Below are 71545 nucleotides of genomic sequence, written 5' to 3' on the forward strand. Positions count from 1 at the left end.
ACTGTTATCTCTAGCAAGTCACATTGCTGAATGTGTAGCACTCAACTTCACCAACTTTGACTTGAAAAATAAATCTTGAGGTAGCTACTCTTCCCCAGTGCGAGAATGAAAAATTCTCACTGATGTTCCTAAGACTCCTGGACAGTCTAGTTCACAGGAGAAATGTATTTCATCAAACACAACAGTAGTTCCTAATATTTATGATTTAGGAATAATCACAGGATCTGTAAAACAATAGACTTGGACGTTAGATAGATATGCCTGTAAATCAGTTGAAAAAAAATCTGAAGTGATCAGCTGCAAAGGTATCCTTTAATCCTAATGCAATTGCACTTCCATGTCACATCTGCAGTTAAATGGGCAAAGACCATTGGCTGAAACAACTAAAGATGGATGTAAGGACCCTGCTGGGACTTACATATGCTGAAGGTCTCACTCACATTTGAAATAAGCCAAAGAATTCCAACACAGCCTGCTCTGCCACAGGTTTATTTACAAAATATTATTTACAGACTATAACTGTCTTAAGATCTGATAAATAATAACATTTCCTCCACAGAGAAGGAATAAGACAGACCACCTACACATTTTTCTGTTACAAATACCCTATTCCAGCCAAACAGGACTATTGTCTCTTTTAAAAAGGGGCAGAGAAAAATGGATACATATAGGATTTTCTGTCCACAGCATAAGAAAAGGTATTAAGCAGTTTGGAGAGATGTAAATCTCCCCACTGAAGTGTGCATGTGCAAAACAGCAACACACTAAGGTGATGTGATTGCACAAGTTACAGCGGGGTGTGCTTCTACTCCCAGTTTCTCCTCCAAAGAGGTACACCACAGGGTGGTGTTTGTGGCAAGAATAGCTGAGTTAAAAAATATATGCATTACCAGCAGCCTTGTGAAGACTGAATAGTTTGTTCCTGATGCAAAATAAGAAAGATAGAAGGGTGCTGAAGTGAGAAGGAATGTATGCCAGTCTATCTTGAACCCTCATCTCCAATCTTAAAACATTATCCACCATTCTCCACCCACTTTGTATTCCATGTGATATACTGAGGGTCTGAAAGTCCAGTATGAAGACTACGGGGCCTACTTAGTGCTGCACAAAGTGGACTGCAGAAAACAGAATATTTTCTAAGACCAGTGCTCTGAAACGTTGATGGCTGCTGTAGAGCTAAAGCAAGGGGGAACAGAAATGAGAGCAGGTGGTGTTGCCTCATGAGCTTTTTCAGTTCTGCTTGTTTTGCATTGCTTGTCCAGTCACTCATTTGGAAGCAATTGCCATAGGAATGATTCCAAGTGATATCTGGTAAGGATGGGCATTTTTCAAGCTTAAGAATGCAATGACTGATCATTCCTTAAAGCCTTGGATGCTGCACAAGATCCTCTTCTGGTGGCCTGGAAGTGACACTCCCATCTGTTTCAAGTCCCTGAAGGAAATGGGAAAAGAAAGGAAAAATTAATTGCTATTCTTGTTCATTAGGGACAAGGATATGGGTAAGGGCAGAAACAGTTACCAAGCGTAAGTTGAGAAAGCTTTTTTCCTCAGTGCCTCCTAGTGCACCTACCTTTTCTCTGGAGGGAAGAAACTTCTGGATATTCCTGCCCTCCCCTGACTACTTCTGCCCACCCAATCAACTGACCTCTTCTACCTCGTGGCTAGGCCTGTGCTCCCAGTAAATCAGGACTTGTGATAAAATCAGCTTTGTGATAGGGGCCATGTCTCAACCCTTTGGCAGGTCTGTACCTGCTCATTTGTTTCATGTAACTTACCTGGTTGGAGTTGGCTGAACATCCCAGACAAAATAACACAGCTGTGTTCTGAATCCTGAGGAGCCCAGAAAGACTTACTCTATGAAACAACAGTGCCTGGCTGATTGAGTGGGGGAGATATCACTAGTCTATATGGAGTTCATGGCAAGAAAATTATCCTACAAGAGTGGGGAGATGGTCAGGTTAGAGATCTGTTTGCCATCTATTCTTTTCCCTTGCTGTTTGCGTCTCATGTAAGTTCAGAGCAGCTGTAGACCCCTGAAGAGCCTCAGGCATGGACACGAGTAATTAGGGAATTTGGCTCACAGTTTGAGCTGCTCTGAGTTCTGGGCTGATTCTTCCCTTTTAGGTCAAAAAGCAAGTCCACTTCCATTTAACTGCATGGGGAAGGAAGGAGAGAAGCCTTCCAAAATCTAAGTGCCTGTTGAGATCGCACAGGGATGAGCACAGCAACTTGTAGCACAGCCTGAGGTGCCCTGTGGGAGCCTGGCTGCACTTACTCAGCAGTGAGCTCCAGAATGGACTCCATGGTGTCCAGGCCAGCAGTGCGGAAGTTGGAGATGTAGCGCTTCATGCGAATGGATTCTAGCCACTCGGGGATGGATCGGTAGGGGATGCCATCAGATCCACTGCAGCTGGGGAGACGGAGAGTTACCCTGGAGACACAGAAACCCTTAATTAGGCAGGCAACCACCTGAAATGGACAGCAGTAGGAGACAGTAACCAAAGGGGAAGCAAGCACCCTCCACCAGGGCTGAACCAGCTAATCTGCTCTCTGCATAGTGAGGTCAGAGCAGGCCAATGGCTCTGCCCTCTGTCACCAGGAGACAGAGATGACAACTATCTTCTGCACACGGTGCACTCAAGGTGCATCTTTCCAGTCTGCATGGCTCTCACTGCCTCTCCTCCTGCCTGGGACAGGGAGGTGAAGTGCCCAGTTAACCCCTCCTCCTCTGGTGACTGCCTGCTTACCTGGGATCAAAGTCTGCAACAGGCCGGAGGAGCTGGGGACTTGAGATGAAATGCTGCAGCTGTGCCCGGATTTCCTGAAAATGAGGCCGCCTCATCCGATCGTGTGACCAGCAACTCTTCATGAGTTCATAGAGGATAGATGGGCAATCCACAGGCGGGGGGAGCCGGTACCCATCCTCTAAGCTTTTCATCACCTGCACAGAGGACACAGAGAAATTTGGCCAAGAGTAGAGAGTGCAGAAGAGGAGCCAGAGACCTCTGGGAGCAGCCATTCACCACTTCACAACGTGCAGCCAGGGAGGACCTGGTGTAGATTACACACATAAAACACAGGGTTTGGGCAGCACAGCACAGGATCAAAACACCTAAGGGATGCCAAAAACTTAAGTGGCATATGCATGTGTTTTCAGTCCCTTACTAGTTTAGCTCCCATTTGCCACTCAGGACATGTTCATTAGAAGTGAGGTCCAAATGGTCCTGGCACAGTGGGAGAAGGGGAACCAGACTCTCAGGAATAATTTTAACAGCATGTACTGACCCTAGAATAAGACCAGAGATAATGCACCAGAGCCAGAGGAATGAGGAAACAAAACCAATAGAAAGTATCCCCAGATCCAAATGCCATGGCTCCAAATGCCATGGATTTAAACACTCTTTAATTTGGCTTCTTGCTGTTGACACCTTAATACTTATTGCCCTTGACTTGGTTGCATTGATTTTAAGCAGGGAGGGAAACACAGTAGTTATGTGCTCAAAAGAAAGTCAAGACTGCAGGCTGAGGGAGATCTACAAAAGTTTTTCCCACATGCCTCATTTATCTTTTAAATCAGGTCTTGAACTCAATGTCTGTTACCTCTTGATTGGTCATGTGCCCATATGGTTTGTCACCAAATGACAGCACCTCCCACATGACGATTCCAAAGCTCCAGACATCACTGGCTGAGGTGAAAATGCGATGAGCAATGGCCTCTGGGGCTGTCCATCGGATAGGAATCTTACCACCCTGTAAAACAGCAGAAACATAGTGTATCCAGCATATATCACTGAGTTGTACTTCTCCAGTGTTTTCATGCAAGGACCTTACAAAGTGGTTCAGAGATTAAGCCCACTTCAAATGAAGTGACGTGTAACCATCCCAGGGAAATTTCTCAAAAGGAGAGAAATATTCTTGGAAAGTAAATGAGTTTAAGCCCTCTGTTCAGTTGAACGCTACACAAAACCTCTGCTGTGGGAGTAAGAGCCTGACACCAGCCACAGCCCTGCTTTGAAGGACACCACACATTAGAATTACTGGAACTTTCATTGAAAGAGACATGGAGATCACTCTAGTCCAAAACTCTGATCACAGCGAAGCTATCTTCAAAGCTAGATTTAGTAATTGAGTCCAAGTGATCAGACCTCTTATTTTGCTTCTCATTTTAACACCACAGTCCCTCTGAATTTCTTAGCAAACAAAATCAACGTAGACTCCAGAGACTAAAGCACCACCTTCTGACCCATCTACCCCAACACCATGACTTGCAATTTTACTACAGGTTTGCCTCAGAGCCTACAGTTAATTCACAAGGCTGAAAGACTGGGTTTGCATTACCTTGGTTTCATAGGTTCCCTCTGCATCATTCTCCAAAATTCGGGAGAGACCGAAGTCAGACACCTTGCATTGGAGACTGCGTGTGACCAGGATGTTGCGAGCAGCCAGATCCCGGTGCACGTAATTGTGTTCTGAAAGGTAGGTCATGCCAGAAGCTATTCCCTGCAGCATGCTCACAAGCTGCACAGGGCTAAATTTTTCCTCATTCTCCTGCATGGAAGAAGTGAGAGAAGTGACATCGATCTGCTTGGTTTCTAGTCACTGACCTTATCAACATACAAAAGTGGGCAGTGGTGAACAAGCAAAAAAGCAGTGCCCAAAGGCCCCAACAGGTTCTCACTAAGGGACTGGTGGTGGTCTCCAGTCATCATTAAGCAGTTGCATTTCAACTACCAAAGACTCCACTCTCGTCACTGAACAAACTGGATGGCATTAAGCTTCTGCTGCTGACACTGCAAATGTCAGTAAGCAGAAAGTAAGTGGATGTCTGTATCTTACTTCTGGTTTTATCTTAGGGCTCTAAATCTAGGTCAAGTGCAAGTTCTGCCAGTACACAAGCATATTACAGATTGAACTTTCTCACCCGGAGGAAGGTATCCAGTGCTCCATTTTCCATATATTCAGTGATGATCATCATTGGCCTCCCTTGAGGAAGACAAGAGGGTTTCAGCCTTTTTCAAATTTTACTCATGCCTTTCAAAGCTCTCCATATTCCCCAACACAGAGAACCATGTCCAGCCCCAGCTAACACCCCCACTCCACTGGCACAGCTGGCTGCCCCTTCTCCTTATACATCTCCCAGTGATCTTGTGCTCCTCCTTGTATTGCACATCCCTGCAGCATCCCTCCCTATACAGACTTCTCATCTACTCACCAGCCCTAGAAGATCCCTCCTAAGACTGCCTCAGGACTCTGTTGGAAATCCATACCTCTCTTCCTTCCCTCATTCTCTGACATGACAATGCCTGTCTTCTTCCAGAACAGCCTCTCTGACAGCAAACTCTCTAAGAAAGGCCTGAGATATGTGTCAGCTTCTGCTGTCATCCCAGGAATCTCTCTCACACACACTTACTTTTGGTGACAACTCCCTCCAGATGCACAATGTTTGGGTGATTGAACTGCCCCATAATTGTTGCTTCACGCAGAAAGTTCCACCACTGTGAGTCTGAATATGTTGACTTCAGAGTCTTGATGGCAACTACAATACGTTCTTTCCCCGGGAGTCGCAGGGACCCACGATAGACCTCCCCAAACTCCCCTGAAGACAACCAGAAGCAAAATGTCACAGATGAACTCAAAGATAGGCAACAAAACAACAGTGTGGGGAAACTGAAAGACAGGGAGAGCAGTAAGTAACTCACCCTCTCCAATCACATTCTCCATAGTGACACAAGAGACATCCAGTTCCTTCATGAATTCCAGCACACCTCTGCTGGGGTCATCATATGGTTGCAGGTCTACATAGGGTTTTAACCAGACCTTCTCTGTGGTAAAGGAAAACAAAAGAGCAAATTAACTTTTCAACTTTTTGGACAACATTTTTAAAGCATAACTACAAAAGCAGAAGTGAATCCATGGGCTTCTGACAATGGCAGCAAAAAAAAAAAATCTACCAAACCCACGCTGAAGAGTAGAACTGCTGTGGGAAGAGGCAAATTACATCAGAAAAGCCATGCCAGTATCTGGTTTCAAACTAATGTTTCTTTTCATTCCTTCCAACACATTCTAGGCTTCCCCCTGGTTTTATTACCCCTTTGAACCTCACCTCGCTCAAAGACTGAAGTATTGTAATCTGACCGTGCATGTCTCCGATGAGCCCTCCTGGAACATCAAAAAGAGTTGTGAAAATAAAATGGTCAGCAAATAGCAAAGGGAAAAAGCAAGACTTCCAAGGTGCCTGCCCTAGTTGGTTAGGAACAGAGTTCAGGGTAGCACAGAGCAAAGTGAGACCAGACACTGCCTCTACTTGGAACAGTACAGCCAGCAATAAAATGTGATGCTTCATTAACATTTAAAAATAGAGCTTTGTTTTCATAGAGGGAGTTTTGTGCTGAGTTACAGATGAATTTCTGTTTATTTCGTGTTTTCTGTACACTTTCAGTAGAATATCTGATCTTCTTAAAACCAAGCAACAGCAGCCTTATAGACATTGAGAAGGAAAGTAGAATTGGTAGAGGACCCCAACAGTAATGGTATATGGAAAATTGTTTGAAATTACTGGACGCATGTATTATCACTCAACTGGTCAGCAGCTATAGAAATGATTGTACCATAACAATGTTTTTATTCCTCTGTCATGATAACAATATTACACTGCTGGATTATAACAAAACTGAGAAATCACAACATATTCCTCTGTTCCCAACAGCAAACATTATCTTACAATATCAATCCTTCCAATCCTGCTAATTGAAATTATTTATTGAGACCCTTTCCATCTTGCTGCAGCATGCTGGTGTTTTTCTCCTCTAACTAACCTCTACCTATACAATATCCTGTGAGAAATCCGGGCCTCCCTTTCTCAAGCTCCCATGGCTCAGCTATTTGTTCATCTATACCTTTCTCAATACCAAAATTCAATACTTACTTTCGCTGAAACATGAAAAATCCCACAATTAGACCAATAAATAGGAGAACTCCAAAGATAATAGAGACTATGACTCCACCAGACAGAGCTCCGGTGTCTGCAGAAGCAAAGAGAGAGGCCGTATCACTTAAAAGACCAATATGTATTTGCCTGGAACATACCACCCAGCTTCCACCAGTTAATGGCATTAGGCAAGTTACAGCCCTTTGTCTTCCAGGCAGCAGAGCCACCAGATGGGAGTCCTATCACACGGTTATTCTTGTGCATGGAGCACCTTCTGGTGGTTCTCTGGTTGACTCTTATCTACAGTCTTGGTCTTCCAGCTGAGTAATTTATCCCTGTGTCTGATTTCCTACTTAAATTCCATGACACTTTCAAAAGTGAAGAACAGATGTTCCTTCCCCAACATTCCTCTCCAACAATCCTTTCAGATCAGGCCCTTCCTCCTGCTCAGTAGCTGATTTAAACTATGGCAAAGCAAAGACATGATTTTCTCAACACTCTAAAGTGATTCTCTTCTTGTTTATGAAATTAATTATACGCTCCCCCCCATCAGTATCTGGGGGCTGGTCCCTTGCCTAATTACCCTAACAAAAGCCCCTCACTGCTTAAAATAAGTACTGACTTACAAACTTGCAGTCTATCATATTCCTATTTTCTCAAAACTGGCCATCAGGTTGTTTCATTCTATGATTGGATATCTGTGAGAGAGTGTTCACGTAACACAGGCTGTCTCCTTCCATTTAGGTTCTCAAGCTAAAGTTAGGCATTTCTACAAAGTACATTTGAATTCATCAGAGAAAATGCTATATTACCTCTGCTGGTCATTTTAAAACTTATTTCTCATAATTAAAAAAAATAAAATAAAACAACAAAAAACAACAAAATTAAGAACTTAAAATGCATTAATTGAGAAGTAATGAGAATCTACATATTTTTAAATATTTTTCCAAAAGAAATTTAGAAAAACATCCGGAAGAAAAAAAATGCCCAAATAATTTTTTTAAAACAAATTAAAATATTTTAAAGCGAGGAACAAATGATACACAGATCTGTGTGGGGAAGTGTTTCCTAACATCTAGTTGAATGGCCAGCATCCATAAAGCCTAATTAACACTAGTTATTCTTCCTCTGACTCATCCCACTAAAATTATTAAAAATCATCAGCTTACTTAAGCAGAAATCAAGTGACAGACCTAATGTCCTTGTTTTGTTAAAATCAAAAAGCTAAGATTTGGAAAGTGAAATAGTATCTTTATTAACAAAATGGAGAAGCATTTAGGTATACAGGACTTCTGCAGGAATTTAAGGGATCTAAATTATCAAATTCAGATTTAAATACAAAATTGCCATTTCTTGCAAATCCTCCTACACTAATATTTCTAGACTATAACAGCTAAAAATGCTTCTAGTATTATCAAACAAGAACCTTCAAATGAAACCTTGCTGGCACTTCTTTTTAATCCCTTTCATATTCAAAATATCTTTGTCTTGGCATGATAATGTGATTAACTTTCATTTGAAATAAAGCATAATATTAATGAAAGTATTTTCTATTTTATTCTTTCTTAATCAAAACAATTTTCAATGTTAATTTATGTATTTTTCACAGGGCCTCTGTAGTACCTTATTTAATTTTTCAAACATAATTTTTGTTATCATCATTTGTCACTGTGACTTCATGAATATTTTACCAAAAGCTCCTGGTGACTAAAAGGACCCAACCTTTATATTCCAGTTATGGTATCTCAACTCCTTATCAGCTTTCACACTGTTAATCTAAATATTTAGTTACATTAAGGTATGCCTTAACTTTCTTCCTCGTGTCCTTATTTCATTATAATAAAATTAATCTTTCAAATGCAGCACTTTTCTAAAGTTATCCATGGGGTCAACAGGAGTCTGTGGAATGAAGAGAGCAAATTCCATTAGAGAAAACTTTAGATTAAGGGGAAGCTTCTGGGTGACCCGAGGAAAGAGGAGGTTGGGTGTCAGGCCTATATAAGATGTTCTTTGACACAGGAGAAAGGTCTTCTTGTGGCCCTGACATCTTGGCCTTCTACACATTGTACTTTGGTGAAGAACTTTTTTCAGTGGCACATACCATCTCTTTGGGCAGAGCTACATTCAGGAGCTGGACTACATACAGTGGAACTGATAAAGCTGGAAAAAAAAAAAGCTGAGGTCCTCTGAGTTCTCCTTTTCACTAGTAACTGGCACACAGAAGGAGGCATATGGTAATCATTTGACCAGCACTCAAACTTAGAAACATTAGCCAAATTAAAATGTCTTTCAAGAACTAAATGGTTAAGTATTATGCCAGTACAACACAATAAACTGAGATAGATCAGGTCTAAAGGGGAAAGTGCAAGCAAATTTTGTAAGATGACAAGGAAACAAGAAAAACGTCTTTTGTCTCTACAAAGCAACAGGCGTAGCTCTGGTGACAAGGAACTCAGGAGAGTGGTGTCTTGCCTTACAGCCAGCAGAACACAAAAAGAGATCCATGTACCATGAGAATATACAATCTGTTGGGGAAGTGAGTTTCTCCCAGATGAGACAGTGCTTGTCCTTTACCTGGTGGAAGGGTGCGAAATTCCTGCTCCGGGGAGTAGGGCCCAGGCCCCAGTGGTGTGATGGATCTCACACGGAGCAGGTAGGCTGTGTCTGGCTGCAGGTCTCGCAGAGTGACATTCGGCTCAAGAAGGTGCTTCACTGTGTAACGTGCCTCCTCCCCCTGCAGGAACCAAACAGGATCAAGTAACAAATGCATGCTGAACAAGAGGACACTTCCACCCCTTTGGGTGAAAGGGGGAAGAGCAAATCAGGCAGGCCTTACCTTCTCAAAGAACATGACCTCATACTCCACTGAAGTCCGGCTGCGTTGCCGTGGGGCAAGCCAAGAAACAGAAAGACTACTGTCATCTCTCTGTGTCAGAATAAACTGGGATACTGTCACTGGAGCTGCAGTGGGAGAGAACAGAGAACATGAGGGAGAAATACAAACAAAATGCAAACCATGTCCTCTCTCCACCAGAAGCTCTGGTTATACCATGCAACTGGAACTGAGTCTCATTGCCACTGTCATTTTTTTCTTGTGTGGTGTAAGGGAAAGGAGGTCTCTGGTTGTAATTAATTGCTTTCTGTGAATAGTGTTCTTCTGCCCAAACAGTGGAAGCATAACTGTGTTTGGCCCTCAAAACAAAATCCATGTTCCAAGAAACTACATTTATTCCAGGACTGCACTGAAAGTGTCCAATTTGAAATAAAAAATGTTAGGATTTTATGCTCCTACAGCAGCAGCACAGCTACCCTATGTAATGATTTATGAATGCAGCTGCATTGCATAAGAGTACAGTGAAACTCAATGCTCAAAATCTCTCAGCTGACTGCAAATGCATGCTGTTCATGAATAAAAAGATAATTCTCAAGAGTCTGCAAGGACTGAGGAGTTAAGCCTGGTTCTCTCCTTGTCCTTTATCTTCATCAGGAAGTGATGAGGCAAGCCAAAAGTAGCTCTGCTTTTCTAGCTCAGAGTTGTGCTGCCCTCACATAGCATCAGGAAGAAAAGTCATATTTTGTTACTAAATTAGAACCCAGGGAATGCACCAAGGGCTGTTAAGCACTGTGATGTCACCTTTCTATAATCACATTTCATGGTGCTCTGGAAAATATTTACAGGACAGCCAAACTAGCCAGATTGAAGCTAACCTACAGAAATGTGTCAAGATTTAATATCTTCATCCCTCCGTTCTTTCAAAACCTTTTATTTTCCAGTTACACCAGGGTTTCAGTTGTGTTTGGTGTTTTGCAATATCTGAGTCACACGAAGTATTTCATGACACAGCCCTCATTCTTCCTGTCACACAGGTAACAATACTTAGGCTGTGTGACAGGGAGGGCTTCATCCTCCTCATCTCTGTTAAGTTCTTAGTGGATTCATAGCTCTTGGTGGATAATGATTATTGCTACATAGATTTGAAATGAATATGACTAATGGAGGCAGAGGTACTTTAGAACCCTTAGCATACCATACCAACATTTGTGTCAGGCACAAGGAGAAGATGGAGAAAGCTTAAATATTCACAGAGATTCCTCTTCCTTTTCGTGATGAGCAGGAAGAAATTCTCTCTGCTTCTGCTAACCTGCATGTCCAACTGAGACCCAGACAGCTGGAGCAGTTCTCTGTGGAGCAGGACCCATTCCTGAGACACCATTATGGGCTTCCACAGTGAATGTGTAATTGGTGTAAGCTTCTAGGCCATCCACGTCCACTGCAGGTTTCGTGAGACCAGAGGCACTGGGGGAGAACACCACACCAGCCTCACAGGGCTCACAGGACAGGAACTGGCAGCGCTGGCAGAAGACTGTGTAAGTCAGGTCCTTCCTCCCGCCGTGGTCACTGGGCGGCTGCCACCACAGACTCAGCTGGGTGCCGAGGAGGGAGAAACTGACATTGCGGGGAGCCGAGGGTGGGCCTACAGGGAGCAGAGAAGGAAGTGTTAGATCCAGCTGTTAATGCCCAAAGTTCTGTGACAGCTTCCCATCTCCTGATGCACTTCAAATGGAGCCCTCTCTGCACCCCAGCCTCTCCCTCTCTGATCTCTCATTCCCATTTTCCAACCTTTTGTTTTCTCCCCATATCATTGTTCATGGAATCACAGAATGGTTTGGGTTGGATGAGATCTTAAAGATCTTCTAGTTCCAACCCTCCTGCCACAGGCAGGAACACCTTTCACTAGACCAGGTTCCTCCAAGCCCAATCCAACCTGGCCTTGAACACTTCCAGGGACAGGGTGCCCACAACCTGTTCCAGTGTCTCATCACCCTCTTCATAAAAAATTTCTTCTATGTGTCTCATCTAAATTCACCCTCTTTCAGTTTAAAACCATTGTCCCTTGTGCTGTCACTACAGGCCTCGGTACAAAAACCTTTTCTTCATCTTTCTTGCAGGCCTCACTAAGTATTGAATGGCTACAGGATGATCTCCCCGAAGCTTTCTCTTCTCAGGCTGAACAACCCCAACTCTCTCAACCTTTTCTCATAAGAGAGGTGTTCCATCCCTACAATCATTTTTAGGGCCTTCCTCTGGACCTGATCCAATAGATCCCAGTCTGTCTTGTACTGGGTGCCCCAGACCGGGATGTAGCCCTCCCGGGCTACATATGAGGTCTCATGAGAGCGGAGTAGAGGAAGAGAATCCCCTCCCTCGCCCTGCTGGCCACATGCTTTTGACACAGTCCAAGATACACTTGGCTTTCTGGGCTGCAAGCTCACACTGCCAGCTCATGCCCAATTCTTCACCCACCAGTACCCCCAAGTTCCTCTCTGGTGGTGCTCTCAGTAAGTTCATCCCCCAGCCTGTTTGGATATTGTTCTTTCTTTCTGTGTGCGACTCACGGGTGCAAGCAATGTTCTGGCCCTCCGAAGGCGCTCGGTAGAAGCCTGCATTGCAGGGACAAGATGTGGCCCCTGACTCGTTGGACAAGCTGTTGGGGGGACACTTCAGGCAGCGTTTAGCATCCAGGGAGTGGCGGTAGAACCCTCGCTGGCAGGCTGTGGAAGGACAAACAAGCCAATAAAACATAATCAATAAACCCAGATCAACAAAAAACTGCCTGGCAGTTTTGCTCAGCTTCTTGAACACTCCTTTATCTGCCTCCATTTTTTTAGTTTACAGAAATATTTAGGTTGAAAGGAACATCTGGACACCTGGCAGTCACCTAGATCAATCATCTCAGAGCAGATAGAGAGAAGATGCAAACACAAGGTAGCATCAGTATTATGACAGGACTTGCAGACTGAAGCAGGGGGATCTAATTCCTCACAGATGCTGTATGAATACAGAATCCAGTCAACCTCAGAAACATCTTCCAATATAAACCCAGACTGGTCCCCACCTTGTCCTTCAAGCTTTCCACACCACAAATAAGAATAGTAACTACTAATCCTTGCACTCCTCAGAGTCTTCTGCTTGCTGACTTCATGTGAGTTAGCCAGTAGGCTTTTTAGCAGAAGCATCTTTGCAGATTTCAAGTGTTGTACCAGAGCATCACCTGGCAGGGCCCTGGGCGATATCTAGGAAGCTATCAGTTCACCTCACAGCATCAAGTGTAACTGGCTATGGAGCCAACATAGACTGCAAGAGAATAGGTGACACATGCTTTCTACTTCTAGTTCTACAAAAATTAGCAACCACACTCTCCCAGTATAACATCTGACCACCTGGTTTTACTGTGTTACTATTAGTTCAATCCACAGAAGCACTGGTCAGCTTACCAGTTGTCTCAAGGTCAATGCTTCACCTGTACGGTTGTAGCAGGGAGAAGAAAATCAGTGACGGAGCTTAAGGAAACCTGTGAATTTAATGGTTTTCCAGCCTGTGCTAAATGAATCAGAAGTTCTTTAGCTAAAGAAACAACCAACCTATTGCTAATCAGATGGTTGAGAAATGCATAGACTAATTTTCAATTTTCTGCCAGAACTACCACTTTGCATTTAACTTGCGCATTGAGGGAATGACCCTTTTTATATTGCACTATAAAAGCAACAATATCCTGTGTAATCCTCAAGAGATCCCAATGGAGAAAACCATCTGTTGAGGAGCTTCACACAAATAGCTTACTGTAGTGGAGCATAGTATAGGAAATGATTCTTTATCCAGAAGACAAAAAAACAACCCAGCCATTCCTACTATATGACAAAGAGGAACATCTGAGGGACCTTGAAAACTTTCCACGAACACATGCCAAACAAGACTACTCATCATCAGTCTGCAGAAGGGATGCTTAAAGAGCCCAGAAAAGAGAAGTAGTCACAAGTAGGAGCAACCAGCACCTTCTGATTCTGGGAAATGACAGAACCACTCAGGAAAATCTATCATTCTGAGATACAATCATGCAACTATGTGATTAATGATAGCAAAGGCCATTGAAAATAATTACAAGGCTCAAGTATTGATTGTCACAGCCTAAAGAGATTCCACTTACACTCCAGATCAAATAATCCCTTTGAGAAACAGGCAGTAAAGGTTACTTTGATCTTCAGACTGCTCACAACTGAGAGCACTTCTACTTGCTGGACTGAAGATGAAAGTTTTGAGGCCTCCTACCACTTTGTTCCAGCATAAGATTTGAGAGTTCCTGACATTGGATCAGTTTGGGTCAGGAGAGCTTTGACATGAAAAACAAAGGAAGTGCATGGCCATATTCTTGTATAACACAGAGGTGCTGATGTTGCCTGCCACAGATATGACACAATATACATACACTCTTATCAGGCTGAGACCGCCTGCAAGTAAATGATAGAAATTTGGGGTTGGGAACCTTTGCAAGAATCACAGAATCAATTAGGCTGGAAAACATCTCTGAGATCATCAAGTCCAAGCTGTGACTGAACACTACCATGTGAACTGGACCATAGCTTTAAGTGCCACATTCCTTTTCTTAAACAACTCCGGGGATGGTGACTCCACCACCGCCATGGGCAGCCCATTGCAATGTCTAATCACCCCGTCTGTGAAGAAATTCTTCCTAATGTCCAGCCTAAACCAGATAAAGACTGTGTCTTCTTGTCCTGTCACTACTTGCCTGGGAGAAGAGACTGATCCCCGCCTGGCTACACCCTCCTTTCAGGTATTTGTAGAGAGGGATAAGTCTCCGTGCTGAACACCCCCAGCTCCTCCAGCCGCTCCTCATAAGACTTACGTTCCAGGACAGGTAACTCTGACCCCAGGAGAGCCTCTGTTCCTCCCCAGCGCCACTCCAGCCCACCGCCCACCCATGCTGTGCCGAGCCCCTCCAAGCAGGAGATGCCTTGCAGGCAGCCCACAACCTGGCAGAGATGCCGCAGGGCGGGAGCTGCACGGCGTACTCGGCTCCAAGGGACAAATTCAGGAGGCGAGAGCAGCAGCGGGGACACCGGCGACACAAGCTAGCGGCGGCGGCCGGCAGGGGGCGGGAGCGGCCCGCGGAGCCCGGCCCGGCCCCGCCCCGGGGCGGCCCCGGCCCGGCGCTGGGGCCGGCGGTGCGGAGGGCCTGCTGGTGCTCCCGGCTCCCCCCGCCCTGCCCCGGGGGTGCGGAGGTGGAGGGGCGGCTGCCCGCGGCCGGCCAGGGGGAGGCGGGCGAGGCGGGCGCAGAGCCAGTAGCCTCGGCCCCTGCCCAGCCCCGCTGGCCCCCGGTTTCCCCGGGCCTTGAGCACCCGCTCCGGGCGGCACGATGGGAAAAACGAGTCCGGGAAGGGGCCTGCTCACCAAGCACCAGAGGGCAGAAAGGATGGCTGGGGCGCTTCCTTCATTCCTTATTCCTGCAGGTGCCCCTCGTGAGTCCCAGCTAGGCCGGGAAGGCTGCAGGCCCCAGAGCGGGGCTGGCGGGGAGCTCGGCTCACCTGCCGGCCTGCAGAGCCCAGTAAGGAGCCAGAGCACAGGCCGGGGCACAGCCAGCCTCCGTGGGCACAGCAAATTACATACTTGAGGAAGTTAATCACGAGCTCTGGGTTTATGGGCAGCAAAGTCTGAATGCTCTGGGGCAGGCACAGCTTTTCTGGGACTCTGGAGTGGCTAAGCCATTCTACACTCAGCAGACCTTTGGGAATTGATGGAGAGATTGAGGGAACTAAGTAAGGACCTGAACCAACCTCTGGCTTTCTGGTGTCTACTGTCCTGTAACAAGAGATCAGGTTCTTTTCCTGGTTAAAAGGCAAAGGTGCAGCTTTCCAGGTGTGGGGGTTTTTTTTGTTTGTTTGTTGTTTTTTGTGGGTTGTTTTGTTTTTTTTTTTCTCTCCCTACTCCAGGCAGAACTCAGAATTAGAATGACACTGCCACATCTTTATTCTGTCACACTTTACGTGCCTGAGGAAGACCTCATCTGTTCTGAGGACAAAGTAAAAGCTGTGATTTCAGTCTTTATCCTGAGCTGGATTACTCCCAATCCATTACACAGTCTGGTCTTTTCTGCTGAGGGGGCTGATCCTAAGATATCCCCTCCGCTGCATTCACCTTCTCCCCTGATGCTCCAATAAGACACTATTCTGATCATGAAGTACCTCTCTCTACTCCTGCTAGGTTCTCCCCTCTTCCCTTCCTCTCCTGGGAGACTTCCCCTGTCCCTACTAATCCTGCAAAACATACTTCTGGCTGCAGCTGTACTTGGGCGGAGTGGGATGAAAGCACAGATGTAGAATGAACCTGTGCTGCGATAGCAGCCGAGGCTTGTCCAGACATGACAGCTTCCCTGCCCCTTCCCAGAGGAGTGCTCTCAGGAGGGCGGGGAGAGCTCTGTAGCACCTAAGTGGAAAAACTGGCTGGGCTGTGCAAAGAGAGGGGATTGCTGAAGGAGGCCAAGGATCTTGTGCTTCAACCTTCTCCAGCTCTCCAAGCAAAACAAGCAGCAAGCAGTAGGGATTCATAGAGACCCCAGCTCCCTGTAGCAGAGCAAAGCAGAGACACGGGTCACCTGCTGAATCTGAGAGCACTGCATGGATCCCCGTGGCCTTAGCTTTGTGCCACACAGCTCTGGCAACAAGAGCAGAGCTCTGCTGTCTTTTACCTCTCTCCCTGCAGTAATACATATCCTCCAAAACACCACACATGTCAAACTAAGTTGCCTTAAGAAGCTGAATCTTGTCTTCTCTGCAGCCAAAGGAGAGTCCTGAACTTCTTACTCCAACAACTCTTGCTGTGACTCCAGCACCCTGGTGACTCTTTTGCTTGCTAATTGCTCTTCTTCAGAAGGGCAGGCACCACGCCGTTGCGCGATATGCTTTACATGGTTTCCCATGGCAGAAGAGCCATACCAGTCCAAGAATGAGGGACAGAGGAGAAACCTCTCCCCTCTGCCTCTCAGCTTTCTAGTCATGGGACAAATACCCTGCTCTGTGTGTCTGACCCATCTGCCCTGAGAGAACAAGGCTGCTGTTCAAGGGTTGAGAACCAGTTGTTGAGTGAGTCAGTGTCAATCACACAGTTACAGCTCGCAGAAACTAGCTCCAGAGCTGAAAGCTCCTGGATGAAGCCCAAGAGGGAGTGGAGAGGTGTGTGCAGGTCTTGCACCTGACACACGAGGAGAAAAATCACAACTGACTAAGAGAAGCTAAGAAGGAAAGGAGAAGGAAAGATATAAGGTACAGAGGGTAGGCAAGAGAGAGGTAGACCACACTAACTCCTGATCCCACTTTCTGCTTACAGATACTCTGATCTTTAGCTCTCTGGAACCTCTCCCATGGCCTACAGCTAGTGTCTGCATACTCACCTACGCAGCTCCCATCGACTTCCTCAAACCCCACAGCACAAAGGCATCGGCCCACTGGTACCAGCCACTCCCCGTCAGTGCTGCAGTGCATCCTGGGGGGAGAGCCCACTTCTTCAGCTGCGTACTCCACACACACTCCGGGCACTTCTGTCAGCCCCTCTGACCCTGCCAGCGTCTCTGGAAAGTGGGCCAGGCCCCGCACCGCCTCCGGGCAAGTCTTGTAATACACTCGGACAGACACCATCGCTACACAAGCCCCAGAGTTCTGGAAAGCCAGGTAGAAGCCCCGGCGAGAGAGCTTCCCAATGGGGCACACTTCTGTGTTCAGCTGCATGGCCCCTGACTCGATGTCTCTGCTTGTGAAACTTCGATCTGCTGCCACAGTGTTGAGCTACATGAAAAAGAGAAAGACAACAGCTTTGCCATCTGAACAGGCTACAGCAGCTGAGATACCCATTCCTCTCAAGCCTCTTTTATACTAAGGCCTTTTAGGGGCTGTCTGGTCAACTGCTTCTAATGCCACTGCACTGCATGCTTTCTTTGCACTTGGAAGAGGTGTTAAAAATGGGGCGGGCATATTTTCCTGCCTCTGTACCTTCCATCATCTCCTTCAACTGCTTTGTAGTCATTCACTGGTCTTCTACAGTACCCTGTGTTCCGAGCCTCTGATTTCAGAGGTCTTCAGGAACTGCCCTTTTTCTGTCATAATTTTCTTTGCAAGTTGCATGCAGTAAATCTACAACACCACTAAAGACCTGTGCTTTGAAACCAACCAGGGAATTACAGCCACTTGTTTTTAGGCTATAGTTGTTGCAGTTCAGATAATCTACTGTAAGGTGCTCCCTGTGCAGCACTCAACATATTTCAGGACTGTAGGTACTTGGGTGAAAAATGCTCCCATGCTTTTGCATTCCCACTGCCACTGCAAACAAAGGGTAAGAGTGAATGAGTGAGTGAGGATATTTTCCATGCTTGAGCAAATGGGAAAGGCCTCTGTGACACCCTGTGACATGGAAGAGCAGGACTGCAGGTGGGGTGGCCTTTCTTCTTGGTGGGAGAGCCTGATAACTGATCCTCTCCTCCCCAGACCCCTTCCCATTGTACGACACCACCCACTCCTTGCAGTTGGATGGGAGATGAAAGGCTCTGTAGAGCAGCTGTATTTGGCAGGGATCATAAGGCATGTTTAGGAGTTGTGGAGGTATCGCACAAATTCATGTTGTAGGCTGCAGGGGAGGTGGAGGAGCACTGGGGAGGGAGGGGAATCAGTTACCAGAGTTCTGCTCTACCTGTCGTGGCCTTTATTACTCTTTGTTTCCATCACATCTCATTTAAACTGCAAAGGAAAGGGTAGGTCTGTGGTTTCTATTAGAAGAGAATTGGCTTGGAGAATTTTCTCTGAAAAATAAGCAGAGGTTTTCTGTCCTGCAGTTCCAGTGTTTCCATGGCAAGAGAGCACAACATTGAGGAAAATAGCAGGTAAAATACAGCAGTGCTAAATACCTTCACACCAGGGAGAACTTCACTGTAGCAAGCCATCACCTCCTGGTTTATGAAACAAGACCCTCTACCTCATGGCAATCAGAGTAAATAATCAGGACCACTGAGACCTGAACTGGATTCTGTTCTCTGCTTGGTCTAATCTTGTTTTATTCCCTAAGGCAAGTAAAATTCCTTTGGTCTCTGCTTTACTATTTCTAAAAATTGGTGTAACCATCCAGCCCTGTCACAACCCTTTAGAATCCTTACCTACGTGGTGTCTGGTTAAATAAGAGGTTACGCAGAACACAGGTCTGATCTCATTTGAAACCTCCTATGCCTCCTGTGGCAAAGAGTGCTCTGAGCATCACAGAGGGCACCGGGGGTAAAGTTTAATCTAAGGACAACACTTACTATCCCATGCCCTTCCCTACATGCTGGTTCTCCTGGCCTGTCCCAGCTAGCAAGACACACCTAGCTTAAGCTGAAAGATATGACAACTTTAAGCTGAAAGATATGACTCAGTCTTCACCCCCAGCAATACAGACCTTGGTGAACAGCGGGCGGCGAAACTGGATCCCAACATCTTGTTCAGACTCCATATAATAGAGATTGAAGGTCTCTTTGCAGGTCACCACCTCACCTTTGAAGCTCTTGCAGTCCCTCACCGTAAACTTTAGCTCCACATAAACACGTGAGGCTGCCTCACCCCGATAAATCCAGTTGGTGCGAAGCCAGTGATCAGTGTCACCCTCGGAAAGCACACTGCAGTCCTGGTACATGTAGATCGGGGTACCATTTATCATCTGCTGCACTTCACTCCACTGCTCCCAGGGGAGAACAAAACACATACTGTTATACAGGTGTGAGAAATACGTTTCACTTCAAATATGACAAAATCTTGGCTAAAAATCAGTTCTTGCACAGGGTTTGGGCTTAAAGCCTCACTAGCTAAAGTCTCTTACACTCAGCAAAAGCTGCATCTGGTCTAGAGCCCCTTGGCTGCCTAAACTCTGTACATAGGGAGCAAAGAGGATCCTGCAATTAGATCTGACTTACACAGACCTTTGTACATCTCCTTCATCCTACCTTGGTTCCAGTTTACTTCTTCCATGCACTGCCTTATCTTGGAGATTGAGATAAAGACCCACTACTTCCATGTATTGGCCACTTCTTTCTGCCACAGTTTACATCCAGGGTGTACAGTAGGACCTACCAGACCAGGACTATTATCTGCCCCTGGAAATAATGCACAGCATTTTGGAGTAAGAGAAAAGGTGGCCTGGCATAATAGAAAGGTAAATTGCAGAAGGACTGTTGTAGAGCAAGCACTCATTAACTTGGAGTTCACGCTTCTTTAAGTGGGATGTTTTGCAAAACCTAATTTAACTATTAAAACTCAGTTGATTTTTCTGACTTCATATTGCATTAAGGTTCTGCATCTTACCCAGGCCAGTAATGGCCGAGAGGAAGACAAGGGCCTAGCTGGTTATATGACCTTACTATTTTCATGAATCTAATAACATATGCTTTTGCCAAATTTTAGGTGGCTCTAGCTTTTCTTTCCTTGCCACAGGTTGGATACAAAATGCAAAGAACATTCTCTTTTGAGTAATTGACATATGAGAACTGAACATTTGGAAAGCAAGGTTTTGTCCACAGGGAAGATAACTTACATTGTTTTTCCTCCAATGCTAAGACTGCCTTTCTCATTATGCTTTAATTGTTTAATCAAATTAAATTGAAACAAGTGCCCACATAAGTACTGGCACAAGTTTAAGCATCTTGGTTTTAAATCACACTCCAGGTTAAGATGCAATTTAAACAAAGCCTCAGTCTCTGTGTTACTCCAGACTTGTCAAATCTCATGGGCTGAGCATGAGATTCGCACATTTCTTCAGCACCACCACCTCCTGTGCTCATAGCACCACATCTTTTCTCCCCACAGACCAGGTCACTCTGCTAGTGGAATACAAGAGGTGGACCCACAAAGTGCATAAGAGGCTCTGCTTTCATGCCATGAGTTAAAGTATACCTCCTATATACCTCCTACACAGCCCCACTCTGAAAAGTATTGGAGAGCCTTCTCCAAACTAGCAAGTCCTGCTGATAGCACAAGCTCCTCTGCATGATTTCAGCCTTTTACCTAAGTGCATACTAGCAGTCTCCTCCCAAGAAGTTCTGGGGATGGTATCTATGTGTCCCTTCTTGTTCCCTTTTTTCTTCACATAATTAATCCCCAGTGTTACCCCACCCTCTTAATCTGATCCAGCTGGCATAGACCTGCAGCACACAGGATTTACACTTATTTCACTCACTGAAGGTCAAAGGATTTATGATAGCAAAACAAAGAAAGAGACTGATGGATCAATCCCAATTGATCAAGCAGGAGGGACAATCACTTAATGACCTCTTGCAGTCTTTAACTGAAAACCTTCTGGAAAATGTTACAGAACTGAATTTATAATGCATCCTGAAATAGACCGGAGTAGAAGAAAAGAAGCTAGGAAGGAAAATAAGAGTAAACTGGCTTTCATACACTGCCAATGTTAGGACTGGCTTTTAGAAGCATTTTTCAATGCGTGTCTGCCTGGGAAAAGCATAATTGCATTTGGAGGCTGAGAGTTAGACAACTTTCCATTAGCAGTTTATCCCAAGGCAGTACCACAGACAAGTGTCACCAGAAAGTGGTTTTTGCATGTCTCACTGAAAGACATGAGCTGTTGTGGTGCCCATCCAGAAAATACATTTTTAAAACTTACATGATACAGGACCAAAGTTTCATCTTCAGTGGTGACAGCTCTAGCAACAACAACAACAAAAATTCCTTTAAACTATACTGCTGGAAAAAAAATCCAACTGCTAACTCCTGTATTTCTTAGCTCATCTCAGCCTAGCTTCTTCCAGACTCAGTTCTTCAGGGCAAAGATGCTTGGCACTGACAATTGCACAGTTTCATATGCAGTGTAGTGCAAAGAAATAACAAGGAAGTCAGATGTTTTTTTCTAGACTCTACTGCTGATGGGTAAAGGAAGTAAAATGAGGATATTATTTATGCTAACAATAGAAAACTATTGTTAAATATGCTTCTGACTTCTTTTCATTATTCAGTGAAGCTTTTAAATTCAAAGTAGTAGAGGAAAACTGTTACATACAACATTTAATGAAAGGGTGATGAGACCAGAAGTTGCCAGGCAACTGTCTCCCATCCTCAAGAATCTGCTGCAAAATCAAAACGTATGCCTCTGATTTTTAATGTAATATTCTTCATAAACATGTGTGGTAAAGTCTGGGCAATCAATATTAATTACTTGCCTCTGCAGTTTGTCTGCCAATGACATTGAATCAACCTCCTTTTATAATGTAACTTTTTACCCACTTCATTCCAGACACTGTTGCCTTACTCCAGTTGGCCATAGAATAGGTAACATTCTTCTAGAAGTCGAGAACAGTGTTAGTCAGACTTATTATAGCAGTGAGTGAATTTATGTTTTTTTGATGTGAGAGAAAACTTTCTCATGACATTCAGAATCATAGAAAGATTTAGGATGGAAAAAACCCTTGAAGATCATCTAGTCCAGTTCCCTGCTCCAAGCAAACTAAAGAGGTCTTAAAGTCTTTGCATGTTATTCTTTAAAATGCCTTTTAAAGTTTCTTATTTTTTTAAATTAGAGTCTAAACTGTCCTCAAACTAGTCTTCAAACTCTTAAAATCTTTTAGAATTCTTTAAAAGTTGCTAAGAAAACAAATGCTAATGCATTCAGGAGAGTGCCATAGGTTAGTACCTTGGCTTCCTAAAAAGTCTATGTATGTGGCCATTGAATTTGAGAAAAAATGGGTTTCCTGTGCTTTTCAGAAACCCATGTACTAATACAGGCACCTAGTTCCAGAGGTTTGTTCTTGAAAATCTTGGTATGGTGGTGTAATACAGAGCAAAATTATTCCAGCACAGCAATTAAGAGTCAAGTTAAACACAACCTCAAAGCCAAGGTACTGTGTCAATAACCTCAAAACACTGTGAGTTCAGTAAAAAGGAAAAAAGGAAAGCAACTTTCCTCGTATTGGTTTGATTCCATATAAAAAAAGCTGTCTTTACAAAGGCCGTTCAGAATTACTTCAATGACAATCTGGAAGGGCACCAATAGATATTTGTAGTAAACAGTATTGGTTTGGTCTGCCATGTGAGTAAAAGTCCAAAGATAAGATAAGGCATGTGCCTTTTAATATCTGCCTTTATTGACTCTGAAACGATGATACAGTTTGAAGCTCTGGAGCCTACGGAATACTTACTCTGCTTTTTTCTGTATAATAAGCCTTCTATAGATTATGTTTGTGTCAAGGATCCTATCTAGGACAAGCTGTGATTCCTTTATCTATCTGTGGACTACTCTTTCTAGGATTTACCATCAGGTATAAGAGACAGTTTGCACGCCTTGGAGCCACTGTCTCAGGCTTTGCAGGCATCAATGAAGTGGTCTCTTTTGGTTTTAGCCTTTTTTAGTGGGGAAAAAAAGGAAGGAAACAAGTTTTAATGTTGACAAATACAAATTTCATCCTGCTAATGGAGAGGTAGGCTACCAGTGACAGAGGCAGCAGACTGTGACAGTATTGCAAATTGTAGGCTGGGACTGGAGTCATAAGAGCTTGTGACTCGCAGTAAGAATACCATCTCCATCTCCAGCTTGCCAGGGACTTTCCCTGTCTCCTTTCAAAAAAGAGCCTGCCTGCCTGCTGTGAGCTCTATCTCATTTGCTTTCACATTACCTCAGCACAGTGACTTCCAATCTGTTGTCTGCAGACCCCCAAGGAAAGGCACGGTGATACTTTTAAGAGACTTACAGAAGCAAAAGCTAGCCAGTCGGCTTAAAGTTACTAAACTAAGATGCATGTCTCCACTGGAAATGTTAATAAAAACTCCTATTGGAAAAGTCAAAGAGTTCATATGCTGAAATCTAATGACTTGTTTAACTTTGGGTTAGAAAATTTCACTAGGACAAAATACCAACTAAGTTAATAAAGCCAGCTACAGTGCACCTGTGCATAGTGTGTCTCAATCTCATTTAATTTTCTACAGAATTGAGACGCCATTAATTCTCTTCCTGAAGAAAAATTGCAAGGCCCCAAAATAGCAACCTTTTTCAGCAACAATATCACTGGTGTGGCAAGCCTGAAACGATCTAGGAAAACGTGCCACTGAACAGTTTTTATCCCTTTTCCCTGGCTGCTGTGTTGCCTGTGGAGTGTCTTGATTTTTGTATAGTATAGCATTTACATGCTACCATGACCAAAACCCCTTCCTGGAACAGATTCAGTATTGAAGGTAATTACAGCTGTGCTACAATCATAGTGTAGTTTTCTCAGAGGAAAGCCGGTGACAAGAGAGGCACCTTGCTGGCACCTGTTTTAATACAGTGAAGAGCTTCTCTTCAGTTGAAATACATCTGACAAAAATTTGTCAGGAGGCAAGCTGGACCAGCCAACCGAAAATAGCATCACCACCGTGGTGTATTCTAGAAGTGAAGCTTCTATGACCCTTTACTGAAAGTTTCTCAATACTCTTTAAAGTTCTTTTGCTGGTGTGGAAGACAATTTAGATGACGATGATGAAAGAAGCGTGGTGACATCTAGACACTTCATGAGTCCTGTAACTTTAAATCTGAGAACAGCTGAGGCTGCTCTTATTTCTTTTAATCATTTGGCTATGGTCAGGCAATTTTAATTTCATCACATCATCATGGAGCCTTTGACACAACTGAACACAGAAGAGATGTTTACTTATCTACAGTATCTTTATGGGTGAGATGATATATATTTTTTCCCCATAATGATCCACAGGTTATTTTCAGGGAGGAGCAACTCCATTATGCAATTACTCGTTCTTTAGGGCACTAGCACATAGGTCTCCATCCCACCCATGTCCTTTCAATTTAACTGGTACTCATGCTCTTATGGGAAGATAAGGTTTTCATGTGGGACACCAAGCGTCAGTGCATTGATTACCGAACCTGTTTGTCAGACCCAGGTTCTGCTCTCTGCTTATTCTCTGAACTGGCTGACCACATTAAGGTCTTGCATGAAAACAGTTCTGGTCATAGCAGATGGTGCTAGATGAGTGATAATGATAGTCTAGTCCAACATTTCACCTAGCTGGTTTGGAACATTTTTTTACTAACACTCACTAACAGTAGCAATAACTACAAAAAGGACAGGAGTGAAAAATCAGATTGTGCATCTTAAGAGTTCAGAATTCATGGCTAAAGCCACATTACCAATAAAGCAAATGTTAGCTCTAGCGTTATTTTTGCATTACATTGCATAGGATTCATTGTAAATGGAAGTGATTTTTTTTCATTTTTTCAAGGTAAAGGGCTTTATATTGTAAGCTGTGGTTTTGTATGGTGTGTCAAGTGTGCATCTAGTGTTTACAGAGAAAGTGAAAATTATTCTGATGGTGATGGGCAATACTTGCTCTGTTTGTATAAGCTCCTTTAAAGATGGCTCAGGTGGAATCCCACACAGGGATGGGGTAATTATGCTTTGATGATGATCAAACCTGCTTGGAGAAAAGAAACTGCAGGAGATGGCAGCCTGAAAGTCATGTGAGGAGCTGGCAATATTCAGGTCAAGCAAAGAGAAGCCAGAAACTAGGCCTTGGAAACAATGGAAATAACCTTTTGAGAAATAAATAATGGGAATTTTTTCCTGCAGATCTGCCTCTGAGATAGTGAGAAACACAGTTCAAAGCAAAGGTTCATCCTTCGAGGACACAGCAGGCAACAAAAGATGTAAAGCCTTTTCTTTCTAATTGCTTTGCCTGCAAACTCACTGGTATTTTAGTTGATATTATAATAGAAGTTGTTGTGTTTGGGTTTTCTGTTTGTTTGGTTGGTTGGGTTTTAATATTATTATTATTTTAAATAGCCTGTTAGTCTTCTTGGAGGACCATGCTATAGGCAGGTTAATCTCCAAGCTCCAGCTGACTTGTGCTGCTTTTGTGTTGACTCAAGGAAGTTCAGTGAACCTTGTCCACTCATTGAACAGCTATAAAAGAGTGAAGCAGCTTGCTGGAGCTGCCAGGCAAACGGGCTGTCACCACCCCAGTGCCCTAGCAGCCGTGGTGATGAATGTCATGGCTGTACAGCATCTTCAGCTCACAATGTGCTCTTTTCTGCCCTTCAGGTCACAACACTGAGTGCACTGGCCAAGATTGTTACTTGGGTCTCTGGCAGTGACTCCTTTCTAGGCTGCCTAGTTGGTGGCTCATGCAATCTGGCCTTCCCTACAGCTATTAATTTACACTTCACTCATTCTCATCTCACTGGTTTGTATTCCTCCTTCTCACACTTCTGAGTAAAGTTTATCTGGATATGCATAACAATTTTTTTCCTTGTCTCCCAAACTGACACAAAATAATTAATTTTCAATTAACAGGATATCATCAACAAATATCTCTCCACCAGTCCACAGATCAACAGCAGCAGGTCATGTCAGGATACAACCCTGAAGCCAGAGCTGTTCTCATTTCCAGGTGATTGTTGACTTTACTAAGCATATTTCCCTTATTTCTATATAGATCCTGTTCACTCAGGGGAGCTAATCGCCTGTGCCTGGTACTTAACTGAGAGCAGTGAGGTGTACACTGCTACTCTATTCCAGCTTCAGAGGTGATGGCACTCCTCTGAGTTAGCTCCTAAAGGACATGCGTGAACAACAGCAGTGGGAAGACATGCACAGAGCAGCTTTTCTGATGGCTGTTTTCCACACCGTCTTTGGATGATACAAAAAGCTGACTGGCTGAGACTCTTCCAAGTAAGACTATCTGAGTAAGAGATACTCAAGTCTGACTAAGTGATCATCAAGTCTGACTCAGTGAACTGCCCAGTTTTAATGAGATAGGAGTGCTGTGCTGGAATGCTTGCAGGTGGAAGGCTGTGTGCCCCATAGCACTATTTCCTTCGTGACCAGGACTATCTGTCTGACCAAGAAGTGGTGGAACAGAAACCAGCCATCAGCTGATACTGAAATCTGGGACCGCTGAGTCTGGTGGAACACAACCTCACCTTGCTAGGACCTGAAGGCACGCAAATGGTGTGGTCAGTGATATAGAAGTTGCTGACTGGTCTCAGGTACTTGATCTAGTCTATTACCTAAAAATTTATCAGTGTAGAATTTGAACTATGCCTGGACTTTAATACAACAACAACAACAGCATAAAAAAAAAATCTGTTTTTTTTTGGTTTAATCAAATTGTATTCACATATCTTTGGCATTTGCTGTGGTCATAATTAAACTTTCCATGGAACATGAGGTGCAGAACTCAGAACTCTTGTTCCTGAACAAGAATCACATAATTTCCAAAGTTTTCAAGTGATTTTGTAATTAGTGGCTATTCTTTGATAGCCTTTGGGATACTAAGGACAGTTAGGCCACTGGTATTACATGCCTGTCCTTACTCTTGTTTAAAGGTGGACTTTGGGAAAGCTGAGTAGATCAAGGGCCGTGCACACTGGGAAACTGGTAGAAAGCTTGAAACTGATAGCAATGATTTGAAGTATGTGTGGAAGCAAGGAAGAGTAGGAAACAGGCATGTCCTCCTCCTCACTTTGAATAAAAGACTGAGAACCACAGCAGCCTGGAAAGGAGACTAAGAAAGACATAACCTTTAATAATGCTATGATCCAAGCAGGAATGTAAGCTGGGAAAAATAACTCCACAAAGCAGCTACCAGCTAAGACCTGCGCCTTGCCAAACTTTTAATATGTAATGAATATGGCACAATTTGGCAGCAGAGGAGTTCATGTGATTCCTGAAATAACATACGTCCGATTTTAAGAATGAAGTCACCGTGAAAAAGGACCCTTTTACAAGCAAAGACAGCTTTGCTTGTAAGAAACTGATGAAAGCATATCTCCCAAGAAAATGTAGCAGCTAAAAAAAAATGAAGCGTGTTTAATTTACAATTCATTCAACAATATAGAGAAAGTCATATTGAGAAGCCCAGTGTGCAGCATTCTCCAGCACAAATGGCTTGGAACTTAAGTAGTCACATGAGGTACTCATGGGAGTATGACTGGATTGTGCAAATACTATTCACATACACAAAAATTGGAAATTAGATAAAAAATTGGATAAAAGGAAAATTTCAAGATAGGCCCACAAGCTGGGAGTGAGATAATCACAGCATTAAAGACAAATATTGGATTGCTCAGTATGTTGTATTGTAGGCGTACATAAACTGATACAGAAAATCCATAGGAATAGATATTACATAAAATTATGAAAAAAAAATCAAAACATAAAGGACCTTTTCTGCCTTGGCTAAAAATTCAAGCTCAGAATTCTAACAAACAAATAATTCTAAATTATTACACAAATGCAAACATTTAGGAGGGAAAGGACTTTTGGTTCTCTACTCCAATCCCCTGCTCAGAACAAGGCTGACTTCAAAGCCAGGCTGGGATGGCTTAGGGCCTTTTCTATTAAAAGCAAAATGCAAGAGGAAAACATAATCCCTCATCACAATCTGTTCACAGCTGATGCAATTATATTTGAAAGCAAATTAGTGATTCATAACTTTTTATAATGTCATTTTACAAACTGCCAAGAAGCAGTGCCACTATACCTGATAAGTGAATTTGTTCATGATTGGATTTGAGAGGGTTTTTTGTTTTTTTTTTTGAAGTCTCAGTGGTATCTGAAACCAGTTCAGGTAGCTAGGCTGTTTGTGCAGCATGAGGAATCTTAAAGAAATATGAGAGCAAGCAAATTCTATACTCCTGACACCTTCAAAGTGGCCATCATTGGCTCTCTAATGTATGTTAAAAGCTGGAAATCTACTACTAGTACTGTAACACACCTCTCCATGCCCACCTGGTGTTGCTGTTGCAGAACTTCAAAGCCAAAAAAGAATTATCAAGGAATATGTTAGAGGAGGGGGGTAGTGGGTGGTAAGGTAGATAAAAGGGGTTTGTAGGAGCTACAGTCTGCCTCTTTAAAAGCCTAGTTTCCAATAGTAGCCCAAAGTGAATGAAACCCTTTTTAAATAGCTACTACAAAACAAGCTAGTACAAACCTTTTAACAAATAAAACTCTACAGACACTTTACTTAAAGTACAGAGACTTTCACTCAAAGACCACCCTTGAGCTTAGGCAAGATGCTGGCAAATGTGCTGCAGAAGTTCTGAACTATGGAAGCACAGTGTTCTCAGGCTGAGCCCGTGTGTTAATGGGAGCATTGTCTGGCCCGGATACAGCCACGGTCTGACCATGAAAAAACCACACCTGGCAAGCCACTTCATCCTCTGTCATTGGCTACAAGTGAGGAGAAAACAAAGGTGTAGTTCTAGCTCCACAGACTTAGCCAGCCTCTTCTGGGCTATGCCTCGGGGGCCTTGTCCATATAAAGCATGAAAATTCCCCACAGCAAATTCCTCCTCTGTGCGATAAGTATATTGACACAAATCCAGCTCACTGATGGGAGATCTCTGGCATCTGAGGTTAGGTACAAGTAGCAGTGTTATGTGAAGTACACCCTTCAGCTCTGTGTGCAACACAGCTCAGACGTTTCCATCCTGTTACTAATCAACCTAGTCAGATTATTCAGTACTAATCTTGGCACTTGCTACAAACATAAGAGCACGGATGAGGAACTGAAACTGCGTATTAACATATGTGCTAATTACCACAATGTAGTCCCTAAATTCCCTTTCCTTTGTGCCTTCCTTCCAGCACTCCCACAGCACCGCTGCTACAGAGGAAACCACCTTCACTGATGTAGATTGTGACATCAGAGAGACTGCCCAACTATGCTTCATACAAAATAGGTGTACTTGCATAAAAATAGCTGAGAGTTCAGCTATCTTTCAGGTTCCATTGTTGCAGTGGTTTCAGGAGTACATTTTGAAGCATTTTCATCAACTCAATTTTACAGTCACAAAACAAAGGGAAATTCCACTCTCGTTGTCAGCTGTGTGGACCAAACACCACAGCTTGGTGTAAAATCTGAGAACCTTGCAGCCCACCCACACAGGCAGATTGCTGCCCCATGAGTTAACAGGTATTTCTTCAGTCAGCTGCTGAATTAAAAAACCTGTAATGTGTTTCTAATTTCTCGAGAGACTGAGACAGAAATACTTTTGTTCTGCCTATTTTCCTGGGACAAAAAAATGGATGAGATTTATGTGCAGCATAACAGAATAAAAAACTGGGGGATGATTTGATTTTTTAAATTTTTCTTCATTACTTTATTACTTCATGTAAACAGTATATTTCAAGGATATGTCTAATCATACTGGAAGTCAATAGGCATCAGTCCTTAAAAAGCTAGCTAGGGGTGAGGCTGCACAAGTGAAGGGAGACTTATAAAGCCTAAAATGTCCAGGAGGTGGTGGAGCCTCAGGAGCTCAGTTTCCAGAGGTAGGGTGAAATTTCAACACGGTTATATTTTTCCATCATTTAGTACTGCCAGTGGCTCCCCTTCCTTGAATGTGGGTACTCACCCCTACTTCCGGAGGGTCGGGAAGCCAGCCCAGCTCACCCTGTGCAGTGCTTGTGTCAAGTAGATCCACTGAAAACCAGAAGAGAGGGAAAAAAAAATAAATCGGCGACCCAGCTCATACGGCCCACGGAATAGTTTCATCCTTTGTTTTGTCAAAGAAGGTAAAGCCTGCATTTCCTCTCTCAAACCCTTTGAAATCTTTCAAAAAGCATGACTAGAGGAGGGACGGAAAGATACCAGACAGGGCAGTTAGTCAGGAGTTAAAAGTTTTTACTAATATATGAGACCCCCCCCTTCTATACACATCCAAGAAACCGCAACCCTGACAAATTTTATCACTTCCTAAAACTGTCCCAAAAAGGAAGAAGGAGGCTGAAGCCTATTCAGATGGGTACCCGGCATTAGCAGCTGAACACATATTTCCTTTAAATAGGAAGGCAGCAAACTAAATGGTTGAAGAGTACGGCAATCAAATAAATTACCAACACAAAAGATCAATCAGTGTCGCCTGGAGGGACTATTCAGTACTTGAAACACGGTGGGAAAGTACAGAGACAGTGTGAAGTTGTAGAAGGGACTTTCCATTGTCACAGTACCCAAAAGCCCGGAGATGCATCACTTGTGCAAATTGATGAGCCCCCCACTTCTAACTCAGGCTGTCCACCAGCTGACGATGGCCTAGAAATCGTTTAACCCTCTCCCAACTTGCCGACTTTTTTGGCCGGGACATCAAGAGAGAGAAATGGTTCCGGCCATAGCATGGCCACCTCCTGCAGAATTGCACGGCTGCTTTAAGCCTTGCTCCTGGAGTCGTGTGACAAAGGAGAAATCATCGGTATGTTCACTTTTAGCCCTCAAATGAATTTGAAAACGGGATCACAGTTTGGCCTAGTCTTGATCTGAAGACGTGTTTAAAAATGTGTCACTTTGTAGGCAAACATTGAGATAGCAGAGGAGTTGGAATAAGACACACTGTGGGATATGCAGCTTCGTGCCGGCCTTTGGGTTTGCCGGTGCTGCCAGAACAGACTACTGGTTTCTGTGCACCTATCGAAGTCCCAGCTTGGGAACATAAGAAACAGAAAAATTCTTTGGATTCCCTTTTAGATTCTTGTGGGTGTATTCAGAGGGGTCGTTTCTGAACATCTCAGAAAAGAATCTGGGGGTGAAAGGTAGGAGTGGGGAGATTTTTAAATGGCATTTAAATAACCAAGTTTCCTTCCCCTCATCTGACTCTTTTACAGACACTCCCTGCCAACTATAAGTAATAGTGTAAAGTGCAGATCAGCAAGAGTACTGTGGAATGAGTAAGCAGGCTGTGGGCCCAGAATCAGAGATAAGAGGGATTTCGCTGTTGTTCTCACCTCTGAAACACCCTTTCAGGATTGGGAGAAGGGAAAAGCAAGAATCCAGGTTTTGCAAGTTCCAAGCGCTCACAGTATGGTCATATGGCAAAATCTTCCTAGCCACAGACTCCCTGTCCAGACAAGGCTCCTCATTCACTTCCCCTCTACTTTCAATCTCTTTATTTGAGATAATATTCTTTTGTGGTTAGCTCCAAAAGCTCAGAGGGTGAGGTAGCCTGTCCTGCCAGAACCATAACCCAGATAAAATCTATGCCATCCCATCCTCTTCAGGAGTGAAGCAGCATTGTGAGAGGGGCTGCATGGCAAGCTCTAGCAGAGCAAGGGAAAAGGAACTTGGAAGTGGCTGGGACAGGAACCTGGCAGAGCCCTTGTGCCACGCTCTGCACCGCCAGCAATGGCAGCTCCTTCAGCTGCTGTGTGCCCACTGGAGGGACAAAGCCCACTGGCAAGAAGTACTTCTCAAAGTGAATCCCACAACAGGGATTCTCCACGGAAAGGATGATTGAGTCAGTAAGACTACAGAAGCAGAGGAATAAAGTCCTCAGGGACTACTAACTCTGGTCCACATCTTTGCTGCTAGGAGTCTCACGTGGCTGCCCAGCCACAGGGGAAGACGTGTCGCCAAAAAGAAGAAAGGCTTCAGAGGACGCCTGGAAAATGAGCTGTTTCCCTGAGAGACAAGTTAAGGAAGAGTGGATCACAGACACAGTCCAAACGAGACGGCTGAGATGGGGGAGAAGTGGGCAGACAGGTCCCTGACTGTTACTGCCAACTACTGGTCACACTTCTGGAAACCGAAGCCTGCGCGGTGCCACCCGGTATTACTTCTCACCCAGGCTGGCCTTCTGCACTACGTCTGCCAGCTGCATTCACAACCTAGCTGATCCTTAGTGGAAACGGGCTTGTCAAGGACCCTTTAAAAGATCACTGAGTACAGAATCAGAGCTGAGTCCATGGCTGAACTGCCAGTTATGACAAAGTCCCCTCAATTCAGAGCCTGGAGAAGCGAAGGAGGATTGTCCTTGGGATGGAAAAGCCCCAACACCTCTTGCTGTACAAAACAGAAGTCCCTAGCAGGGACTGACTGCAGGAGGAGGTAGGAAACAGAGATTTACACTTCCCTCACCTCTCTATTGAAAGTTACCATTCTCCCATGTTTCATAACCACTGTGCAACTACCAAGATGGAAGGGAAAAAAAATCACTACATCTAATAAAAGGGAGTATGTGGTACAGGGAAGGGAAACATGGAAGCCTAAAGAGGTGGAAGAGGAAATTTTAAAGCCCAGCTCCGTCTACAAGGAGTAGGGTAGGTAAAAGACTCTGATAAAATTACTGTCTGCTTGCTCACAAGGGTTAACTCCTAGGAGGGCTTCCTGAGGAAACTGCGGGGGTGTTGCCAGAGGAGGGGAGAAACTTTCTGAGTTTGTGTTTAAACTTGTTATCTGCAAGGCCGTGTTTGAGGGGAACAGGGGCAGAACTCACTTGGATCACTGGATACGCCGGGGCATTTCTGCTTCAGCTAGGAGGTGAAGGAGAGCGAGAACATACCTGGGCTCGCTCACTGAGCCACCGCGAGATTCGGATGGGATTTGCCAGGCCGTGGTGTCCCCACACCCGGCTGCCCTTCCCTGACCCCCCAGTCGCTCGGAGGTGTCCCTGGAGCCCCAGCCGCGTGGGCCAGGTCCCGTTCCCTGCCCCTTAACGAGGTCGCTCTCGCTGCGTGCCCCAGCCCAGCCCTCCAGGCAGAGGGACCGGCGGGTCCCACGCTTACCTTCTTTGCCGTGTGCCTCGGGAGGAAGGAGAGCCCAGAGGAGAAGGAGCCCGAGCGAGAGCTCCATCCCGCCGCTGCAGGTACTCAGCCCCAGGCTGGCCGGAGAGGGGGCCCGGCTCGCAGCCCCCGCCGGCTCCGGCCTCCGTGCCCGGGCTGCTGCGGGCAGCGCATGGGCCTCTCCCGCAGCCTCCCGAGCGCGGCGCGCACGTTGCACAAGCGCCCGCCTGGCCCACGGTGGTGATGAAAGATCAAGGCGAGTGGGTGGAGAAGCCTTACTGCTTTTACCTGTTCTAAGGGGCTGGTCACAGACTTCCCATCTGGCAGGCAAATAAACCCACCTTAAAGGCAGCCACCTCTTTCCTGGGAGCCTCCCTCCACCTTTGCTCCACTCCCGTAAGAGGCTCCCGATTGCCACCTCCTGGGCAGCCCTCGCCATCCTTCCCAGCCCCGGCAATGGCTTTAAACTGAAATTTTAGGAAGAAATTCTTCAGGGTGGTGAAGTACTGGGACAGGTTGCCCAGGGAGGTTGTTGCTATTCCATCCCTGGAAGTGTTCAAGGCCAGGTTGGATGGGACCCTGGAGCAATCTGGTCTAGTGGAAGGTCTAGTTCCAACCCCCATGGCAGGGCAGTTGGAAATAGATGATCTTCCAGGTCTCTTCCAAGCCAAACCATTCTGTGATTCTGCCATCTGTGGTAATGGGGTTAAAACCACTGAGCCATCCTCACTGAATATGTTTAGGAAATCCATCTGTACACAGGGACAGCAGCCCATTTAGTTCCCAAGTATGTCACAGAGTGACAGCAATACCACTTTGCACTTTGTCTCGCAGAATTACTGGTTTTCATTTAGTATGCTCCTCAGCATTGATGGACAGTGCCTGCTTCTCAGAAAAAAAAAAATTAAAAAAAAAAAGAAATCATGGGAGAGGAAGCAAACTAGAAGAATTCTTTCTCTGTGTAGGAAGACCTCATGGGACTTTTTGTTTTCTTCCTGAGGGACATAAATATGAAAGAACTTGCCTTTGTTCTGTCTCTTCTGGCATTCATCAAGGATGTTACTCCCACCCATACACAGCTATTACACCCTTCCCCCATAAAATACAGGTGGTATTATTACACTTACACTTGCTGTATGGCTGCATTCCTCCTGCTCTCTTCCTCCTCCTCCCCAAGGAAGGCTAGAGAAAGGACCTTGTCAGGTTGCTTAGAGAGGCTGGGGGATCTCCACCCTTGGAGATGTTCCAGATTTGCCAGGACACAGCCATGAGCAACGTATCCACCTCTGGAGTCAGCCCTGCTCTGAGTAGTATTTGGGACCGTGGACTCTCTGAGGGCCTTTGCATCTAATCTTTCAGTGAATCCTGTGATTCTCAAACTATACATCCTGAGAAAGCAAGATCTATCCCAAGATGTCTGAACATAGGCAAGAAAAATTTCAGAAAAAATGTTACAATACTAAGCTTATAATTTTACGTAGCACATGAAGTAAAATATAGCTGCAAATAATTCAAATGTAAATGGCATTCAGAGTAGTTGTACCTTAAGTTTGTTACAGTTCAATCCTGTCTAAAGTTCTCTGTAACAGTCCATAGTGCTAAGTCAAACTGTTATGCCTATGTTTCCCCCACAATTGAATGACTCCCATTGCAGGAATCATATAAGATTTTTTGGTCTACAGCTCATACCTTGAGTTTGTGCTGGGGGGAATGTGTCCATTTAGGGCTTCATTTGTACAGTTCTGTCCCTTCTTCAGTATGTAATGTAGCAGTGGGGCAGACAGACCCACAGCTAACTTCTCTGTGATGGGATGACATAGGCAAGGCCTAAATAGAAGTGAAATGGGGAAAAACCATTTGCAACTGGAGGATAAGGCTCTAGGGCAGCCCAGAAGCTCATGTCCTTCCTCAGGAGAAAAAAAAAATCAGTGTTGATGCCTAATATTTGGCTCCTTAGGGCTAACAGAGTTTGCATCTGTAAAATCCCATAAGTGACAAGTTCTGGAGTGAAGAGCCTTGGGATGTTCTGTCTCCATGTCACTGGTGTGCAGATACTCAGAACATTTGATCTAAGGAGTAGGTAGGAAGCAATTTACTAGGGCTTACTGGAGAATGTGGCCTAAAAAAAAATTATGTTCTTTTTCTCCCCCTTGTAGTGTTGGCAGATGGGCATCAGCAATTGGGGTTTTCCAGATAATGATGGTCAGAAATAGTATTTATTGCTTTGTGGTTTTTCAGATTGGAGATCACCTAGTGTAGCTCACAGTCAGAATGTGTACAATGATAGTGAAACAAAATGCAGTCTAATGTTTCAGCAGGATCAGGATCTGAAGAAAATCTATAAACAAGTGGGAGCATACAGAAGTAAAACCACAAAATGCCTAGAACTTTGCTGATACCTGTAAAAGTTCTGCCAGATTGTTTTCCCATGTGTCCTCTGCACCAAAATGCAGATCCAAAGGGAAAAAGAGGGAATATACACAGTAGCCAGAAGAGTGAGTACCACACATGCATTTTCATACTCAGTATTTCATTGACATTGTTATTCTGTTTGTGCATCACAAGCTTGGATTTGTCTTTGGATATTGTCGGGCAAAATTAATTCTCTGACTGTAAAAAAACACAAACAAAACCACCACCACCAAACAACTAAAACAAACAAATCCCATACAAACAACAAATAAGCAAAAAACCGAAAGAACTTAATTTAAAAAATCTTTTTATGTCTTGTTTACAATCATATTCTATGATTCTATGATTTACATCCCCACAACCTCTCACTCTCCTGGCTTCCCAGTGAGCATCCCATCTCTGGCATGTGTCTTGGTGTTAAGAAGGTAACTGTATCTTTTCAGCTCACTCTCAGCATGTCTTTGGGCTGATTCTCATCCTCTCTTTCTTGGCCATCTGAATATTTCTGAATTGCAGGTCACATTTTTTCCTTCCATTTCCCAGAATCTTGTTTTGAGTATCACTGTGATTAGGTATCCAGCTGGAAAATATCACCACACAACACACCTGGGCTTTCCTCCTACAGCTATGTGGGCTTGTGGTGAGGGAAGTGAGGAGGAAGGCTGTGCACCAGGTTTTGTTTTAATGTGCTCTTGGGAAAGTCAAAGGGCACTCCCAAGGCCGAGTTGGGACGTGCTTCTTTTGAACTGCAGTTCAGATAAAACTGTCTGATATGATTCTTACAAATTGTTTACTCTGTTTGCTGCTCCTCATATTTTAGAATTAGTTTCACCATTGTGCTGTTAAATGTCCTTACAGATGATGAATTAAACAGAATCTAGGAATAATCTCTGTAGTTTCTCACTTGATATCGCTTCCCTAATTATCAAAGCATCCCTTTGGTACTGATAACTTGAATCTGTGCATCCTGAACTGGCTTTGAGTAAGGTATCCTAGTAACATAGATGTGTAGGTCTCCCAGAGGCCTCAAATTCATTTTGTAACAAGCCTCACTTCAATCTAAAGGAGGAACTTGCTCTTGTTCTGTGGTCTCTGATCCACTCCTTTTACCTATTATTTCTACAACTCTAGGAATAATCTATGACAGCTTTGTAGAGCCTAAGATATGCTCTGTTTCAAAGTCTTATTCCCTGTAGAAAATTTGTGCTTTCTGTCCCTTATTCTCACCTGCATGACCACAGTTAAATATTCTAGTGTTTTAATGTTTATCTTATAAGGTTTTCTGGCTCTACTCCACCAGCAATTATCTTAGAATATTTTAAACAGCTGACTTTAGACTGTTTTTCTGCAGAAAACAGACACCAACCACTTAGACTCCTACTGCATGTTTCATTCAGAAACTCAGATTTTATTTTAAATAAATATTTTAACCTCCTATGAAGGAGCACAAGTAGCTCCTCTGGATCACAAAGCAGCCATCCTTCTGTTAGAGACCTGAGGACCTGACTGCACAAGTAGTCAAGCTGGTTATCTTTCTCCCTTGAGAAGAAGAAAAAGGGCAAGGGAATGAATGAAGCTGATAGAGACAAGGCGTAGATCTGATATTTCATAAACAGAAGAAGCAGGAGACACTCCCTTATTCTTCCTCACATATGTGAGATAAGCATCCTTGGAGATAATAAAAGCTTTTCCTGAAAAGCCCTGAGCAACCTGACACAGTTTTGATGTTAACCTTGCAGTGAGCAGGTATTTGGGCTAAAGGCCTCCAGTCATCCCTCCCCACATCAATATTTTGCTCATTCAATTCATCATTGGTAGATGAGCAATCACATTTTCTTCCACCAGGAATGCAGACAGTTCCTTACTTGGGCTCCAGTCAAAACAGGAGGGTAACTTCCCAAATATATTTTCCACCTAGCAGAGATGTCATTCAATACATGGACTAGAAGAAGCCCAGTATTCCTGAATAAAACTCCACTTACTTGATCATCAGGAACTCACTAAATAGGTGTTTCTCTACGTGCTGATGCCCTGGCTGGATACCTGATCAGGCAGGGAAGCGTGTTTACACTGCTGCCTGAACTGCAGGCTTGCTGGCTTTTGTCTCTGGATAAGTTTATCCTGCCATGGTCTGCCATGCTCTTTATTTGGCTTGCAAAACAGGGCTCAGTTAAATTATTACACCATCCTGCAAATGAGGGGAAGGACCTTGCTTTTCCACAGAAATTACCTGAGATAACTCTCTTGCCGTATTAGCCCAGCTCTGCTCCCCTTTGTGTTCCAGCGGCTGTGGAGCCCCAGAGGTCCCGGCTGCCTCCGGAGAGCAGCCAAACAGGGCTTCGCCTATGCTGAGGTGTGACATTTTGTACAGACAAGAGGAAACCAATGAAAAGCAAGTCATAATAGAATCTGATTCATTCTCCTGATCATAAAACTTCCCTAAGTGGTACAAATCTGGGTCACAAGAGTTAGTTTCTTTCTATTATACTATTGCAGCACATTATATACTTAGAAATCCAAAAAGTGCAGTTCTACATTTAGCACTTCTCTTTGAGGGCACATTCTTCCTGGGCATCTTTAAAGTTGTCTATTCATCTTGGTGGCATTAAGATTTCACGAGAGGATTCAGTTTCTCCTTAAGCATTACTGACACAACTGCATATGTGTGATAAACATAAAATCTGACCCAGATAAACTTGATTTCTAGTAGAGAAATGAACTGATGACTTATTTCTAGTAGAGAAATGCTGATGACTTATTCCACTAGATTATAGAAAAGTGAGAATATAATATTTTAGTAGCTGAATCAAAGCTCAAAATATAGCAATAGTAACCTCTGCATGGCAATTTTTTTGTAATTTTTTCATATATTCTAGCCATTCTTCCCCAGTCCTGGATTAATTATGTTCAAGCATGGAAATATCTCACCGATGCTTTACTAAAGGCTTTACTAAAATACAATAAAAAGCCGTACCATTAGTCACTTAGATAGTGTAATTTTAAATTATTTTTTCTGCTCTTACAAGTGAATGTGTGAGTTAATAAATCTTTTATTTTCTGGGTGTTTATAACAAATGTTTTAAAGCTTTTATGTCTGTTTCTGATATGTTTTTTGAGATATTTTTGTGGTCCTCTTCTTAACAAATTACAGTTGCCTCCACAATCTAAACACAAGAAGCTTGTCCATATTTGTTGCTGTTGTAGCTTGATCCTGATGTTGAAGAGCTGCTGTCCAGTGCAGAAATGAAATAGTTTCCACTGTTCACTGTGTTAGCAAGCAGCATTCTCCCTGAGAGGTTTCAAGGTGGACATCAGGAGAAGGTATTTGAAGCAGACAACTTGCAGATGGAAAGAGGGCATTGAATGTGTTAACATCTTCCCAGCTCACTGCCAACTCTATTCTCAGTTCAGCCTCCCACTTGATTTTTTTGAAACTTGAACTCATTAATTAAATCAAAACATGAAAACTGAAATGAATGCTGAGAGCAACTGTACAGCAAAACCACAATGAAACACTACACAGATTTTAGGAGACCTGATTTTCAGCAGTGACTAGACTAGAGGCCATATGCTGCTGAGCCATCATGTCTTCCCTCAACTTTACATGCCAATTTGTAGAACCAGATGGTCTTACATCTTTACATACCAATTTGTAAAACCAGCCTGTCTCATATTCTTGCACTTATGCAGGTAAAGCCAAAGGTACACACTGGGTGGGTGTCGACCTTCCCATTCTCACTTTTTCCTGGACTTTCTTGGAAGACAACTGAGCACAATAGGATCTTTAGAGCCAAGAGCTTTAGGTTAGGGATACAGAACTGGAGTTATTAATAACACCTTCAGTCAGCTTTTTGATGTGGAGGTACTTGTAGGGCAAGGTGAAACTAATTCTGAAACCAACCAGCTGGCAGGAGCTTCACCTCATTCTTCAGCTCCACTTTGGTCTCCTGATTAGTTTTTGTCCTCTGTTCCTGGTTGCTTCCTGAAACAATCCATTGAAAGGAAGCTTAAGGCCTGTGCAACAGCTGAGTTGAGAAATAAAAAGCTTGTAGAAATGTTTAATTCTGTGGAGAAATGGCAGAAATTTCTTTCCCATTAGCTTGTTTATGGGGGTGTGGACTATATTTGTTTTATATCATATAGGAAATTATCAGATTTTTTATGCTGATTACATAATTTCATATAATAGTAAAAAACAATCTCAGGAAGGACTCATCTCTCTTCTTTTGTAAATATTCTATCTATAAATATCTGCAAGAGAAACTCCTATAGCATTCTAGCCTTTATAATAGTAAAATATGTAAATAGAAAAGTAATAACAGTAAATATTGCTCCTTTGGCATGTTCATAATAAACATAGAAAACAGAGGTCTTTTCTTAATAAAGAAAATCTTTGACAACTTTTCACACTCATTATATTAACATTTATTTTCTAGGTTTACTACTAAGCCCACAGCCATTTAATTTTACAACTCCATTATTCTAAACAGCTGTATTAATTTCACCTTCCTGCTTCAGATCAAAGGATAAAAAACATCTATTTGGGTAAATGTAGGATTATTTGCAGGTTTTCTAAGCTTTTAAGGAATGTGAAAGAAAGAAAGACTGGTGGACACACTTTCCATGTAAGCCAAAACAGACAGAATGTGATTGCAGCAGTGCGTCAGCCTCAGCAGGAAACCCGGCTGGCCGAGGCCAGCGTCACCGGCAGCACAATGACGCCCCCTGTGTCCTCTAGAGGATTGGGGTGCGCCTAGGGCGTGGAGGCCCGGAGTGACGGAGGATTCCGGAGAACGACGAAGACTGCAGCCCGCAGGAATGAGAAGAGACGTTCTTTCGGGGTGATAAGGTCAGGTTTAATGCCAACAGGAGGACCGCCGAAAGACAAGCAAATGTGCCCGACAGCAGATTATAAAGGATACAAAGCAACCAATCAGGGGGCAGGGGGGGTGTAACCTGGCGATAACAGACAACCTGAACAACCATTTGTAACAAACTGAGGGAGGGGCCCCAATCCCCAATCCAATCACCCAGCAGGACTCTAAGAAAATTCTGGAAGATGGGAGGGGTCCGCTGGATGACGGACAGGGAATTGGGGAGGAACTTGACTAACCTGGGAGGAGTAAGGGAGGAGTGAGGGAGATTGATGGACAACAGATATCCTGGGACTAAACCAACCAAAGAGTGGGGGGAGAGCGAACAAACGCAATCCCACATCTCCCCCTTTTTTGTTTAAAAATAAAAGAAAATAAATGGAACTAAACATCTTCCTCCCAGCAGTCGTAGCCAAAGTCCATGTACTGTAGATCTTCTTCTTCTGATGGCTGCAGCTCCATCACATGGTTCACGACTGCTGGGGTAGCCAACTTAATCGCGAGTCTCTTGAGAATTGTCCACAAAATTGAAATAACAATAAGAACCAGTAGAACGACAAACACAACTAAAATAATAGTCTTTAACACGGACCCAAGCCACCCTGACAGTCCCCATCCGGAGAACAAGTTCCCCAGCCAATCTGCGGAGTCTTCCTTAATTTTGCTGATCATCTCTCGCATCTGGTCAATGGCGAGACGGACGTCCTCGGCCTTAGACGTTAAATTCAAACAGCAGAGCCCCTCAAAGTCCTGGCAGCGATGGTCATGGAGCAGCAATAGAAAATCTATTGCTGGCCTGTTCTGCAAAGTGGCCTGCCTTGTGATTTCCTCGTCTTCTAGAAGGTCGCTTAGCGCGGCTGATGTAAGATTTGCTTGCTTCGCAACCCAGCACTCTAGGTGGCCTAATTCGCCTAACGCTTGAGCGACTGCCACCCAGGGGAGGAAGGTGATCCACGCCACCTCCTCCGGTTTACTCCAATGGAAAATTTCCTCGTCGCATGTATTATCCAAATTGGCTAAATCTCTTCTGGTTCTATTCGAATTTGCTGCGACCTCTATCTTTCGCCAATTAATAATTTGACTTGTGCTGGGTGTAAACAGCGACAGCCGGCCGATAGTACACGGACCTCCGAGAAGGCGAGAGGGGATGCCTTGCCAAGCTCGGTTTTCGCAAATGAAAAAGAAACCATTGGGTAAGGAGCGAGGTTTAAAGTCATAGGTAATCGAAGTCGTAATCTGTGACAGGGAAGGGCATAACGAGTAATTAGATGTGATATTTATGATTGGTAGGGATGTGTCCAGGTCAGAGTAAGGGAAGAATTGAATGCAAAAATGAAATGTGGAGGACCCGAGTAGTTTAAATTCTAGGGGTTCAGTTTTGGACTGATTTAATTTGTTGGCGAATCTCCTCCAGACAATATTGGGGTTAGGGTCAGAGGGACGGTTGATTTTATTTTCAAAAAAAGGCTCTAGAGAATCACGGAGAGACAAGGGCAACTCATCTGGAGGAGATGGGATCCCCACAAGGCAGGTGGACAAGGGGTCTGCCGCTGACGCGGTGGTGAGGCAAAGACTGTCTTGACCGAGGGCGTCGGCGAGAGTTCTCCAGACGTTTTTTCTTGGCTGGGGAACAACCCACGGCGTAGATGGCGACGGAAGGAGTGAGAAAATGATGACAAAGGCCGTGAGTCGTACGGTCTCCAGTGGGGCTGCCATAGCGTGGGCCCTAAAACAATAGATACATAAGAAACGCGTAAGTGAGAGAAATCAAAATTCCGATCCCAGGATATCTAAGTCTCCCTCAAAGGGTTTCCGCCTACGCCTCCAACAGGACTCCTGAACTTGGGGAACTTCACCTACCGACACCTGCTTTTTGGGGAGGAAGGGCTTGACCCATTTTGATGGAATCCACTTGGGACCTGAGGGGGTGGATACGCAAGCATATCCTCTCCCCCAGGTCACCAGGTCAAATGGCCCTTCCGTCCTCCAAGTTTCCGGGTCCTTTATTAAGACTGGTGGTTTTGTCTCCGGTTTTAAATTTTTGTTCTGGCCAAAGTGACGCACGACAGGTGGATTTAAATTATCAAACGAGCAGTTAAGAAAATTGATGGTATACAAGGCTCGCGCAAGGCGGGTCTGTGGGGAGTCCATCTTCATTGCCGAATGCTGATGGTGTAGAGTGTTTTTCAGGCTCTGATGGGCTCTCTCCACCATGGCTTGGCCTGTCGGGGAATAGGGGATGCCGGTCTTGTGCTCTATTCCCCATTGCTGCAGGAAGCTTCGCAACTCCCTGGACTTGTACGCTGGGCCGTTGTCTGTTTTTATAGACTTTGGGATGCCCAACACAGAGAAAGCCAACAACAGATGTTTCTTAACATCATTAGCTTTCTCCCCTGCGTGGGCAGAGGCGTAGACCGCATTAGAAAAGGTGTCGATAGAAACATGTACGTACGACAGACGTCCGAACTCTGGGATGTGTGTCACATCCATCTGCCACACCTCGCAACTTGATAGACCTCGGGGGTTGGTGCCTGATGGAATAGAGGGAAGCTGAAAAGCTTGGCACTGGGGACATGTTGCCACAATTGCCCTGGCCTGTTCCCGAGAGATTTTAAACTGTCGAACAAGGCCTGGAGCATTCTGGTGGAAAAGCTGGTGGCTGAGCTTGGCTTGCTCAAACACGCACGGGAGGGGGGCCACCTGGACAGGGGCAGCAAGAGCATCGGCTCTCCTGTTCCCCTCCATGATGAACCCCGGTAGCTCGGTGTGAGACCTGACGTGCATCACGTAAAATGGTTGCTCTCGGTGGGAGACTAGTCGGATTAATTTCGAGAGCAAGAGGAACAAGGTGTTGTTGGAGACCTCCTGCAAGATTGCACCCTCAGCTCGGGAAACGACTCCGGCTACGTAGGCCGAATCAGTTACCAAATTAAAGGGCTCAGCGAACTTCTCAAAAGCCCGGACGACAGCGTCCAACTCAGCGATCTGGGGAGACCCCAGAACTATCTTAACATCAGCCTCCCACTGCTGAGTCTGAGGATCCTTCCAAGTCATTACTGACTTGTGGGATGCTCCAGACGCGTCAGTGAAAACTGTCAGGGCTTCGAGAGGAGTTCGACTCTGAATCGATTTTAGCGAGAGGTGGAATTGAATGTCCGAATTAAAGAATTTATGTGAGGGTTTGTGGATGGAAATTTGGCCAGAGAAGCTGTCGAGTGCAAACTGTAATGATTCGTTCTCCTGCAGGAGGTGTTCCAACATAGCCTTGGTAAAGTTACCTGAACTCAGTTGGATGGGAACGTGAATGCAGTCGAAGTCCACACCTGCTAACTCCCGGATCCGCAGGCGTGCTTTGCGGATGAGTTCTGCCACCAGCTCCTGTGGCTTGGTCATTCTTTTGGATCTGTGGTGACTAAGAAAGACCCACTCTATGATTAAGAGAGGATCCTTAGCCCCTTGATCCTTTCTGATGGTAGTGTCCCATTGAAAAATCACCCCATGGAGGTGTGGCAATCTTCCCAGAATGATGAATTTGAATGGCAGCTCGGGACGATATCGATGAGCTTGCCGATTTGAAATGAACGTCTGAATCTTTTCTAATGCAGACTGTGCCTCTGGGGTGAGCGACCTTGGAGAACTAAGCTCCTCTCCCCCTTTCAATAAATTGAAAAGGGGGGCCAGGTTCTCGGTGGAAATACCCAGCCAAGGTCTCACCCAATTTAATGCCCCACACAGCTGTTGTACATCAGAAAGAGTCCGAATGTTTGGCCGAATTGCTATTTTTTGAGGTACAATAGTACGGCGGCCAATCTCAAGGCCCAGGTATTTCCAGGGTGGCATCCGTTGAATCTTATCCTGTTGCAGCTCGAACCCTGCAGCAATCAATGAGTTGATTGTCAGGTCAAGCGCATGTGTAAGCATGTCGTCTGTCGGAGCGCAAACTAAGATGTCGTCCATGTAGTGTTGGATTATAACTCCTGGCATTGCAACACGCACCGGGGACAACAAGGAGGACACGTACCACTGGCAGATTACCGGCGAGTTCTTCATGCCTTGTGGCAAAACTGTCCAATGATACCTCCTCCTTGGGGCTTCTCGGTTGATGGTGGGAACCGAGAAGGCGAAACGTGGGGCATCATCCGGATGCAGGGGAATTTGGAAAAAGCAATCTTTGATATCGATGACAGCCAATTGATGGTTTTGAGGGAGCATCGCCGGGGACGGCATCCCTGGTTGAAGAGACCCCATATCTTCAATGATGTTATTAATTTTGCGGAGATCGTGGAGGAGCCGCCACTTGTTCTTATTAGGTTTTTTGATGACAAAGACTGGGGAGTTCCACGGCGACGTGGACTCCACCAGATGGCCCTTCTGTAACTGGTCATCCACGAGCTCCTGGAGCGCCTTAAGTTTTTGTTTAGAAAGCGGCCACTGCTCTACCCAGACGGGGACATCCGATTTCCAAACGAGTTTCTGGGTAGGGCGCCCCTCAGTGACCGCTGCCCGAAAAACCGGGGGAGCCGATGGCAGGTCAATTTTGGCTCCCCATTGGGCAAGGAGGTCTCTTCCCCACAGGGGTTCCGAATAGTCTAAAACAAACGGGCGAACAGAGGCCAATTGCCCGTCTGGCCCCATAATTTGAACGAAGCTCCGGGATTGCTTCGCTAATTGGACCCCCCCGACACCCTGGATTTTTCCAGCCACGTTTTGCAGCTCCCAATGTGCCGGCCATTCCCTTGCGGGAATGATCGTCACATCTGCCCCGGTGTCCAAGAGTCCATGTAATGTGGTGGCCTCCCCATCTTTTTGTATGTGGCACGTGAGCCGTGGCTTGTCTCCGGTGACAAATTGAGACCAAGCCACGGTAGGTGTTGCGTCTGTTTCGGTGGTAGTGTGGTAAACCTCTGGGATAGGGATCGCTTGTGCGATCACCTGGCCCTTGGGCAGAAAGATGGGTGGCTGTGTGCAATGCAGGACGACGGAAAAAGCATGTATGTGTGTGGACAACATCCCTGGCAAGATGTTGATGTGTGGTGGGGTGTGTTTCGTGTCTCCGACAACGACATACTTACATTTGACCCGCCACCAAGTACCTGGTACGTCAGGCGAGACGGAGACTTCCCGGAAACTGGTGTCTGTCAGGTGTAGGGGCTCGATGAGCTGGAGCCTGTATGGAGAGATGTTAGAAGTAGTAGTCAGTATGGGATATGGAATAGTCGAGTCCAGTGGATTTGTCAACATAGGCGGATTAACTTGGGGAGCCGCGTCCGGTTGACCCCCTCCTCCTCCCCCCCCGCGTGATGTAGAATTTTCCGCCCTACTTTTGTCATTGCGCGGGGAGGCCTCGCGCTCAATAATTAGTTTTTTGAATGCTGATCTGCCCGTTGAGGCTTCTGATGGAATTTAAAATTGTAGAACTCCTTCCTCAACGGGCAGTCAGGCATCCAATGTCCAGTCCTCTGACATAAGTGGCACGGAGCATCGGCGCCGGGAGGTGGTTTTCGGATGGGACGGGGCGTCCGATGCTGTGCTGAATTGTCGGCCTCTGCAGGGGCAGCGTCCGCCGCGGCGACTCTCCGGGGTGTCGGGTGCTGTCCTCGGGGAAGATTTTCAGGGAGGACCGACACCTTCCTTTCGCAGACTTGCAACATCTGTGTCAGGTCCGGTGGAGGGTCGAACGGGAGGCTGAGGATGGCAGCCTTGCACGCAGGGTTGGCATTGGTGGCCGCCATCTCCGTTAGAATTCCTTCCCGGGTTGCCTCGTCCTGAACCTGTATCTCAACAGCTTTGCGTAAACGTTCAGTAAACAAAAGAAATGGCTCATTGTCTCCCTGCACAATCTTAGAATAGGGAATTAGAGGGGCAGTAGGAGACCTAAGGGTGGTGAACGCTTTCAAAGCTGCTGATGTTGTTGCCTTAAGCGCCTCTGCAGGAATATACCATGACTGGTAATTCCCGTCGGCCCAGTCCCCGATGCCACAAAGATGGTCTGTGGAAATCATTCCTCCCTCCGTGTCTCTAGCGGAGCCTGCATCTTGCCATAAAAGAGGCAAAATCTTGCCTATTTCTCTTTTCCAATTTGCCTCCCAGAGACGGAACTCTGAGGGGCTGAGCAGGCATGAAAAAATCCGCCGGAGATCGGCAGGAACGACTATGGCATCTGTTAGGGTGGCCCTCAGGATTCCCCGGAAAAACTCGCTTTCCCTGGAGTAATCCTTCTGGGCCTTACACAACTCTTTGATAGTTTGGTTTGAAAATGGGACCCACTGGGCCTGGGTCCTCCCTTCCCTCCCTGGAATGTAAGAAACCGGAGCCGCGGAAAAGTTCAGCAGCGGCCCCTGGCCCCGGGCCCCAGCCCCCGCCCCAGCGCTCGACGGAGCGTGGGAACCGGAAGAGGGAGCGTGGGAACCAGGGTCCGGGGCGGAAGGGGAGGAGTCAATGACAGGGGCGGGGACCGGTGACGTTGTCCCCGCCTCAAAGGCGGAGGCTGCGAAAGGTGGAGCCAATGGCGGAGCGCCGCGCAGAGGAAGGGGCGGAGGCAAGGATGGAGCGGAGGGAACCGAGGAAGAGGGGGGGTCAGGGAAGCGGAAAGGGTTTCGGGGTGAACGAAAGGGATTTCGGGAAGAAGAAGGAGTTTCGGCGGGAAAGACCATGAGGTCTCCGCCATTTTGGGATTCACCCGCGCCATTTTGGAATAGCGAATCTCCCGAAGGGGTAGGGGAAGGGGGAGGGTGAAAACGAACAGACTTCGAACCTTTTATACACTTAACTGGGGAAAAGGGGGGACAGGGAGAATCCCGAAGAGTCTGGCCAGGACTCCTCGGGCGGGGGGAAGGGACACCCTGAAGAGAGCCAGGGAGATGGTACAACTCCTGCGCGCTGCCGTCGCGGGCTGCTCTCTTCAGGATCCCTGATCTCGGGGTAGAGGTAGAGGGAAGAGGGGTAGGGGAAGAACACACAACCGAACTGGGGACTAACTCGGGTGAGGTTGGCTGCTCTCCCACTTGCCTGTTAGATCTTAAAAGGTCCCGAATGGTCGAGCTTAGAAACGCAATTTTCAACATCTTGGAGTTCCCCGAGCGGCACATACTGTTAGCTTTTAAAACGACATGGGACCAAAACGTGTGGTTAAGAATCTGCTCGGGGTCTGTGGTAGGGAATTGGGAGAGGAGCCAAGCAACCAACATTTTAACATCTTTCTTGTTAACATTATCAAAACCCCCCACAACTAAAACCCCCTGAACTTTTCTAACAAGTCTCTTTTGGGTCGTCGAGACTTTTGCACCCATACTGATGTTAAATGATGACCCAAGCCCGCCCGCCTTGGAAAAATGAAAAAAGGAGAGGAAGAGCAGAAAAAGGACAGTCGCCAAACCCCGCCGCCGGTCTATGCCGGTAAAGAGAAAATGGCCTGCAGGACTTGAATTAGATGGACCGATAAAACGGCCGGAGCGGATAAATCCGCGGAAAATGAGGTAAATTTAAAAAGACGGGGGTGAGGGAGAGAAAAAGTGAAAGGGAGGAGCGAAGAACTCACGCTTGGCGACTGATCCGGGAAAGGTCCAAGGTGGGAGGATCCTGCGGAGGGAACCGACTCCTGGGCGCTGGAGCTACCGGTCCCGATCCCTGGGGAGCGCCACCCCTAAAACGGGGTCTGCTCACCACAGGGTAGCTTGACGGCCACAGAGGTAGAGTCCAAATCCAAACGAACTGAGTCCAGGGATCCGGAATCCTCGTCCGTGTGTCCTGGTGGTCTTCTCAGGGCCCCACGTTGGGCGCCAAACTGCAGCAGTGCGTCAGCCTCAGCAGGAAACCCGGCTGGCCGAGGCCAGCGTCACCGGCAGCACAATGACGCCCCCTGTGTCCTCTAGAGGATTGGGGTGCGCCTAGGGCGTGGAGGCCCGGAGTGACGGAGGATTCCGGAGAACGACGAAGACTGCAGCCCGCAGGAATGAGAAGAGACGTTCTTTCGGGGTGATAAGGTCAGGTTTAATGCCAACAGGAGGACCGCCGAAAGACAAGCAAATGTGCCCGACAGCAGATTATAAAGGATACAAAGCAACCAATCAGGGGGCAGGGGGGGTGTAACCTGGCGATAACAGACAACCTGAACAACCATTTGTAACAAACTGAGGGAGGGGCCCCAATTCCCAATCCAATCACCCAGCAGGACTCTAAGAAAATTCTGGAAGATGGGAGGGGTCCGCTGGATGACGGACAGGGAATTGGGGAGGAACTTGACTAACCTGGGAGGAGTAAGGGAGGAGTGAGGGAGATTGATGGACAACAGATATCCTGGGACTAAACCAACCAAAGAGTGGGGGGAGAGCGAACAAACGCAATCCCACAATGTGATAACATGACTGTCAAGGGAAGATAAATACACTGAAATTTCTTCCTAGTTCTTAAAACTGGATTTTGACAATTTTTCAATTTTCCTTACCCATAATAGAAACAAATCCCTCCTTACCCATAACAGAAACAAATCCCCTAAATAAACTTTTTGTATTTATACTCCTAGGAAAATATAGACTTTTTTTTAATGCAGGTGCATTTACATATTTTAGGAGATTGATTATTTATAGGAACAACTTTTAAGAAATGTCTTACCTAGAATGCCAGCAAAGCATAATAGTGTGCAAAAAACCCCAAAACAAAACAAAAAACCCCAACCAAACAAAAACAAACAAAAAACACCAAAGCATTTTTCTCTGGTTCCTCTCTATACTGAAAGGCAGGTTTCACTTGTATCCTCCCAGTACCACTGGTACTGGTAGTAGCTCTGAAGGAGCCACCTTGAAATATCTCCTTGAGTGGAGGAACCTTTCAGTGGCATATACCATTCAAGGTGCCGGACCTTGAATATCCTGAATGCTGCCCAAAGTCTGGGCCATCACCCTCCAAACTCTCTTCATTTTTGAGAATGTGGACAGCTGATCACTGATGTGATCTTCCAGGTTCAATTCTTACAAGCTGGGCTCTGGTGCTGCACCATTGATAAGATCTGTGTTCTCACACAGTGCTTGCTCAAGGCCACCTTTATGAAATTAATTGCAAAGGTGAGTACTCTGTTTTTATGGCTGTGTAAACCATGAAGTGATTCTTAGTGATGTCCTAATTGGTTTCACTGGAAAACTTCATGACATCTATATTTGCCACATCTCAAGTCTCTGCATTCCTCTTCCAAGAATGGACAAGACCATTTGAAATGCAGCTACCCAGCTGTACTCATTCACTGGGGAGTCTTGAATCCCTGTCCAACCCAAAAAAACTACAACACCCATGGAAAGATCTTTTCTATACCCATCTTTGGTTGGAGGTGGAATGTGCATTTGTTAAAATCTGCACTGCCTGACTGGATCCTGCTGGATCCATGAAGTTCCGAGGAGAACTTAGAAATTACCTTTTAAAAATGATTATTTGTGTTCATGCCTACATCGGGGATGGTGGATACTTCGCTTGAGCATTCTCCAGCTCTCAGCACACAGTGTGCTGAGTCAACAGGACTGAAACTGACACTTGTTGAGTGGAAAAGGGACCTCAGGCAGGTCCAGTCAATTAGAAGATAACATTTTAGAAAGAAGATGTGTCTGATATCTCTTATACATTACTGCTTCTCTTAACTCATGCTATCTACAGATCTATACAGTGCTCAATACAGCTGGCATGGGGTGGGGGGAAAGGGTGCTGTGAATGGGTGTGGGAATACTGATAGGGTTAGTCTTGGACTAGTGGATGTGGGAATGCTGGTGAGGATGGTCTTGGGCTCTGGGATATCGCCTTGCTCTGTTCTTCTGCAAGAACACTGGATAGAGAAAGTGTCTTCTCAGAAAGCCTCCACTGCTTGTTGTACTTCCCACATGTATCTCAGAAGGAAAGAGCTGGGGGTCTAACCTGGCTGCTGTTTAGGTATGTCATCCCTTCCAAAGGCATCATCTTATATCCCTGGGGTGAGGAGAGGTCTGCCCAGGTGCCTCTGTTCAGGGACAGCCCTGCTATCTTCCCATAGCAGGTCACAGTTATCTCTCTGCTATCCCATGCCCACAGCTGCCAGAAATATGTGAGGGCCTCTACCAAGGCTTTGAACAGTATTATAAACCTCAGTGTCTTTCTGTCCTTCAGTTTTATTGCCAGGCTTTTGGACATATCAGTACCTCCTCAATGGCAGGTTAGAAACCTCTGATGCAGAGTCCTGCTAATCTCAAGAAGGACCTCTGGCCATTTCAAGTCCAGCCAACTGCTTGCAACAGGATTAACTTTAAAGCCTGATTTGACTTGACAGGATTTAGAATTGATGCTTCCTATTTTTCCTGTGCTCATTACAGTTACTTAATAGTATTTGATTCAAAGTACTTCTCTAATTCTGAAGTACTTCTCTATTGGTACATAGTGTTCTCTCATTGAGACCCTCCCCTTCTCACTTTTGGAAGAGCTGGCAGATGATTAAAATGTTCATTGCAATTTGATAATTTTAAATAATGCATCTAAGTGTTTGCCCACAGAGTAATTATGTATTCATTGACTTGAGAGCCAATATTCTGTGTTAATGTTTTAGGCAGGCTAGACTCTGAACTTGAAGAGAGCTTTTAATGTCAATTTTAAATTCCACATTTCTCTTTTGTCAGAGGGCTCCAAGTTAACTTCCTTAGTTACGGTGCCAATTTCTTACATTTGTCAAATCCACTTACCATAATTTTTAATGATTGTAGCCCAGAGAAAACAAATACCACTCTGCTCTCTCAATCTGCCCAGCAAGAGAGTTGAGGGCAGCTGGGGTGCTGAAATTCCTTTGGATTAGACAGAGGAACAGAAGCAAACATTTTAATTTTTTCTCAACTATTTTCTGCGTAAAAGGTGGATTCTGAATCATAGGGTCTCTATGGCCTTTAAAAAGACACAGGGGAGGGAAGTATTAAATAAAATAATTAAGTTGGTTCTTCCCCCCCGCCCCCTGCCCCCTTCCTGGCCAAAATTGATCTTCTCTAATTTGTCTGAATCATCCTGTTCCTCCTACACATAGGAAACTCATAAAATAGCACTGCTTTGCACCTTTCAGACTCTTACGTCTGCTGCAGTCCAGCCTGTGCTGTAAGTCTCACTGGTTTTGCTGAAGAAATTGCAGTAATTGTGGCAGCAGTATTATTACTTTTACAATTACACATCTCAACACTCCCCAGGCATTCATATTTATATGATGCAGTCTTTGCCGGTGAAAGTCACATGATAAAACAAGTATCTTAGGCTTTGTGTTGCCATAGGAACAATCCAAACCTAAAGCATCTCCCTATAAAAGGAAACATGTTTTGCTTCCTGCAGAACAGGCATAGCAAAGCCATACTCTTGTTAGACTAATGGCATTTTAACTTTCAATATGTAGAATAATTCAAGGTTAGATGAGTTTACACTAACAATCTTTCCATTTGTCATGTGATGCCAGAGTGCAGCCTTCTACTAAATTTGGAGAAAACCACAGCTATTTTACCCTTCTTTCTAGCCATGGACTTTCTTCTTCTAACCTTCCTTTAAGTCCCTACAGATTTATTGTGCTGCTAAACTTACCAGTCTAAAATCTGTACTGATTACCCAATTTCTACTGTCATCTTGATAGAAAAATAACAAAATTAATACTGTAGTATTGGTTTATTAGCTTTAGAAATTTTTGTGTTGATCTTCTGATTGTGCTGGGATGTGATCAGAGTGAGCCTGAATATGTATGTGATCAGAGAAGTGAGACCAGTGACTGATCAAAGCTCTTCATCCTCACAACTCACTAAAGCATTTTCCTTTAGATCAAGTATTATGTTGGGGATTTTTTTGAGCAGAGATATTTTTTTCTCATGAATGTAGTGATGCATGTAGAATTCTGCCTGGATATTTGCCTTAGTGAAGCCTATGGTTGTCTGGTTATGGGGCTGTTTTCCAGCAAGCATGTGTATGTTCTACTAAAATTTACCACATACACACACATCACAACTCTGATAGTATCCCAGTTTACCTATTTTCTTCCTCCTCATCATTTTCTTGAGGATCTCTCTGATTTCCTTTTTCCTCAGACTATAAATGAGAGGATACATTAAAGGAGTAATGTTGGTGTAGACCAGAGACACCACCTTGTCCCGAGCTGGTGAGTAACTGGACTTGGGACGAATGTAGATGAAGGTGGCGCAGCCATAGTGCAGTAAGATGACGGCTAGGTGTGAAAAGCAGGTGGAAAAGGCCTTGCCCCTTCCCACAGGGGAGGTGACGCCTAACAAAGCCACAGCAATGCAGAGGTATGAGGCCAGGATTAGCAGGAAGGGGAGCAGCAGCAGGAGCACACAGGCCGCCAGCATGGGCAGCTCGGCGGTGTATCCCTGCATGCAGGCCAGGCGCAGCACGGCAGGCACATTGCAGAAGAAGTGCTCAATTCAGCGGGGCTGACAGAAAGGCAGGCATAACACAGCCACCGTCAAGCCCAGGGCGAAGCCTCCCAGGGCGCAGGCCAGAGCCAGGCGGAGGCACAGCCCCTCGCCCACCAGGGCTGTGTAGTGCAGGGGCTGGCACATGGTCACGTAGCGGTTGTAGGACATGGCTGCCAGCAGGAAGCAGTCGGCCCCGCTGAGGGCCACGAAGAACTGCATCTGTGCGGCACAGCCCAGCGCGGAGATGGCGCTGCCGCCCGCCGCCAGGTTGAGCAGTGCCTTGGGGATGATGACTAAAATTTAGCAGAGCTCCATGGCAGAGAGTTGGCTGAGGAAGAAAAGCATGGGGGAACGTGAGGGCTCCATCACCACCGCCATGAAGATCATCATATTCCCTGCCAGTGTGACCAAATGGACAGTGAGAAAGGTAAGGAAGAGCAGGACCCGCAGATGGAGCAGCTCGGAGAAGCCGAGCAGGAGGAACTCCATGGTTGTGCCAGTGCTCACATTGTCCCACTCCATGCAGCCCTCACATGGCATCTGCAGGACAGAAACAGAAGGGAGACAGCTGAATTTGATGTCTGGCAATCAATTCCCTATAGGAAATTGTTGCCACATTTCTCTTCACAGAGAAAAGCAAGGCATCATTCTTCCCAGGCATATTTCTGGGATTCACATTCTCTGAACATCAGAGAAAGAGAAAACACAATTCTTATCACTTGCTGTGCCCGTGTTGTGCCAAAGTGGAATGCAATATGGAGATTGTTTACCCAGAGTGGGGATGTTTTGTTTGCTTGGCCTGTCAGAACCAGGAGAATGTTTGTGTTGGACTGTCATGAGACAGTCATAAGAGAATGAGAGATGAGTGCAGTTCTGTGCAGTTGTGAGCAAGGGTGAGTGCACGGCAGATTCAGTTTACATGCAATATATATAGTATAGCATAATGAAATAATTATTTAGCCTTCTGATGATGGAGTCAGATGCATCATTCTCTCTCCCCTCGTTGGAGTTGCCCTTGATTTGTAATAGGAAATAATGCTGCATTACTGTAGAACCAGTGTAGTAAAGCTTATTGGGTAGGGAGGAAGGTGATTTCATTGAAAAAAAATCCCAAACTTCAAACGTGATTTCACTCAGCCACATTCAGCACAATCTCAGGCCCAAATTCTCACAATCACCAAGGTTCTTGTGCCCAAACAATCTGCCTAGGATTCTTTGTCACGACGTTGGTGACAAAGACTGTCAATGGTTGGGTCTTCATCACTTCTTCTGAGTTGTTCTGAGATTTGTGACCATGTGTAGGCTTTAAACATGCATTAGGTGCCTTTTAGGAGTTGACACTGATTAGTCTGACTGAGCTGTCCTGCTTTTGAAAGTCTTCACTGGACTCTCCCTCCTGATCTGCGTTTCCTAAGAAGCTGCAGACAGAGGTGTTTGGTTCTTGACAATCATCAGCTCCTAGGTCTCACAGAAGCTGCTGCTGTTCCTTGTGCTTCTACTCCAAGGCAGACTTGTTAATTCGCTATTCACAGCATTTCTGCAGTCCCCTACATCTGTGTCAGAGATGTGCAAGGACAACTAGACAGTGAGATGGAGCTTCTGTGCTGCAGCCTGACTCCTATTAGGGGAATTTGAGGTGTTCTCTGACTGGCTTTTCCCTTCTCCACAGTGGGTCTGCCATAAAGTTCATACAGAAAGAGGGTTTCAGTGATTAGACATGAGGATTCCAAAATTAGGGCTGACATTTTGGCTGCTTACATCTTTATGCCTGACTCAGCCCTGTGGCATCAGAGTTAAAGTAAACAAACTTCCACTCTCCAAACCAAAGATGTCCATGGCAACATACATACTCTGTAACAGTTTTTTAAGGAAAACACAATGCTAACATCCTGGACATGGAGACTGAGATCTTGCTTTTCACAGGAAGAACAGAAATTTCCTAGGAAAGTGGACTGATACAAAGCTACTTAAGCTGAAAAATCTAGGAAAGATAAGAATGTAGAGACACATACAAAAATAAATTATATGCTGGTCATGGTTGAACAGAGTTCATTGCTGACATGTTCATCAATACAGTATTAACTACAAGGAATAATTGCAACTCTTTCTACACTTTGCTGTAAAACAGAAATAAAATCAGAGCTTTCTTGAAGACTTCTGCTTATATAAAAATCCCAGCAGTATTTAAGGGTGAAACAAACTGTAAAATGACATGAAATGTCATTGAAGACTAATAGAAGGAATGTGAAATTGGTGGAAAAGCTGTTAGTGGAGATGGGGATTTTCCTGGAAAAGGATGTTTCAAAAAAACTCCAGAAAAAATAATCACTACAGTTGAGGAGGTGAATCTACTTAAAGCCTACAGACCTTTGCCTTTTTTTTTTTTTTTTTTTTTTTCCCCAAGGTTTCCTTGTGATTCAGTATCTCCACAGCATTTGAAACATCTTTGGACTCAGGTAAATATGAAAATACCCACAATTATATTACCTCAGGTGCAAAACTAGGAATTTAATCAGTCTGCCTTAGAGCAGACTGATAAGTCAGCAAAATTAACAAGCTAGGAAGAAACTACCATAAACTCCAAGACCAAAAAATAATGGACTGTCAGTGAAGACCAAGAAGGAACTCTTTAGAGAACATAGAGAGAGCAGCACTCCTGCAAAAGCAAGTAAAAATAATACTGCTGGACACAGTTAACTCCTACATCTACATTTTGCTGCTGCAAGACCTCCCCAAAAGCAGTTCTAAGCAGTCTGGCTGTAAATCTTTCTTGACACTCTATGCAAGCAGAAGGTGTTCACTGAAAACAGGAGTAAGGGGTTGGTGCATGGCTGTGGACTGAGTCACTGAGGACCAGCTGGGGCTCCCCTCACTCCAAGTGCTGAGGCTTTAAGAGGATTCTACTAAACACAACAGGGCTAAGAAGTGGGAAAAAAACAGGGGTTTCCCTTCCTTTTGTTTGGAGCTGTTTGCTTCAGTGGCAACATACCTTCTCTGGGTTAAAAGGTAAGAAAATAGAGACTTCTTTCTCTTGATGATGTGTGCTGTTCAGTCTGGCTGAGATTCTGTTTCTTGCCCAGTCTGGGCTCCCTCTGGCTGTGGGTGCCCCTAGAACCAACGTTTTCTTTCAGCATCTCATGGCCATCCTCTCTTCTCCTCTGCAGGACCCAGTTCCTTATATGCCATGTGATGCAGAAGTCTGTCCTGTTCCCTGCTGCCTCCTCCCTGCACCAAGGGCAGGCAGTTCCATTCCTCCCAAGAAAGGGGGGGTTGCAGGTTTTCTGTAAATTGAGCAATAGGATGTAATTGCATCTTCAGAGGGTGGCACCCTGCTCTCTTGTTCTCTTCACTGAAGCCATTGAAAGTTGCTGATTATTGATGGGGCTGCTTTGTACCTGGCATGGCAACGTTTTAAGCAACAAAATCATTGCTGTTCTTCTTAAATAAAAATAAAGCTGTGGGTGTTTAGGTAAGTTTAAGCCAACTAATACTTAGAGGCAAAGTAAAACAGATATAAAGACTTTAAACACATCTGTATATGGAGTTTTCACCAGTTCAGGTGACCCATTATCTTTTACTGGCTCAGATGAAATCACCATTCAGCAATTGATAGGACTGAGATTATTTGAGCCCAATTTATTTTTATTGCCATTGTTACATTTTCCTGGCTACTTACAGTGAGACAATGAAAGAGATCTGTAGCCTTATGTGAGTGGAAAAGAGAAGCAAAGTCAAGATTTTTGACTGTTAAAATGGATCTGCTTGGCAGAAACATGTAACTATGGTACCTCAAGATTTTTCACAGGACCTGGTTTAGAAGGAATACTTTCAAAATGTTTTTCTTTCATATTTTATCTATGTGGTATAGTAATTTTGAAACAAAACTGCCTCATGCATCGATCCAGTCTGGGACTGATTGTGCTGGGAAAAGAACCTGGTCTTCCAGTGGACAGCAAGGAACAGGAGCCAGGAAGGGGCAACGAAGACCAACCACTTATTGGGCTGCAATAGTAAGAATGTGTCCAACAGGTGAAGGAAAGTGATTATGCCCCTTCATCTGTGACACATGTAGCCACATCTGGAACACTGGAAAAGTTGTATTCAAGTATTTTTACTCTATTTTAAACTTGTCATTTAACTTCTTGTATTACAGCTATGACAGTAAAGTCTATCTTCTTTAGTTTCTCGAGTCACTTCCTTAATTTTTAAATTTATTTTTTTCTTTTCAACTATTTTCCTTACACTTCTTATTGTTTAAAGTTCTGCAAATAATTCAGGGCACAGAATGTTTTTAGAGCATTTTCAAAACCGAATTCTGAATCTGTCTTGAATTCTAGGTACTGTTGTATAATGCTGAACAAAACAGCATCTCTGAAGCCTCTCTTGGTGACATGTCTTTGCAGCTGTAACAGGAGCAAAATCAAGGTGCTGGTTATTTTCTAATTACACCTAGCAAGCTGGGTGGATTATAAATGGAAGCAAATCTTTACAGTGAACTCTATTTTAGTCAAATGCTTTGCAGAGTAAGACTGCTCCCTCTAGTAAACTCTGTCAGAATTTCAGGACATCAGCTAATTAAGTCATTTAGAGTTTATCTTTGTGTTACAAAATAAAATTCAGGGGCTTTGGTGCTATTTCTTACTTTGTCCTCTTCTCTGACCCAAACTGCAGGAGAAAATCTGCTGCCTCAGTAACAATGCAAAAATAATTATCAGGAACTATTTTGACAAGTCTATTCCAGCTTTCTCATCTTCAGGTGGTCCTTTCCTCCTGCTGGACTGGAGGTGAACTGAGGTGAGTCAGCACATAGCCAGTAACCAATACCACACAGTCAGCAGTTACATACACTAATTTTTTTTTTACCATAGTGCCCAGCCTTACACTGAAATAAATCAGGCAAATTACTGTTTCAGTCTGTGCAGATAAGCCATCATTTATTAACATGCAACTTACACCTCCCCGCAACGTTTCAACACACTCCCACACCTTACCTCCAAAACATGGCTCCCCAAGAGGGGAGTGCTAGCTGGAGTGAGCTGCACAGCCCAGTGCCAGAACACACAGCAACCAGACAAACAACAAGCAGCAGAGGATGAGAATATGCATGTCAAAGCGACTCCATACTTCCTCCTCTAGCCCACACCTTTCAGGTTCCCAGCACTTCCATTGCATCAGCTTACAGCCAGATTCATAACAGATTATTAAAAGCTGCACGTTGGCATTAGTGTTTGCATGTCTTGAGTCTGCAGCATATTAGAGAGCTGTACTTTCTGCCTGGCTGCAGAGTTCAGCCCTGCTCTCCTCCCTCGCACTCTTAACTGTGTGATTTATTTCAGTACGTGCCTGCAAGGCTTTGGTACTGGTCTGCCTTAGCCCGAATTTGTATAAAGAGTCTCTTGGAATCCAGCTACGGTTAATGAATCACATTGTATCAGCTTCTATCAGCAATTGCAACATACTTCAGAGGATATTCCCCTTGGTCTTCAGAAAAAGGGCCAGTACTGGGCTTGCCTATCCACACCCGTGGATTGCCAGCCTTCTCCAAAGAAGGCAAGAGAAACTGGGAAGTTCAGTGTAATGTGGAGCAATCTGGATAAAAGGGAAACAACTGAGAGGTACCTGGAAACCTGGAGGAGAAGGACAGCCAGTCCCAGCAATGGCCAGGGAAATGGCAGTCTCAGCCCAGAGGATACACAGCTCTTCAGCAGGATGAAAGCAATGTTCAAGCAGCACAAACTACCTAGCCAGTGGTAAAAGAGAATAAAGAGGATAAGAAAGATTGCAGATCTCCTTTGCAAGGAAAAGCATGCTGATATTGATCCTCTGGGGGTATCTTAGCACTGTAGAAAGCAAAGCTTTTGGCTGTCATAGCTGCTCTGATGTTCTGCTGCAGGGATGTTCAGTAGCAGAAGCTCTAGTGTTATTCAGAAACGCCATGGTGACTTATCTGATTAGAGAATTTAAGGCAGTTTTAAGGTGGATTGCTTGAATTGGTTTTGGTGGTTGATGAAATGTGAGATTCACTCAAATGAAAGTGTTAAGAGTGGCAATGTAAAAATAAATGCCAGTATCTTTTGAGAAAGTGCATTTTTGACTCCAGTATGGCTGATTATGATCATAACATAGCAGGGACAAGGGCTGAAAACTACAGCATCTTGACAAAGACTTTTTAACAGGTCCCTATTTTTATTTTTAACAGATCCCTATTCTGTAGTAAAGAGGAGTCAAGAAATCCCACAGAGGCAAGACACTGAAAAAATTTGGCATAGCCTTTAGGAGGAGCAGTGTATCCTTATTCCCACAACATTCAGAGCTTTCTGGAAACTGGGAACTGAAACTGGCTGGGGTGGTAACAGCAGGATGGCTGGCATCGGTTTGCCTTGGTGAGGAAAATCATCACACTGCTCTCCTTGAGTTTCTGTTGTTTGGCTTGATAAACCATGCCTGGAAACTCAGTCTGGGAAAGATGCTGAACAATAAACCAACCAAAACAGAGTTTTGCAAAAAAAGGGCGGGCAACCTGGCAGCTAAGTACTCCTCATGATTTGTTAAGGGTGGGGCATTTCTTTCACCTCGTTGTGCTTACTCATAGTCTAACCGAGCCAAAGGCATTGTCCTGCATCTCTGCTAAAAAAAAAAAAAAAAGTTTTTACAAATCAGTTAATAGTATCGTAAACATGTAAGCTTTTCCCATTTGGAATAAAATGGAGTTGCTAGAAGAAAGCTCATTTAGAACTAGAGAGAGAAAAGGCCAATCTAAAATAGGAATTCATGAATAAAAGGATGAAAATATTTTGCCTGAGAACAGCAAGTGAAAATGAAAAAGACAGACAAACTGAAAATTAGGGCTACAGGCCCTGGAGAAGATTTATTAGAACTCCAGTAGTTAAGACAAGAAAGAAGGTGAGGGTAGTAAGAAAGACTGATATTCTGAACATATGTCTACGTTTTCTTCTTTTATCTGAAGTTATTTTCTGTAAGAGCCATAATGAGAGATGCGGGACTCCAGGCAGCTCTTCCAAAATGCAGTTTATTACATCCAAGACGTTAGAGCAGTCCAGGGTCATGGGCGACAGAGCCTGTGCCTACAGCTGTCAGCTGCATCTGCAGGCAGGCCTGGAGACCCTTAGTTTAGGTTACAAATGCTCTGCTGAGCATCTTAATACAGCAGAATCAATCTATACCTTAACTTTTGCCTATAGGCTATAACTACTATAATTACCATATTCATGTTACTATTCTCCAATCACTAAAGGTTAGTACATTACAGTTTAAACTAGAAGTTGTTTTTCAGTTTTCTTGCAGTGGAAAATTCTGAGACCTTTTTTCTACTTGCAACATTTGCTGACTTGTTTGCCTGTGCTATCTTTCTGCTTGGTAAAAATATTTTCTTGTTTGAGGTGGGTTTATCCTCTGTTCTAAGTCATAAAAACCCCCTTCTAACTAACATACCCTTTGCCTCCTTGGTTATCCAGTAAGACTGGCTCAGCAATTCTTTTCTTCTATATCAAAATTTGCTTCCATCTGTATTCCTTCCTCAGCTTCTACATTTAAAAATCTTTCTGCTAAGCATACATACCTGTGAGACTTTCTTGTCAAACTTTAATTTGGACAACTTTGTGGATGTCTCTGTAGATCCAATTAAAAGTTTGGGTTTTAACTACCTTCAGCCTGAAGGGCTCATCTGGAAAGAAACAGAGTAGCTGCAACTCTCATGGTCTCTGAAGGAGCTCAGCAGTGTTCAGCCCTTCTTGGGGCAGGGATGACAGCACTCTGGGGCCTTGCTGAGAATCACTGGTGTTGACTTCCAAAAATCATGTATTTATTGTCCCTATGCAATGGTAAATGAGACATTGTCTCACCTGAGCTCTTCCTTGGGGTGGCAGTGACTGAGACACTCCACCTGGGGACATACTTTGTTTTTGCTTAATTTGTTCTGATGCAACTACAGCCGTTGGGAGAAAAGCCAGAAAAACTCATTGTCTTATGAAGTTCTCCACAGGAGACACCATCCCCAGCTAATGCTGTGTGCACTTCATCCCAAATGTACTCAGCTACTACTCATTTCATCCTCCTCCTCCTCCCATCCCATGCTTGGTCATCTAGAATAACATTTTTCATCTGTGTCACTCAGAAGCCCAAAGCTCATTTTCAGAATAGTGGGGTAAATAACTATTAGGCCAATATGCTTTTCTGAAGAAGCTTATTTCAGAAAATAAACTCTGGAAACCAGCATCCCAGACTGAATATATAAACTCCAGATTATCTGGAGCTTGTTTAGACAGAAGAACTGTAGTAGACAGTCAATATGTGTGGTCAGAGACTGCAGATGGGATGTAGAATCCATTCTAGCACTGAACTCTCAAGTTTGTTTCAAGCTGTGTTTCAAGAAAGTCAGTGAAGGTGAAAGAAAAGAGCAATCTGTCCCTAATTGTAGAAGGAATCTATTTTTTAGAAAACATATATGCAGCGGCTTGCTGGACTGGATGGCAGGGGAGCAGGTGCTCAGTCAAAGAGCCATCCAGCTGTTGCCTTCAGCATTCTTTAGCATCATTTCCACTTATTGCCTCACACAATGATGTACATATTCTCTACTTCTATTATTTTTTCTCTTGTGTTCACAATATCTCTAAATTCTTATGTAACATAAGAGCAAAAGCTGAAACAACTCAGTGAGAATTCAGCAAACTATTCTTGTTACAAAGCCCAGCATTGCATCACCACTGCAGAATACAGGATGAGATGCAGTAAAATGTTACTAGTTCAGATGTCCAGGAACACAGAATTATAGGAAATAGTTTCAAGACAAGTGGATGCAAGAAGAAAGACTTTAAACAACTTTTCTGCATGAGGACCTGCTAGAGATAGGGGAAAGACTTACCAGCCTGCAAGGATCCCTGTCTATAGATATATCATATATTTAATTTTTTAATTGTGCTTCTTGGGTGATCAAAGCCCTAATCTGAAAGGAGGCATCACATGGCACAACAGAATCATGAGCTGCTTGGAGAAACAGGAGAAAGAAGAGGACAGTAGGTCAAAAAGGACAAAAAACTTAAGCCCTTATCTACTTCTGTGAGTCTCAGTGAAGATGTGGCAGTAAGACAGGACTCGTGCTTGGCTGAGGTCTCCGGAAATCCCAGGAGTTGCACTTGATCCTTGTGGGGTCCCTTCCAACTCAGGATATTCTGTTCTATTCTATTCTATTCTATTCTATTCTATTCTATTCTATTCTATTCTATTCTATTCTATTCTATTCTAATCTGGCACCTTGCATTTTATTGCTGGCAAATGCCCTTCAACTGTCAGAGTCCTGAACCCTGCCCTGGGCTGGGGAACTGTGGCCGTGCCTACCATTATCAAGAGACCACACTCATATTTACATGTTGGTTGACCAGTACAACAGAGCTGGGTCTTGGATGGCTGATGTAAAGCCTGATACCTCTGGTGTCCCTAATGATTTCCAATCTCACGGATCTATTTGGTGCAAAGGCTTTTATTCTGAAATAAGCTGCTTGTTAGAGCACATGCTAGCTGATCTGCATATTTATGCCTTTTCCTTTATATTCAGACACTGAGAAGAGCTTCCTCCATATTCAGTTTTAGCAACTTTCTTTTATTAGCAAAACCTAATTTTCCCGGATTAGGGAACACAGGCTGAAGACCCTGTGACAGCCTGAGCAACAAACCAAGCTAAGTACTCAGTAGTTCTTTCAGGCTGATGAATGGGAAATATAATGAAACTGCATCAAGTGGATGTGATTCCATAACATCCTCCAGTGCTACAAAAGGTCTTCACTGAGTCACAGAAACATAAGAAAGCAGCTGGAACATCCAGCCTCCTGCTCAGAGCTGGAGTATCACTAACACTGCATCCCATCATAATGGATTTTTCTTATGGAGTCTCCAAGGCAGGAGACTCCTTCACCCCTCTACATGTCATATCCACTGCTGAGATGCCTGTTGGGGAAAAATTTGCTGAATTTCTAACCAGAATCGCCTGAGATATGATTTACAGCTACTGATCTTTACTGTTGGTTTAATGGAGCTGTAATAAACCTCTGGTATTGGGACTGGAAGTATGGGAGCAAAGGGAAACAGCACAGGAAAGAGGAAAAACAAGATTAGTACATCAAGTGAATGTTGGAAAAAGCCTCTTAGCACAGTACAGAGTAGCTCCACAGAGATTACTAGATGTAACTTCTCAGAGGTTACATCTAGTATCTTCAGAGCAGACAGTTCAAATGGATTGCAGATATGAAAATTCATCAATGTTTTAAATGCCAGCTAGAAATATCCGATGAAACTCTTCAGTGTTTGCATGTTCTTAAAAGCTGATTTTATTTGTTCTAGGCTTTGATGACAAAGAGGAACCTTTTGCTGCCCAAAATTTGGAACAATGTTAATGTTGCACAAGTTAGGTCACTGAGATAGTAATCTTTATATGTGTTTCTCAACACTACCACTGGACACTGAAATCAGAAGAACAACTTAATTGGAATTAAGTAATGTATATTGTTGTGTCTAAGAATTAAATTTTTTTTCAAGATGCTCCAAACTAAGTCTTTACTCAGATTTACCCAAGATGGAGAAAAAATACCCATATTTCTTAAATCACTACTATGGCTTGGAGAAACCATAAATCTCATTTTGGAAGCTCTATGACTATTCCCAGAAGTGCAGTGCTTTCCCAGACAACAACCTTTCTACAGGTTTTTCTTTTATAGCGTTCATATTAGACTTAATAACATCCACTTTGTACACAAAAATTGAGGACTGTGGAGCTATGGAAATGCCTGTATAGCAGATGCAGTGCAAGATGGAAAATATAGCTCTGCTTGTCAATTAGTTTCACATGCCAGGACAGTAAAAAGGGCACAAGGCCACCCTGAAAAAAGTGAAGTCACAGGTAATAAAGATTTTTCATAGTCCCGCAACATTAGGTTTTAGTCAAATGTGGGAGCAGACCAAGCCTTCTACTTGTCTCATGGAGTATTTCTTTAGAGGAGAAATACTGTGGAAAAACATGAATTTTGACAACCCTGTTGCAGTGGAAGGTCAATAGTCTGGACGGTGTGCTGACATCCAGGCAGATAAGTGGGCTAAAAGCACTTTCCACTACATTGAGGAAGAAAACAAAAGTCTGAAAATTCAGATGATGAGACAAAACCAGAAATATTTCCTTGTGGTCAACTGTGTCTGTGATGTTTGATGTACTGACAACATTAGGCCAGCGTTTACATCTCTACTCAGTAATAGTCTCCTCTGTTACGCTGAAGTTTTTAGAGATTCACTTCAGTCCAGGAATGGCTTTGAAAGAATATCTTACTTAAAACTGCAAACACCAGCTTCTTCTCTCCAGTAGAACTTAAAGACAAACTGAGGATGGCGATAGAACTGGTAAGTATCTCAGTCACCACTGCAGAATACACATACATTGTCCTTGATGTCTCTGCAGTGCTGTAATTACATTGCATTTAGATGAAGAACTTGGCTGTGTCTCCTTATTTTATGGGAGTGCTGGTGGTGTCAGCTGTGGGGTGGCTGAAGGCAGCCCCTGGTGTGTGCCAGCGGTGCCATGGCTGTGTCCATGTCCTTTCTGTGCCCAGGTGTATGCCTGTCCCTGGGTCACACAGCCAACCTTGGCACGGCCTGCCGCTGCAGCCTGGGCAGCAGCACTGGGAAAAGCAGCCCTGGACAGAGAGCCTGCAGCCTGGGCTCCAGCAGCTGAGCAGGAGCACCTCCTGGGGCTGAACTCCACTCATCCTGAGCTATCCTTACCCATGGCACTTGAAAAGTGACTTGGCCAAAGCAGAACTCTGGAAATGGTGTTTCCCAACAGAAAAAGGAGCTTGTGTAATTTTACTGTTCTTTCCTCTTACTTTCTGTCCTCCTTCTATGATATATTTTTACACTTTAGTTCCTAGCTGCTTGTAGGAACTACCGTGGGCTTTCTTGGAAGAGCATCTTGTGTGTTAAAACTCTACAAATACTACAGATCAGCAGATGTTATCTCAGTTATCTTTTTCTTGGAGTTTTTGCAGGACCTTATTATATTTTGCCATGTAAAAAGCAATGAAAAATTCCTTTCACAAAAGGGAAAAAGAACAGATTTACAGAAAAAAACATAAGGAGCAACCACTGAAGGCCTCTAGCCCAGTGTCCTGAAGACAACAGGGCTAACTCTAGTTAGGTGAAGTTCCTTAAGGCGTTGTCCAGGTGAGTTCTGAGCACTGAAACATAGAGGATAGTTTGGGTTTAAAGATCATCTAGTTCCAACCATCTGCCATAGGCAAGGACATCTTCCACTGAAGCAGGTTTCTCAGAGCTCTGTCCAACATGGGCTTGAGCACTTCTAAGGATGGGGCATCCACAACTTCTCTGGGCAATATGGTCCCATGCTTCACTACCTCCATTGTAAAAGACATCTTATGTGTTCTGTATATCTGATCTAAATGTATTCTCTTTCTGTATAAAAGCACTGCCCCTTGCCCTAACACTACACTTATAAAAGTTTCTCTTTCTTTCTTATAAACTCTTTTTGTATATTGAAAGGTTATTAAGTTTCTTTTTCTTGGGCCAGGTCTCATAAGCCCTCAAAAAGAAACATAATACACCCAAGGATAGCTTCGCTATTACTTCGGGGTCATAAAATAAGCAGGATGACGTGTGCTGCAGTGTTAGAAACAAAAAAGGTTTAATAAAAGGCAAAATAACAAACAGAAAAACTCAAGCCAGGTACAGAGGTCTGCTCCTGGTATAAACACCACACAAAAGCACTTTAGTTCTTTTGTTCTTTTCTACCTGATGGGCCAGGTGGGACTTTTTGGCTTCTATCCAAAGAGATGTCCTCAAATTTTTGATGAAGTCCCTGAGGTCCTATGAGGTGGCTTTTCACCTAATCATTGAGAGAAACTTCTGGGCTTCTTTCCTTTTTTGGGGGACAAAGGCTAGCTTTGCCACTCTTGTCATTAGGGGGCACACTCCTACAAAAGGTCCCAATAAGATTTCTCCATAGTCTTCACTTCTCCAGGCAGAACCACCACAAATCCCTCAGATTTTCTTCATAGAAGAAGTGTTCCAGACCTCTAAGCATTTTTGTGGCCCTCCTCTGGACTCATTGCAACAGGTCCATATTTTTCCTGTGCTGGACTCCACAGCTGGACAGAGAACTCCATGTGGACTCTCTCTTGAGCCAAGTAGAGGGGCAGAATCACCTCCATGACCTGCTGGCCACACTGCTTTGGATGCAGCCCAGGACACAGTTGGCTTTCTGGGCTGCAAGTGCTCATTGTCAACTCATGACCAGCCTTTCATCCACCAGTATTCCCAATTCCTTCTCACCCATGCCACTTCCAGGTTCCTCAGTTGGTCTTTACTGTGATCTTTTGTGATGATGGGAGAGACTTCATTCCCCCAGTACCTGTTTTGAGTTTCAGATGCTTTGGAGATGTGGGAAGAGGGAACTGAGGCAAAAAAAAAAAAAAAAAGTTGAGTACTCAACCTTCTCCATATCAGTTGTCACAATTTCTCCTGCCTTATTTACTGGGGGGGGGGAGGGTGGGGGGAGGTTGGGGGGGGGTTGGTGGAATATGACATTTTGTTTAATCTTCCTTCTCTGGTCAATGTACTTATGAAAGTCCTTATTATTATTCTTTCTAAATTAAGTTCCAGCTGTGCCTTGACTTTTCTGATCTTATCCCCTTGTGTTTAGAGCACACTTCTATCAATTAGGAACATGAAAAACCTCAGGGGACTCCTGTTTCCCCAAGTTGCTGAAGGAGATAGCTTTTTTACACTTTGTACCTCTCTCAGGAGGAGCCAAAGTGCTACATCTACTTAGTTATTAGTACTGTAGGAAGTCCTTTACTAAAATAATGCATTCATGTGATGTGGATAATCCAGTGACACAAAGTCAGTGTTTACACACAGGCTTACACCAACTGTGCTCACCATAATCTCAGTAAGTACATGTCGCTCAACAATCTCACCCTTTTGGTGTTTGCACATCTTCATCCATCTTAATAACTGTCCTGACACAAGCTGTAATTTTGGAGGTTTGGACACGGCATTGAGAGGAACTTTTTCACTAGAAGTCAGTCCAGCACTGGACTAGATGTGAGATGGTGACTTCTTCATCAATATTTTCAGCACTTGGCCAGTCACAGTGACCTGATGTGGTATTGAGAATAGTCCCACTTGAAGCAGAATTTCTGAACAATGCACCACCCACTCGATCCATGAACAACTGATAAATAATAAATGAACATTTGTGCTTACAGCTCTGGCTTCTCACACTGAGGGTATTTTAACATGCTTCCCTTCCCAGTTTGACTGGGAGATATTTCCTTTGCCAATGCTTTATATTCCTGTCATGTTCATTCATTGTCAGGTGAGAGCCCTGTCCAATGATAGATTGAGGTTCAGACCATGTCATCTTTGCTTAGTCTCAGTCCTTGACAACTTGTTAATTGTAATGATAGTGCAATAGAGTGTCCTGATTAAATTCCAGGCAAGTATAGCAGTTTTCTTCAGAGACTGCAAGGATGAATTTAAAAAGATCTAACTGACAAAGACCCTACCATTCCCTCTCCTTCTCATTCCTTTTAGGCTATCCAGGAGCACAGTAAAAAAAAAACACACCAAAACCATGATGTTAGTGATTGCTATATTTTATTTTTCTAGGAAGCAGATATTCAGGCTATTGTGACCACAATCATCTCATAATGGCCACTGTATTCTGCAAGTAATAGTCCAGCTAAGGATTAATTACATCAGCCATGCATATAACTATATTCTTGATATGTTTAGTTTGCATTTTATCTTCTCTTTCAAGGACTATGAGTAACAGGAGTTCTAGTTTTAAAGTCTTTCCTCTTTCTCTAAAACCCTCTAGCTGCTGGCACTGCTGCCCCAGGGCCAAAGGCACAAGGCTGTTGCACGATGGCAACCAGCTCCTCAGACACACTGGTCCCAGCCTTGTTGCCCACATCTTTCCAGTCAGAGTCACCATACTACAGTGTCCCTTTCCCTTCTCATGGCTCAAGTTAAGGCCAAGTTTTTTTACTAGCAGCAAACCCACTCAACCATACAGAAGCCCATTTAGCATCAGCTTACTAGAGCTGCACCCTGTTCCTCTCCAGGGGATAGCAGCAGAGCTCAAGCAACACTGAAGGACCTTTTCCCCCACCCCGGCTTATAGAATCACAGGATGGTTTGAGTTGAAAGGGGTCTTAAAAAGCATCTAGTTCCAACCCTCAATGTTCAAACTCTGCTGAGCTCCCTGCTATTTTCAGGCTTGACCTAAGCAAGTTTTCCAAGGGATCCAGACATGACTAGATGAAGTAGTACTGACATGTACAAAAAATCTGGATGAGAGTTCCAGGTAACATCAGGAGACATTAAAGCAAGCAGCACTAGAGAAGCAGAACCACCTCCAGCCAAATGGCTGTACCAGTGGGTGCCCAGGGTAGGGGGGGTCCTACCTGGATCCCATCTAGTGTGCCCTGCCCTGCATCTCCCCAGGCTGTGCAAGGAGAGCTGCTTTCCCACTTTTCCCATTTAAAAAAAAGGGATTTCAGGGCTTTGGAAAGGCTCACCTGCCACACCACGAGACTGCCTGCTGAAAATAAAATGTATTTATTTTTACAAGCTGTGGAAAATGTATTATGGATGATTAGACCCGTATGAAACAGGGACCAGGAAAATTAGTGAGGTAAGAAGATTTCAGTGTTAAATAAAGGTGAATGTGCCTTGTACTGGCTGTAGATTGTTTGCCTTAAAGTTATCCCTTTTATGGTAAGCTACTTCCAGAGTAAAATGAAAATGCTCTGTTTATAAACAAGTGTCGATATAAACAAAAAATAAGTCTGTATCAACAAAAAATTTGTCTTGTTACAAAGACAAACAGGGTTGCGGCATTGGTGGATAGGGGAAGAGTGTTTGACATTATCTACTTTGCTTATGGAAAGCATGTGAAGTTGTACAGCATGACATCCTTATTTCTAAACTGGAGAGACATGAATTTGGTGGATGGACTGCTCCAATGGATAAGGATCTGGCTGGATGGTGACACTCAAAGAATTGGGGTCAATGACTCAATGTCCAAATAGAGACCAGCGATGAACAGCATTCTTCAGGGGCTGGTATTGGGACTGGACTGTTTAACATCTTTGTTGGCAACGTGGACAGTGGGATTGGGTGCAGCCTCAGTCAGTTTGCTGATAACACCAGATCTCTGGTGCTGTCAGGATGCTGCAGGGAAGGGATTCCATCCAGAGGGTCTTGCCAGGCTGGAGTGGTGACCCTATGTGTACCTCATGAAGGTACACATATCAACAAGGCCAAGTGCAACATCAACCTGTGAGTTGGGACAATTCCAAGCACAAACAAGGGCTGGGCAAAAAATGGTCTGAGAGCAGCTGTGCAGGGAAGGACTTGCGGGGGTTGTCTGACAAGAAGCTCAATGTGAGTTGGCAGTGAGGACTCACAGCCTAGAATGACAAACGTGTCCTAGGCTGCATCACAAGCAGCATGGCCAGCAGGGCGAGGGCCATTCTTCCCCTCTATTTCACTCTGGTGAAATTCCATCTGGAGTGGAGGGCTGCATCCAGCTCTGGGACCCCCAACACAAGAACATGGACCTGTTGGAGAGGGTCCAGAGGAGGCCGTGAAGATGGTCAGAGAGTTGGAGCACCTCCACCATGAAAATAAGCAAAGACAGCTGGGGCTGCTTTGCCCAAGTTCATGCCCTTTCCTTGGAAGTATTCAAGACACTGTTGGATGGGGCAATGGGCAACATGATTTAGTGAAAGGTATTCCTGCCCATGGACTAAAGGACCCTTAAAGGTGCTTTCCAACCCAAACTGTTCTGTTTGGGCAAGGTACCCTTGCCTTTGTCTTCCTCAGTCATCTTGATCTCCTAAGGCAGCAGTTTTACTTCCCATGTTCAACAATCAACAATTCTCCCCAGGCAACAGTGATTTTACAGTTTGTTCCTGTCACTCACACCTCCTGGAAGTTGGTGTTGGAGATGTTTGCAAGGATGTGAGTCCATCTGATGTGCCATGGGCATTTCCAAGAGAAGACGTGCTGAGTACAGGATTCCCAACAGGATTCTCATCACCTGCTGTGTACACTTGGTGGTCACTAACTCTTTTAGTATCTCCTGCCTTGGTTCCTGAGTGAGCACAGGAAGAGGGGGAGCATGAAGTGACAACTAGACACCTGCCTTGCTGTCACTGGTCATCTCTTAAACATGCTAAAGATTTTCCTCTGGTATATGCATTTGCTGTGATTTCCTGTGGGGAAGAGCCTGGCTGGTAGGCTCTGGCTTGACTGATACCAATAGTCAATATGTTTCCAGCCTTTTCAAAGACATTTGACTGGGTCTTGCTGCCTTGTTTATCACTCTGTCAGATTTGTGAGGTCTGGAAGTGCACATGAACAGCTCATTCCATCTTGTGCTGCTGCTAAGGACACCTCAAGCCGTGTTCTCCTTGAGCCTGGGTGTCACTGCACTGGGAACTGCCCTAAATCAATAAGTTTATTCCCCTGTGTTGGTTTTGCATGGCCTGGTTTTTGGTAGTGAGGGGGGCCACGGAGGTGGCTTCTGTGAGAAGCTGCTGGAAGCTTCTATCATGTCCAGCAGAGCTAGTCCCTGATGATTGTGAACACGGACATGCTGCTGGCCAAAGCTGGACGAACTAAAGATGATGGTAACACCTGTGTGATAATGTATTTAAGAAGAAACTAAAACAAAGGTGGGGGCACAGTTTTCATTCCAGATGGAGAAGAGGAGCAGGTGAGAACATGTGAGGGAAACAACATGGGGACACCAAGGTCAATAGAGAAGAAGGAGAGGAGGTGCTCCCGGTGTTGGAGCTGAGATTCCTCTTCAGGTTGTGGTGAGACCATGGTGAGGCAGCTGTGCCCCTGCAGCCCTTGGGGATCCATGGGGAATGCAGAGATGCACCTGAAGCCCGTGGGGGAGGTGCCCATGCCAGAGTGGGCGGATGCCTGGAGGAGGCTGTGATCCAGTGGGTGGCTTGGTGGAGGGAAAGGGCCTCTGCTTCCAGGCTGGAGCAGGCTGTCCTTGGAGGACTGCACCCCAAGGAAGAGTGACCCATGCTGCAGCAGTTTTGGGAGGACTGCTGCTCGTGAGATTGGAACCACACTGGAGAAGTTCACAGAGAATTTTCTCCTGTGGGAGGGACCACATGGTCTCACAGGGAAAAAACCTGTCTCCCTGCACAAGGGAAGAAAATCTTGGGTGACTAACTGACCAAAACCCCCACCCCCTGTCTCCCTGAGCTGTCACTGGGATGGAGGGGCTGGGAGGAAAAATGTGATTTCGAGGGCTTTTTTTACTTCTCATTATCCTGCTCTGATGCTGTTAGTAATAAACTCGCTTTGTACCTCTAAGTTGAGCCTGTTTTGCCTTTGGAGTATTTCCTCCTGTTCCTTATCTCAGCTAATGAAACCTTTGTTACATTTTTCTTTCCTCTGTCCAGCTATAGCAGGGCAGGTTGAGTGAGTGTCTTTCATGTGTGCCTGGTGTTTGGCCAGTGTCAA

The 71545-nt window shown here is 44.6% G+C and overlaps 2 protein-coding genes and 1 long non-coding RNA gene across 7 annotated transcripts; 1 reads left to right on the forward strand and 2 right to left on the reverse strand.

Moving 5' to 3' along the window:
* Nucleotides 1–460: 460 nt before the first annotated feature.
* EPHA1 (EPH receptor A1) lies at nucleotides 461–33685 on the reverse strand. Of its 5 annotated transcripts, none has more exons than XM_064409986.1 (18): nucleotides 33627–33685; nucleotides 30150–30217; nucleotides 19200–19475; nucleotides 17173–17563; nucleotides 12326–12481; nucleotides 11071–11403; nucleotides 9765–9889; nucleotides 9503–9662; nucleotides 6926–7022; nucleotides 6104–6159; nucleotides 5700–5822; nucleotides 5411–5596; nucleotides 4922–4983; nucleotides 4339–4548; nucleotides 3601–3750; nucleotides 2748–2941; nucleotides 2276–2431; nucleotides 461–1432 (listed from the first exon to the last, which is right to left on the reverse strand). In XM_064409986.1, the coding sequence occupies exons 3-18, from the start codon at nucleotides 19455–19457 to the stop codon at nucleotides 1354–1356; spliced, it is 2736 nt and encodes a 911-aa protein (XP_064266056.1). In that variant the 5' UTR covers nucleotides 19458–19475; nucleotides 30150–30217; nucleotides 33627–33685; the 3' UTR covers nucleotides 461–1353. The 5 variants fall into 5 exon arrangements, with proteins under 5 accessions (XP_064266056.1, XP_064266055.1, XP_064266057.1 ...); XM_064409985.1 differs by having other exon boundaries at nucleotides 33289–33675; XM_064409987.1 differs by having other exon boundaries at nucleotides 33574–33629.
* Nucleotides 21001–29865, forward strand: LOC135294564 (uncharacterized). The gene is made up of 2 exons (XR_010356635.1): nucleotides 21001–26777; nucleotides 29380–29865. It is a non-coding gene; the product is annotated as an uncharacterized LOC135294564 (long non-coding RNA).
* A 17865-nt stretch (nucleotides 33686–51550) lies between the features above and the next one.
* On the reverse strand, nucleotides 51551–57979 carry LOC135295563 (olfactory receptor 10AC1-like). The gene is given in 2 exon segments (XM_064411329.1): nucleotides 51551–53512; nucleotides 57964–57979. A coding segment is annotated over 1 exon segment (999 nt). The 5' UTR covers nucleotides 57964–57979; the 3' UTR covers nucleotides 51551–52513.
* Between the last annotated feature and the right edge of the window lie 13566 nt (nucleotides 57980–71545).

The sequence above is a fragment of the Passer domesticus genome, chromosome 2 (genome assembly GCF_036417665.1).
Source record: "Passer domesticus isolate bPasDom1 chromosome 2, bPasDom1.hap1, whole genome shotgun sequence".
Classification (NCBI taxonomy): Eukaryota; Metazoa; Chordata; class Aves; order Passeriformes; family Passeridae; genus Passer; species Passer domesticus.

Excerpts from the sequence above, each read along its gene's own strand:
- EPHA1 (XM_064409985.1), bottom strand. The coding sequence starts at position 33,355 with ATGGAGCTCTCGCTCGGGCTCCTTCTCCTCTGGGCTCTCCTTCCTCCC. Across the intron at positions 9,663-9,764 it reads AGGTCATGTTCTTTGAGAAG|GGGGAGGAGGCACGTTACAC; the intron begins GTAAGGCCTGCC and ends TGGTTCCTGCAG. Across the intron at positions 2,432-2,747 it reads GTTGCAGACTTTGATCCCAG|GGTAACTCTCCGTCTCCCCA; the intron begins GTAAGCAGGCAG and ends CTGTGTCTCCAG.